The sequence below is a fragment of the Malus sylvestris genome, chromosome 12, assembly GCF_916048215.2.
Source record: "Malus sylvestris chromosome 12, drMalSylv7.2, whole genome shotgun sequence".
NCBI lineage: Eukaryota > Viridiplantae > Streptophyta > Magnoliopsida > Rosales > Rosaceae > Malus > Malus sylvestris.
In genome coordinates this window covers 10,917,579-10,989,667 of record NC_062271.1, presented here as the reverse complement: position 1 = coordinate 10,989,667, position 72,089 = coordinate 10,917,579, and the positions used below count along the sequence as shown (strand labels likewise).

The 72,089-nt window shown below is 38.8% G+C and overlaps 3 protein-coding genes, 2 long non-coding RNA genes and 1 pseudogene across 6 annotated transcripts in view; 2 read left to right on the top strand and 4 right to left on the bottom strand.

The window, feature by feature from the left end:
* LOC126592150 (lycopene beta cyclase, chloroplastic-like) overlaps positions 1 to 1,701 on the bottom strand; it is a 9,042-nt pseudogene extending 7,341 nt beyond the window's left edge.
* Positions 1,702 to 23,857: 22,156 nt separating this feature from the next.
* Positions 23,858 to 25,704, bottom strand: LOC126592723 (uncharacterized). The gene is made up of 2 exons (XM_050258489.1): positions 25,185 to 25,704; positions 23,858 to 24,776 (listed from the first exon to the last, which is right to left on the bottom strand). The coding sequence occupies exon 2, from the start codon at positions 24,763 to 24,765 to the stop codon at positions 24,019 to 24,021; it is 747 nt and encodes a 248-aa protein (XP_050114446.1). The 5' UTR covers positions 24,766 to 24,776; positions 25,185 to 25,704; the 3' UTR covers positions 23,858 to 24,018.
* A 2,871-nt stretch (positions 25,705 to 28,575) lies between these two features.
* LOC126594067 (uncharacterized) lies at positions 28,576 to 31,422 on the top strand. Of its 2 annotated transcripts, none has more exons than XM_050260267.1 (3): positions 28,576 to 28,869; positions 30,249 to 30,507; positions 31,034 to 31,422. In XM_050260267.1, exons 1-3 carry the CDS (start codon positions 28,620 to 28,622, stop codon positions 31,257 to 31,259), a joined length of 735 nt encoding a protein of 244 aa, XP_050116224.1. In that variant the 5' UTR covers positions 28,576 to 28,619; the 3' UTR covers positions 31,260 to 31,422. The 2 variants fall into 2 exon arrangements, with proteins under 2 accessions (XP_050116224.1, XP_050116223.1); XM_050260266.1 differs by having other exon boundaries at positions 28,577 to 28,869; positions 30,243 to 30,507.
* A 932-nt stretch (positions 31,423 to 32,354) lies between these two features.
* Positions 32,355 to 33,872, bottom strand: LOC126594068 (uncharacterized). The gene is made up of 3 exons (XR_007613116.1): positions 33,526 to 33,872; positions 32,864 to 32,923; positions 32,355 to 32,594 (listed from the first exon to the last, which is right to left on the bottom strand). It is a non-coding gene; the product is annotated as an uncharacterized LOC126594068 (long non-coding RNA).
* A 31,343-nt stretch (positions 33,873 to 65,215) lies between these two features.
* On the top strand, positions 65,216 to 71,453 carry LOC126592486 (L-galactono-1,4-lactone dehydrogenase, mitochondrial). The gene is made up of 6 exons (XM_050258168.1): positions 65,216 to 65,921; positions 66,327 to 66,577; positions 67,057 to 67,242; positions 69,099 to 69,501; positions 70,687 to 70,827; positions 71,143 to 71,453. Exons 1-6 carry the CDS (start codon positions 65,262 to 65,264, stop codon positions 71,299 to 71,301), a joined length of 1,800 nt encoding a protein of 599 aa, XP_050114125.1. The 5' UTR covers positions 65,216 to 65,261; the 3' UTR covers positions 71,302 to 71,453.
* A 252-nt stretch (positions 71,454 to 71,705) lies between these two features.
* The window catches only part of LOC126592492 (uncharacterized), a 911-nt gene continuing 527 nt past the window's right edge, over positions 71,706 to 72,089 (bottom strand). The window contains exons 2-3 of the long non-coding RNA XR_007612655.1: positions 72,088 to 72,089; positions 71,706 to 71,897 (exon numbers count right to left, since the gene is read on the bottom strand). The exon at positions 72,088 to 72,089 is cut by the window's right edge and continues 89 nt beyond it. This is a non-coding gene — a long non-coding RNA (uncharacterized LOC126592492). The remainder of the gene's footprint in view (positions 71,898 to 72,087) is intronic.

Sequence of the window (72,089 nt, the reverse complement as noted above, 5' to 3'; positions counted from 1 at the left end):
CTGCCCATGCCGTGCCTTTCTTTCCCATGTGTGTGCTGTCCATGTACTCATCATTTCCACTTCTTCATTCTTTATTTTCTGCTGCCCATGCCATGCCTTTCTTGCTGTTTTCTCTCTTTATTTCCACATGTACCAGCTGTTACTCTTGCACACACATGCTTTTCATCATTTCAGCTACCAATTAACACCTTTTCTGCCCATGCCGTGTTCCTCTTTGCATATGTGTGTGATGTCCATGTTTCTTCCATGTGCCGTGTTCATCTTCATCATTTCAGCTAGCAATCAACACATTTTCTGTCATCACATGGCAGCTATGATGTTTGTAGTTGTAGGTCAACACACTTGCACACACACATGCTGATTTCTAGCCTTCTAATCTTCAAAAATGTCCATCCTCATGTCTCCATGCTTGCACTATCCAATCTTGGCCCAAAAATGCTCCAAATAGAACTTTGTTGCCAACTTTGTTATTTGAACCTACTAACACATGAAAATAGCTTAAAGTACTAAAATAACTAGAATTAAACTAAGTAAATGCCAAGAGACAAGCTAACTAAGTTGCATAAATATGCTCCTATTAGCAACCATATACCCAGTTGAAGGGTGCACCATCCCAGCTGTGCCACAATTCCAACAATCCTCTGAGGGAGCATTGGGAGCTATCCACCCATTGGGATGACACAATGCTCATCCTCTTCAATGCTCTTAACTTTTATGCCTAGATGCTTTAACCTAGCAGCCATCATTTCCTGGATATCTTTCATGGGTAAGCCAGGCTGAGCCACCAGGGAAGTTTCTTCAAGAAATATCATGTTGGATGAAAAAGGTTTTGCATAGAGAAAAGTAGGGATCCTACCATTTCTCTCTTTCAATTCAAAATTATTTTTCAATGCAAATCTCTCGAATCCATAAAAACCATCTTATCACCATTAGATGGATGTTCTTCGAACTCTGCCAATATCCAATAAGCCACTTAGTAACCTAGATTGTAAGGCTTATCACAGTGTACAAGACATTTTGAAAAACCAGTTGCATCGAGAACCATAGAAGCTTGAATTGTGACACCATCATTGCAAGTCAACAGTGATTTTTCGTCCTCATGAATAACCTTAGTAAATTTACCTTGGTGAAACATGAAACTTAGAACTGTTTAATATGCATTTTTGCCGCATTTTTTACTTAAGCTGTTTCTGATTAACCCTTCCATAAGGTCTGTTAAGATCCTTATTCAATTCCTCACCTATGTACACAACCGCACCAGACCAGGTAGTGTCCAGGCAATCAAGCAAATCCATGGCCTCAAATTCATCCACCCAAACACCATAACTATTCGGCCAAATCAACTTGGGAGAATGGTCAATCGAATAAATAGAAAGCCCTGCCTCCGAAACTTGTTGTGCCACGATGAGCCCAGCAGGGCCACCATCCACAACTGTAAGGTCCACGACAAGACCCTTTCATGGGTCATACAATGGAGGCTCAAATTCAAGATCTCTTTCTTTCCGGCACAAGCTCAAGAAGAACATTGCTACTAGCCTTAATAACACCACTTCTACTCGACTCACATGAGACATTCTAAGACCATACCTAACCTTCTCATTTGGAAGCTTCAACAAGCTCGAATTACTCGATTTCTCCGAAAACCCATGAATTGGGTGCAAAAAATTCAAGCTTGTTATGCATCTTAAGTAATGTATCCATGAAATTCCAACACCTTTCCCAGATCTCTCTCTAAAATACAAATTGGGTCGCTACAAATTCATTGAAAATACAATCTGGGTGTGAAGAATTCTCGACTGAGAACTCGATTTCTGATATGGGTTTTCTCTAAGAAACTGAATTTTTACATACATATACATGAACAACAACTAGAACAGTAGTATTAACGCAAGAACAATCCTTACAATTTGAAAATACTTTCTACGAATTTAGAAGAACAAATGTATGAAAATCTACATAGAAGGAAGGTCATAAGTGATAAGCACAATCCTCAGGCCCTTCACTCAAGACCTGTAAGTAGCCAAGTAATGGAGCAATGTATGAAAGATGAAGATAGAGAGAGAGATGCAATTGTTTTTTGTATATATTGTTTTTCATAAAATGACCGTACTCAAGACCTGCAAGTAACCAAGTCCCTTCGGCTTAGGCTGGCGGCACCTTCTCCTCTCCTCCTCCTAGCCTCATCTCCACCCTCCTACACCTTCCTCAACCATCTTTCTTGTTGTCTTCTTCTTTTTTCTTCCTTTCCTCCAACCTCTTTTGGCTCTTACTGGTCTAAATCGGCTATGTCGGTTTGAGGGTCCTTGGCATGCCTTTTCGACGGTCATCACCATTCAGATCTTTGAGCCTTTGTCTCAGATCTCCACCTATTTCTCACCCAGAAGCTGCTCTATGCCTCCCCCTTTTCCCCTTACCGTCGCACCTATTTTTTTCGTCCTTCATCTTCCTCCCACTATTTTTTTCCAATCCATAATCACAATTTAGATCTTGGAGTTTTGAGCTCTATTTTTACACAAGACCAAAACCTCCCAACCCACTGTTGAACCGGCTTGCTAGAAAATTTAGGGGAAGTGTGGAACGATTCTCTTCGGAACAAGGGTGTTGCACACCCCATTTGCCCTCCCCCTCCTCCTATTACATTTTGTGACCTTCCTTCCAGGTGTGGATGTGGGGGCTTTGCTTTTTTGTGGACGGATTCTGCATAATCCTCTCAGATCTAGTTTATGGTTCAGGCTTTCTTTTTCTTTTGGGGCGATAGATTTTATCGCGGTGGAAGCTGCGGCGGTCTTTTGGATGCTGAAGATTAGGTTTTTTGTTGGTTTTCTGCTTTTGCTGCCTACGAGCCTAATGATGTATGGGCCTCCCTTTGTGTTTTGGGTTAGTGCTCTACTTGGCTTGGGTCTGTTTTACCTTTCATGTTCTGCTTTGTTTTATGTAAGGCTTTGTGTTTTGTTTGAACTTAGGCTTATCTTTCACAAATTGTACTTTCCCTTACATTAATGGAATGTTTCTTGTCCCAAAAAAAAAAAAAAACAAGGCCGTACTCTTCCTAAAGCCACAATTGGCCCTTATATTCTTTTTCCCACACTAGCAGCCAGCTGGCTTTTACACATAAGCTAATAACTAATTATAATAAACTCAATACATATTAGAATTACTTAACACCCCTTAATTTTGATCAAGCTAATCACGATCTTATTCGTACCCTTTCCTTGCAAAACAACCTTGTCCTCAAGGTTACATTTCACAACTTGAACTTTGGAAATCGAGCAGCGAAATTGTCATAGTCTTCCCATATGGCTTCTTCCTCTAAACAGAACTTCCATTTGATAGGTAGTTGAACCCTAGCTACACTGCCTTTCTGGTAGATTCTTCATTTGAGTACCGCTTCTGGTTCTTAAGTGAGTAGGCCATTATATGTCAATAGAGGTAGTATAGGAAAAGGTTCGACTCGAGCACCCAAGTGTTTCTTTAAGTAACTCACATGGAATACAGGGTGTATTTTAGATCATGGAGGAAGTTTAATTTTGTAAGCCATAACCCCTTCTTTCTTCAACACTCAAAGGGTCCATAATACTTGGGATGCAGTTTATGATAAGTGTGCATAGCCAAAGACTGCAACTGATAGGGAATTAACTTCAAGTACACGAAATCCCCAACTTCAAATTCCCTTTCACTCCTATGTTTGTTCGCTTGAACCCTTATTCAGTTCTGTGCAACCAAGAGATTTGTTTTCAACATGGACAACATTTGATCTCAAGCTATCAAGCATTGTTCAACTGTTTTAGGTTTGGCAGTACCCCTTTTGTATGTCGCAATGTGGGGAGGACGGTACCCATAAGCTATCTCAAAAGAAGTGAACTGTGAAGAAGAGTGAAAATAGGTGTTATAGTTCCATTCAGCCCATGGGAGCCAATGAAGCCATTTCTTGGGCTAGAAGCTTGTGAAACACCTCAAGTAAGTTTCCAGGCAATAGTTAACCACTTCACTTTGCCCGTCGCTCTGTGGATGATGCTCTGAGCTTATGCACAATCGAGACCTTTGTAGTTTGAAGAACTCATTCCAGAACATACTCAGAAAGACAGAATCTCTGTCACTTACAATGGTGGTGGCATCCTATACTATTAAAAGACATTGTCCACAATGCTTGAGCCACGATGCTAGCTATGCAAAGGTGCCCTAGTGCAATGAAATGGGCATAGTTGGACAGTCGATCAAGCACAACCATGATTACTGATTTACCTTTACAAGCAGGTAGGCCAGTGATAAAGTCCACACTTATGTCACTCCACACCTTTTCAGGAATAAGGGGGTTGTAAAAGTCCCGGAGGCGAGATGGTCTCATATTTATTTTGTTGGCAGATTCAACACTTAGAAACCCAATGCTTTATGTCCTTCTTCATACCAACCCAGTAGAAACTCATTTTCAACCTTTAATAAGTTTTAAGCACCCCTTCATGGCCTGTAATAGGAGTGAAATGGTGCTTCTCAAATAACCTCTTCCTCCAACTCAAATCAGGAGGGATTACCATTCTGGAATTATACTTCAAAAAGCCATTGTCTAGGTGGTATTTAGAGAGAGATTTGTCAATAACACCTGAGGTAGGGCCTTCCATGACTTCCTTGCTTTTCTGTAATATCCACGGATCGTGCTCCAAATGTCTCATGAGATCATCTAACCACCCAAAATAGGGATAAGTTATTGATGTGCATTTAGGTCCTTGCATAGTGTCTTCAAGTAAGAAGTTAGAACCAGGAGCTCTAGACAAGGCATTTGCAACAATATTATTCGTCCCATGCTTTACTGGATTTCATAGTCAAAGCCTAAGACCTTAAAGACCCACGTTTGCTGGAAATGAATGGTTTTTCTATGGTTGAGGAAGTATTTCAAACTTTGGTGGTCCGTTTTAATGATAAAATGATGCCTTTAAAGATACTGCTGCCACTTTTGAGTAGCATGGACGATAGCTATCAGTTCTCTTTCATACGTAGACAAAACTTGGTTTTTAGGCCCCAATGCTTTGCTAGTAAAGGTAATTGGCCTCCCCTTTTGTTGGAGGACAACCCCTATTCGTACACCCGACACATCACATTCTAACATGAAGGGGGCTGAAAAATCAGGCTGTGTGAGCAATTGAGGTGATGTCATGGTTGTTTTAAGCTGCTGGAAGGACAATTCAGCATTTTGTGTCCAATGGAACCCATCATTCTTGGTCAACTGATACAAAGGATGGCAAATCTGTCCATAAGCTGGAATAAATTTTTGGTAATACTCTGTCAAGCCTAAGAAACCCCGAAGTTCCTTGACATTGCGAGGAGATGGCCAATCAATAATGGACTGAATCTTTGCTAGATCTGCGGATACCCCTTCACTAGTGACTATATGGCCTAAGTACTCCACTTGGCACTGACTAAAAGAACATTTTTGCCTCTTAAAAAATAGCCGATGTTGTTGCAAAATTTCCAAAGCTTTGGAAAAGTGTAACAGCTGTTCCTCCCATGTTTTACTATATACGAAGATGTCATCGAAGAAGACAAGGATAAACTGCCTCAAATGGGGTCTAAATATTGCATTCATAAGACTCTGAAAAGTTGTCGGAGCATTGGTTAAGCTGAAAGGCATAACCAAAAACTCATAATGGCCTTCATGGGTTTGGAATGCTGTATTTTCAATATCTGCAGTGCTCATTCGAATTTGGTGGTACCCCGAGCACAAATCAAGTTTAGAAAAATATTGGGCACCATACACCTCATCCAATAAGTTGTCAATCAAGGGAATGAGATATTTATCCTTGATGGTGATGTGGTTTAGTTCCTTGTAGTTAATACATAGCCTCCAAGATCCATCATTCTTCTTGACTAACAACAACGGAAAAGAAAAAGGACTATGGTTAGGCCTGATAAAACCACAATCCAAGAGTTCTCACACCGCTTTCTCTATTTCACTTTTCTAGAGGGGCCTATAATGGTAAGGCCCAATGCTAGGAGGTTTTGAACTCAAGATCAAGGGAATTTTATGGTCATGCGCCCTTGAAGATGGAAATGTGGGGGGGGGGGGGTCATGAAAACTTCTTCAAAAGTACTCAAAACCCCTTACAACTCCTACAACTGTTGTGTGCTCAAATCAGAAGCTTCAAGCTTGCTGCCTTCCAAAGAATACAGTTGGACTCCCAAAGTAGAGTTGTATAACTCTTTGTCAAGATTGCACAAACTGATGTCATGCAATTGGGAATAAGGAAATGGGGTTGAAGACTGCGTGAGTTTGAAAGTGGCCTGACCCACCGAAAACTCCATAGTGAGTTTATGAAAATCCCAGAGCATGGGGCTGATTGACGAGAACCAATGTACCCCTAAGACAACATCGTAACCACCTAATGGTATGGCGAACAAATCTGTGGTACACTTGTACCCACCAATCTTCAGGTGCACATGTGGACAACATCCTTGACTTCGCACTTTCCCCCTGTTTGCGATCATCACCTCAAATGGTTTGGTGGGTTGAAGCTGCCAACCAGATTTTTTTCCAGAGCCTGTAATTAACAAAATTATGGGTGCTGCCAAAGTCCAAAAGGATGGTGACCGGCAAGTTGTTGATGATCCCATCCACTTTCATGGTCTTGACTGAGTGGGTAGCTTTGGTGCCATAGAAAGCACAAGCACTTAGAGACATATTGTGTAACTCAAATTCTAGCGATTCCAATTAGTCCTCCTTGATGACCAAATCATCACACACATCTAGCAGCAAGAGCTATTTATGAAAACATTTATGCCCCGTAACCCATTTGTCCTTGTAGAACCAACATTCCCCCTTAGCTTTCTTCTATTGGACATCCTCGGGAATGAGTTTCTTATAGGGTAGGTTGTGAGGGCGAGGGCGAGCCATGGGTGGTAGAGGTAGGGCTAGAGTAGTTTTGGCTAATGGATAAGGTTTGAGAGGATAGGGTTTCAAATCATTCAGTTTAGCATCTAATTGGGCATCAATGGATATGGCGTTATAAACCGAATTAGGGCAAAGTAACTTCACATCATAACGTAATTCTCGTTTAAGACCCCCCAGAAAGCAATTTTTCAACAATATAGGGCCTAAATAAAAAAATACAATTGGCAAGGCGACGAAATTCAACAATATAATCTTGGGGATTACCTGTTTATCGGAGTTTGAACAAGGATTTGGTGCAGTCCTCAAAATCCGTAGGGCCAAATTCCTACACAGGGTAGTGGTGAATTCTCCCCAAGTCGGAGTGGAATAGATGCAATCTCGCCATCAAAACCATTGTAAAGGTTCATTCTCGAAGTGGAAGGAAGCTGTCATCACCTTCTGGTGATCAGGAATGTGGTAGTAAGCAAAGTACTATTTTTCCTTATAGATCTAAGTAGGGAAAATCTACGCAATGCTGCCACTGAGGGCGCAGAGTGAAACCACCATCTTTAAAAGAGTCTCAATGCTGGAAACGTGAAGTGTCAAGATAACAAAAATCGCCGCCATCAGTCATGATTTGGGGGAGGAATCGGTGGATCTGGCCCAGGATTAGGGTGAGCGGCTGAAGACCCCAAACCGCCATGAGCTCCAGGGTCATGATGAATATGCTCCAGGAGAAGGGCGAACTTAGTCTCCAAGGATGTGAACCTGGCTCTGATACCAAATGATAAGCACAATCTTCAGGCCCTTCACTTAAGACCTGTAAGTAGCCAAGTAATGGAGCAGTGTATGGAAGATGAAGATAAAGAGAGAGCTGCAATTGTTTTTTGTATATATTATTTTTCATAAAATGACCATACTTTTCCTAAAGCCACAATTGGCCCTTATATTCTTTTTCCCACATTAGCAGCCAACTGGCTTTTACACGTAAGCTAATAACTAATTAAAAACAACTCAATACATATTAGAATTACTTAATACCCCTTAATTGTGATCAAGCTAATCACGATCCTATCAATCAGTAAATTTAAAGTGCAGAGTAGTGATTGATTACCGAAGACCGAATAGATATCAAAAACTTTCGAGGAGATTTGTAAAGGTGAAGCTTTTGTGGGTCTGGCCGGTCCTTAAGGACGACAAACTCAAGTGGTCTGTGGAGGACGTCCACTGTCCTCCGTGTCATCAAGTGGCCCACTATTTTTCGACCACGTTGAGTCACGCGTCTCTTGATATTCATTTCTCTCTTCGTTTTGAGAACCAATAGTTTTTATAAGCCCAAAAATTGTCACCAATTTTGTTTGGTTGTTCGTTTAGTTGAAACGGATTATTTATATTATTTTAAAAGAAAAGAGAGAGGTAGAAGTTTTTGAAGGAAATTTTGTGAAAAACATGTTCATTTAAGCAACATCTATAGCATGCAATTAACAATTAAAAGGCGGAATCATGCTTGTATGCACTTAAAAACAAAACATTAACCATGAAATTCAAAGCCTAGTAGATTGGTGAACCAAGACTCAACTCAAATCAAAGTGAGTTGAGAAATTTATACCTTTGTAGATTCCTTTTTGCATAAGCAAAGGCTAATCACCCAAAGAGAGGGCCTTCATTCCTTGCATCTTAGATCTATGGATTTGGATGGATGAAATGGTTCTCCAAGTTCCCAAAATTGAGAACCTCTAAGTCTCTTCACCAAGGTTAGATTGGAGAAGAAATGAGTGACCTTGGAGTAGTAGGATTGCTAGCTAATCCCTCCAAGGGGGCTGGCCTCTTTAGAGAGAAAGGAGAGCTTTGTGTTCTCTCCAATTTCCTAAAAAAAAACCCTAAATGAATTTTGGCTATAAAGTCATATTTATACCTTAATTCATTGGAGTGGCAAACTTGTAAATAAGTCCAAAACCCACTCCTTTAACTAAATGGTCGGCCATAGGGTTTCATTGGGCTTTTAAGGCCTTTGTAAATTATTTGTCATTAAGTTGTCACACAACTTAAGTCAATGGGCTTGACGTTCGAAGCCCATTGGGCCTTGAGGCCCAAAACTAACCCGTGGTCTTTTAACGAACTTATTCATTTGATTAATTAACATATTAATTAATCCTTGCCATAAATAATTAAACCATTTAATTATTCTTACTCATCTCCGTTGTTTCTTCAATCTCTACCTTACACGGTGTACGATCCATTAGGTTCCTTTTAGCGAGGCAGTGGGCGATTAAAACCATTTCAAATCGATTGTGAATTGAAACTTACTTTCAATTCTCCCTTTAGTGATTATACACGTTTAGGGCTTCCATAAACCATGAGTGACACCTAGCAGCATATCATGGTTACCCAAGCTAATCAGAAGAGGTGGAGAACCTATTCAGTTTAGGATTACAAATGCAATACGGTCTTTCTCTAATACAATACTCTTGACCACATTGTTTGGTTTGATAGTTTATTCATGTCTACTATCCAATGTGATTCGTGTGCTTATATGATTACCTTGAATGTGATTTGAAACGACTTCCTAAATCTCATTCATACTCTGGCCAGAGATTCTTAATCATATAATAGAGTATTCTCCTCCAAACGGTTTGAAGGTTAGAGATCCCTTGTTGCACATTCACTTGCCTCCATGGCTAAGTGGCTTAACCTCGACGATGTCGTGGACACCCGCGGATGGGGTGACTTTGACATAATCAAAGATCAAGTACCTAACCACAAGACAACTATGATGCCTCAGGTCAAATGACTACTTTGCATTATCCCAACCATGAGTTCTCATGTGACGTGAATATGAGAACTCTTCGTTGATCGTGTTCAGTGAACTCATTCTCTATTGAGCACCTACGTACTTCTCTTGATGTCACACATACCAATGACTCGAGACTAGTCACTCTCCCTGAGAGAAGACACAGCACGTACTGATCTTAACGGACTGTCAATGCCCAATTGGCAATCCTATGACCAGGAACGTTTAGGATATGTATACGAAAGAATGGTCTCATGAATCTAACTTCTTTAGATTGCATTCTCCCAATCACATATTCCTTGGACTTATCGTTTAAGCATATAACATTTATATGAGACGACTCAAACAATAACCTTTTGCCCTTTATATTCAAACTACATTAGTTTAACTTGTGAAATGTCCGTAAAGTATCATCATATGATTGGTTTTAGGGCACATTTCCAACAATCTCCCACTTGCACTAGAGCCAATCAGCTTGGTCATCAGTGATGATACCTCTTCTGTAGTCATTTCATAAATGGCTGAGTAGTAGGCCTAGACAATGGATATCTATATGTTATCCATAGAAGCAACCTTGAGAATAACGACGTCACCATTATACATGATTCTTAATCATGTGGTTCAGTCTCTCATTTGAGTTCAGATCTTGATGAGACCTTGATTCCCTGGCTTGAGCTATCGCCCCATTAGTGTCATAGTGTCGGTACACTAGAGACACTTTCTGGTTGGAACCGAATAGAGAGTTCATAAATGAACTTTCCCATCCAAACAACAATGTTGTAAGCTTCTATATGGCAATATATTTTGCATTCATAATGGAACATACTAAAGTCATTACTTTTAATGTTTCCATCCAAATATCTCTTTAGTCATAATAAAGAGATATCTGATTTTCTCTTCATTCATAATGAAGAAACATCCAATGATGGATTAGATTCATAATCTAATACATTTACGCATCCTTTACGTTACTCTAATTCTTCCTCATTCTTTGAGGAATCTATCCTTTAGTATTTCTTAAATACTTAAGGATTCACTTGACAATTGTTGTGGTTCTGATCCTGGGCTTGCACTGATATCGTCTTGTACCTATCTAGGTACAACTCATATCAATGTTTTCATACAATATGAAATTCATAAATCACCTTTCTGCATATGCATAAAGGATTCTATTTACGCATTATTTCTTTGAGAGTCAAAGGGCACGTTCCCTTTGAGAAGGGCAACTTGCTAGTCTCACTAGAGTCGTCCTTCTAATTGAAGTTTATCATCATATGAGAAACTTCCTAGCATCTATTGTCTATTATTAGGGATTGATATAATCAAATTATATCTTGAAATCTATCATTATAGATTTACTTCCCATGTTTATAGACTATGTCTCCCATATACATTCTATCATTATAGAATGTTTAAAGTCATAACTTTAACGAAGAAGTATTCTTTTCATTTCCAAAATTAATATATCATATATATATATATATATATATACAAATTTAGGAATATGATTAACTCCCACTAATCTTTTGTAAACCTAGTAAACAAAAGATTCATTTACATCTTAATGAGAAATCAAACGATTTGATCTTTCTCTCATAAGACGCTTATAGCTCCCACTAGCTTGCTAAGATTCATGATGGATGGATCTCTACAACTTACATGTCTTGTGATTCATAGTTTTAGACATATATTATCAAGACTATCTTAATAATGGTTTTGGAAACCCATATTATGTCCAAACATTGAATCACCATTTAGTTGTAGCTAGCAATCTTCGAATTAATTGAAACTAAGACTACGTCAAAGATGGTTTCTTCAAAGTCAACCATTCTCTTTGATTGTAGTCACCTTAAGCTACCAATTAGCTATGAAGGTTTCATTATTTCGGGTCAAATGGTACTTTACCATTTCCTTGAGTATATGTCGCAAATACACTCAATGTAGTCATAAGGATTTTCATTCTTATTTCTTTCGAATTAAGAGGTGTAACTCTATGACATAGTCATAAAGTTCAAACCATTCAACTGAGACAGTTTATAAATTCTTCTCGACTACCTTGGAGCTTGTGGTATAGGAACTAGGTTGTTATATTTGTTGGTTATCATCTTGTCTCTCAAAGAACCCATTCTTTGAGTTCTATCTCTCGTTCATTTGCTCTATCTTAGGCAAATCCTATGGTAGGATTATAATGAACTATCCAACAAACAACATTTGTTAGTTGGTTTATAGAAGTGATATCCAAATGTTAACTTAAGAATACCCACAAGATAATTTTTCAAACAAATATTGCTTATTAGCACCCAACCCCAAATCTTAATACAATTAAGACTTGTCTTTCTTTCCAACTACATCTTATGAAGTCATGAAAATTTTGGAAGATCTTCTAATTAACAATCATATTGTCTTATAAGCATATATCCTATATATGGGTAATTGATAACATCAAATGAACTAAATCTTATTCAAGTTCGTTCTTCTCTTAATGGAGAAATCCATTATCTCTTGATGCTTCTTTCCTTGATATTATTCAAGGAAACTGTTCTAAAGTGTTATCTTTCCTTGGATCAAATCTAAGGAGGCAAATACTTTAGACGTCTTACTCATCAACTTACATTTCTTGAATTCTTTGAAACCTTTTGCAAAGTATTCGGACTTGTGTTTATTCAAAATAAACTATAGTCCAACCGAGAGTGATCTTCAGTGAATGTCATACAACATGAGTAGTATTATGTTTGTGGACAAGTGCCACTAACATCTAAGTGAATTAACCTCAACAACTTTGTGATTCTTTCTTCTTTCCAAAAGAATAAAGATTCGAACATTTCGCCTCTATGCAATTTTAATAAGAAGGTGTTGGATCCGGATCTAACGATCCAAAGCATCCATCTATGACCAACTCGTATTTTATGTTTTTGAGGTATCACAACTCAGTTGGGATTAGTCACTACCTTGCAACCTTTTGGGTTTTAAGCATCGTTATATTCTAAACAGTTAACACTACCATATCATCTCTACTATAGAGATAATCAATTAGATTACAATAATCTAATCATTCATTAATAAAGAACAATGTTTTGTCAAACAAAACATTCATCCATCTCTTATAGTGACGGAATTAAGTTCCTTAAAATTGGAATGTAAAGACAATCTTTAGTTTTTCCAATTTCTTTGGTAGTTCATATGAGGAAGTAAGTACCATCTGCTTTCGCAGAGATCTACATTTGATTCACTTTCCAAATGTGAAGTACTTTCTCTTCTCTCATTAATCTTCTACTTCTTATTAGCCACACTTTTACAACGATTGTAAAACATAGTTACTAATACGGAATCAAGCATTCAAGTAGAAGAACCAACTATTTTGAACTACTCAATAACAATTTACAACACCTTCGAAAGGTGTGTTCTTGACACTTGCAAGACATTTCATGCAAATACCCCTTCCAATGTCCATTCTTTCATAAAGAAAGTTTGTTCCCTTGGAGTTAATTTTATCTTCTTCATTTGACTTCTCCTTTGACTACAATAGTCATGGTCCCTAAACTCCCACTATCTCTCTTGAAACTTATTTCAATTGTGTTATACACATCAAACATTTTGGAGAGCATGTGTTTATTGTTCACTACATAGTTTACAATAAACTTAGTGAACCATTAGGATAGGGACATAAAGGTGAAGTCCTTGCCTAGTTTCCGTTTCTAGAAGTGGTTTAACACTTCAACACTCAATGATTCAAAATCATCATAAGTCCATGTTGATGGACTATTTTTGTCAACCAACCATTATGTTCTAAACATAATTACAAACTTTCAAGAGTTGTTCAAGGCAACTCTCATTTCTTCATACAACAATTTGTAAGTGAAGAATCATGGCACATAAAGTGTCCATGCCCTTGTGCTTTCTTCTCAAGTTCTTTGTTCATTTAACAAAGAAACAAGCACTAGTGTTTGCATTAGCTAAGGGTTGTTCAAAGCAACTCTTATTTCTTCATACAATGATTTGTAAGTGAAGAACTATGACATTAAAAGTGTTGTCCTCTTTATGATAGACTTATCTAACATGTTCTTCCAATGATACATTATCAATAGGAAGATTGTGAGGATTAGACTACTTAGGTACATATACAATCCATTTAAGACAATCTTTGGGATTGTGGTACCAAGTCCGGAAACTAAAGCATTCGGCTTTTCTTAGTCAAGTTTTGGATAGCGTTTGCAAATATATTGGTAAACAAATATATAACGAATATAAATTGATTGATTTTAAGCCATTTGATTTGGGTCTTTAAATCAAATAGCACCACCCACTATTTTTGGCAAATTCCATATCCCTCATTGGAATTCGAGAGTTTTGGATGTAACTCTTAGTAGGGTATGGGAGACTCACTATTACCAAGCCCACCTCACAATGATATGATGTTGGCTAGCATTAATAATAATGAGAGAGTACGCTAACTCATTTGCATCTCTTACAAGTACCCATCTTATTTGGCCTCTAGAGAATGTAGCCTCACAATGATATGATGTTGGCTCCATTGCACTTAGTTAAGTCATTCCCACCATGCAAGTTCGGGTAGGGGTTCAAGAACAACCTCACAATGATATGATGTTGGCTATTCTCGTTGCCTACCTTTCACAACATCAAGTATGCATATAGACTCCTCCTGAGTGTAAGCACACACTTTGTACTCCCCCATGATAGGGTGAAGTCGGTGTACGAGTCACAAACAATCGGAGCCTACCATGGTGGAAGGCCACGAAAGAGTGTTCAAAGCACTCTCACGCTTCTCAACTTAATAATGGTTTGGTTGAGGGTTTTTAGGTCTCATCACATATAAATATTCATTTTAATCTTTATTAAAACAATTTTGGTCCTATTACAACTATTGGTCCATTTAATTGAATTTAGTTGTATATAATACTCCCACTATGCTTATAAAACGGTTTTTAAAGCAAGAGTATATGATACTACTAACATAAACTTTGCATTCATTTGATGGACTATATAGTTGCCTTAGGGCCTTAGGATGACTATGAACCTTTGTTTAGATTCAACACGAGCCTAGTGTTGAATCTCGGTCTAGGGATGGTGATTGATTTTAGTTACGCGTTTAATCATATTAAGGCGTGTTGTCTTATTGGGCGTTGGACCCGCTACTCCAATTTCATGCATATCAAATAAAACAAGAAAATGAGTACTTCAAAGTAAAGAAGAGCTTATGCTCTTTTACAACATTTGAATAATACAAATTACTTTAAAGTAAAGAAGAGCTTATGCTCTTTTACAACATTTGATCAAATCAAATTACAACCAAAATCTAATCTACACATTCCCATGGTTCAAACAAATTTGAAACGGCCTTTCACATAGCTCAATTATCGTAGGCTTAGGTTCATAATCACCCTTTAATTAATTAACACTTTAACTAATTAAATTGAATGCAACATTTTCATTTGGTTTTTGTATCCATAAAATTGATTTAAATGGAGCTAAATGAAATGAAAATCCAATTCTCATTTAAAGAGACAAAACCATTTTGTTCTCAACCTAATTTGGGCCAAAATGCAATAACCTCAACCTTTGGGCTATGTTGCAAAACTTAAACTTTTGAGCTCATTTTGTAAAAACACAAAAGTCCACTACTTCATGTAATTACAACTAGAACCCAAAAATTTCAACAAATTCAAAAACTTCATTAAAGGAACAAAACAATTTGTCCTTTAATGATTTTGGGCCTTTACGTAAATACGTAAATTTTTGGGTCAAAGTGCAAAAACACAAAAGTATCAAAACTTTATGTAATTGCATAAAAGCCCAAAATTACCCTATTTTAATAGGGTGGCCGGTTTTAGGAGAAAGGGAGGGAAAAAATTGAAGCCACAAAATTTGGAAATTTTTTTAACTAAGTCATAAAGCCTTGCAAGTGGTTTGTGACATAAATTCATGCAAGTGGTTCACCTTACACAATTTCAATCACATTAAAACATTTGATAAAGCACAAAACAAAGACTTTATGAAATAAATCAAAACTTTGAATCAAAACACCAAACTTTTTGTTCTTGGCTAAAATGTCAAGAACAATGAAGAACATTCATGAAAAACCCATAAGAGCTCCATGAACATTTTTCATCCAAAGAAATCCCAAAACCACTCAAACTTAAGGGAAATAACATATAACCATACTAGGGTACATAGGGGTTCCAAAAGTCACCTTAAAACACTTTTAACAAGTCAAACAATAACCCAAAAATCCACCCTTTGGATTTGGCCGAATTTCCCCAAAGTCATGGCACCAAATTTTAGCTCCAATATTCATGCTCAAGAGAACTACATCTACAACATTTGAGATGGCAAATTTTCTGGCAAAATTTACATTCAAAGAAGCAAGAATAAAGCTTGTAACAATTACAACATTCAAATCATAAACTATGAAAATACAAAACCCAAAAGGATTCACCAACTACTAGACCTAGGCTCTGATACCACTTGAAGGAAATTTTGTGAAAAACATGTTCATTTAAGCAACATCTATAGCATGCAATTAACAATTAAAAGGCAGAATCATGCTTGTATGCACTTAAAAACAAAACATTAACCATGAAATTCAAAGCCTAGTAGATTGGTGAACCAAGACTCAACTCAAATCAAAGTGAGTTGAGAAATTTATACCTTTGTAGATTCCTCTTTGCATAAGCAAAGGCTAATCACCCAAAGAGATAGCCTTCATTCCTTGCATCTTAGATCTATGGATTTGGATGGATGAAATGGTTCTCCAAGTTCCCAAAATTGAGAACCTCTAAGTCTCTTCACCAAGGTTAGATTGGAGAAGAAATGAGTGACCTTGGAGTAGTAGGATTGCTAGCTAATCCCTCCAAGGGGGCCGGCCTCTTTAGAGAGAAAGGAGAGCTTTGTGTTCTCTCCAATTTCCTAAAAAAAACCCTAAATGAATTTTGGCTATAAAGTCATATTTATACCTTAATTCATTGGAGTGGCAAACTTGTAAATAAGTCCAAAACCCACTCCTTTAACTAAATGGCCGGCCATAGGGTTTCATTGGGCTTTTAAGGCCTTTGTGAATTATTTGTCATTAAGTTGTCATACAACTTAAGTCAATGGGCTTGACGTTCGAAGCCCATTGGGCCTTGAGGCCCAAAACTAACCCGTGGTCTTTTAACGAACTTATTCGTTTGATTAATTAACATATTAATTAATCTTTGACATAAATAATTAAACCATTTAATTATTCTTACTCATCTCCGTTGTTTCTTCAATCTCTACCTTACACGGTGTACGATCCATTAGGTTCCTTTTAGCGAGGCAGTGGGCGATTAAAACCATTTCAAATCGATTGTGAGTTGAAACTTACTTTCAATTCTCCCTTTAGTGATTATACACGTTTAGGGCTTCCACAAACCATGAGTGACACCTAGCAGCATATCATGGTTACCCAAGCTAATCAGAAGAGGTGGAGAACCTATTCAGTTTAGGATTACAAATGCAATACGGTCTTTCTCTAATACAATACTCTTGACCACATTGTTTGGTTTGATAGTTTATTCATGTCTACTATCCAATGTGATTTGTGTGCTTATATGATTACCTTGAATGTGATTTGGAACGACTTCCTAAATCTCATTCATACTCTGGCCAGAGATTCTTAATTATATCATAGAGTACTCTCCCTGAGAGAAGACACAGCACGTACTGATTTTAACGGACTGTCAATGCCCTACAAATATAAGTTCATAACGATTAGGTGAAATTCCCTTATATTCTAGCATCAAATCCTTGCATGCAAACTAAGTGTGCACCCTTAATAAACATACAAGAATAAGTTCTCTATAAAGCATATAAGTAAACTGTATTCATGTTTTATGAAACAATAACTAGATGTAATCAATTTATATAAACATATGATCATGGCTTCGAATTCACCTCTAGCTAAAATGAAACTTAGTTACACATGTTCATCATAACTGAAAAGAAATCTAAAGTAAACATTGAAACTTAAAACAAAGAAAGAAAGAACTTTGAAAATTTCAACAACTTCAATGGATGAATGGTAGGCACGGCACCCCCTAAATCATTGCAGAAATATCATATATATAAGGGAACGGCTGAATCCAAGGAGGAAAGGGTTTTGGCATTTTAAATTATTTTAGAACTCTAATTATCAAGTTGGAATGTGATTAGGATTCCTCCTTGCAACTGGAGAAAAAATAAGATAATGCTGGATAAGATAGGATAAGATAATGTTCCTCTCCAACTAGGATTCCTCTTTCTTGTGTAATTCCTTGTCTTCCAAGCCTCAACTTTAATTTCTCCAAAGTTTAGCACATGTTTAACACTATTTAAACACCAAAAATGTCCAGCCCAGATGCTATCCACACATGCTATCCAATCCTAGTCCAAAACTGCTCCAAATTGCTCCATTTGACTATTTATTGTCATCTTTACCAATTAGACCTACAATAATACGAAAATAACTTGAATTACCAAAATAAATGGAAATTAACTAAGTAAATGCAAAGAAATAAGATAACAAAGTTGCATAAATATGCTCCTATCATATGGGTTCAAGGACAACCCATAAAGATAGACGGAGAATGGGAAAATCTCAACATTCAAAACTCTAGAAATTTCCGATCCAATTTTTTAAGAAATCTAATGAATTCTTATCAAATGACCTGTCGGCAACGGCTGCAGGCTGTTGGAGGTTGTAGCCTTGGCGGCTGGGCATGGCTGCAGGCCATGTTTCGCAAGGGTCAATGATTACGATGCCATTTAGATAGTGGGTTCTGGGTTCAGGCCATTAGCCGTGGCTCCATGGTTGGGTTTCTCAGCTCGAAGGGCATTGGCGACGTGGCCAGAAGCTGTTGCACATTGGGTTTCCAACGAAACCCTAGATTTTAATAATTTTTTCAATTTCCAGATTCCTGGCCAAAAGTGTACCGACGAGGACGTCGAGCCCCTAGGGGGTGGATTGTAACATCCCACATCGCCCAGGGGAGTGGATCCTGTAAGCCTTATATGTATATTCTCATCTCTACCTAGCACGAGGTTTTTTTGGAGCTCACTGGCTTCAGGTTCCGTAGGAACTCCGAAGTTAAGCGAGTTCGCGCGAGAGCAATCTCATGATGGGTGACCCACTGGGAAGTTCTCGTGTGAGTTCCCAGAAAGCCTCGTGCTAGGTAGAGATGGGAATATACATATAAGGCTCACAAGATCCACTCCACTAGGCGATATGGGATCTTACAATCCACCCTATTAAGGGGCCCGACGACCTCATCGGCACACCACGACCAAGGTTAGGCTCTGATATACCAATCTATCACATCCCGACCTGGGGTCCTCCACATCCCAGGTCCACTCCACCACCGTAGCACGATATTGTCCGCTTTGGGCTTTGACTACGTCATCATGGCTTTGTTTCTAGGAACTCACACGAGAACTTCCAGTGGGTCACCCATCATGGGATTGCTCTCGCGCGCTACTTGCTTAACTTCGGAGTTCCGATGGAACTCGAAGCTAGTGAGCTCCCAAAAGGCCTCATGCTAGGTAGGGATGGGAATATACATATAAGGATCACTCCCCTAGGCGATGTGGGATCTTACACCTTAACGCAGCGAAAGAGCGTGCTGATAACGTGTTGTGGCCAATTTATCTGACAATGAGAAAGAAGGGGCGCAACTGAGAAAGAGTGGAGAAATATGTGATATTCTGAGGGTGCGTTATTCCCCCTATAAAGTGCCTTTATTTATAATAATAAGGAGGAGAGGAATCATTGTCCTCCAAGGAAATATACTTGTAATAGGGAGAAAATAACTAATCAAATCTATCTAGGATTTATACAATCACACTCTAATATAATATCTATAACATTTGTAATATAAACTAAAATTTAACTGATTTGTCATATCAACTTTCCGAAATCATTAATTTGGCATCTCATTCTAACAAGCTAACACTAGTAAGTTTTCTAGTTAAAAATAAGTGATATGCCTAGCACATGACTTGTGTTCAGGATTATTTTGGACTTTTGACCTCATTTTCATATGTTCATTACTTCTGTTTAGTACAAATATGTCACATCCCGGCCCGCGCCCCCACCACATCCCGGGCTCGACTCCGCCATTGCACGATATTGTCCACTTTGGGCCCTGACCACGCCTTCACGGTTTTGTTTCTGGGAACTCACACTAGAACTTCCTAGTGGGTCACCCATCATTGGATTGCTTTCGCGCAAACTCACTTAACTTCGGAGTTCTGATGTAACCCGAAGCCAGTAAGCCCCCAAAAGGCCTCATGCTAGGTAAAGATGAGAATATGCATATAAGGCTTACATGATCCATTCCCCTGGGCGATGTGGGATGTTACAATCCACCCACTTAGGGGCCCGACGTCCTCGTCGGCACACATCTGGCCAGGGATTGGCTTTGAAACCAAATTATCACATCCCGGCCCGAGCCCTACCACATCCCAAGCTCAACTTCGCCGTAGCACGATATTGTCCGCTTTGGGCCCCCACCACGCCCTCACGGTTTTGTTTCTGGGAACTCACACGAGAACTTCCCAGTGGGTCACCCACCATGGGATTGCTCTCACGCGAACTCGCTTAACTTCGAAGTTCCGATGAAACCCGAAGCCAGTGAGCTCCCAAAAGGTCTCGTGCTAGGTAGAGATGAGAATATACATATAAGGCTTACAGGATCCACTCCCCTGGGCAATGTGGGATGTTACAAAATATTTAAATATTTTTTAGTTAAAAAACTTTACGTGCTCATTTGAAAAACTTATGGTGAATTACTAAAAAGTACATTAGACTCACTAATATGGAGTTCTAGCTTATTGCAAACTTTGAGAATTTAATAAGGTCAACCATGTCCATTAAAAAAACGTAGTCCATTTCTTTCATTTTATTGCTACCATAAAAAAATATGGAACTTTAATGAAAAACTTATGGTACTGTTCACTTTAACGAAAAATCACATTTTTTACACTAAAAAGTCAATCCTGGTACTATTCACTTTACCCTTTATTTTGTCATTATCGTTAAAACTCAAAGTTTTCAAGTCATTTTCATTAGTTTTCCTAAAAAAAATATTAGTTCATTGCCTAATCATGTTCAAAATCAAGGCACTAGGTAAGGAAAAAGTAGGAAAAAGATCCTCGCTGGATCCTTTTCCTGAGGATCTCGTGATCGCAACCGTTCATCGTACATCATGCGGTTAGAAATCATTTGAAATTTAAAATTAAAAATTAAATGTAAATAGTAACTAACGAAAACTGACTACATGATGTACGATGAATGGCCACGATCATAGGATTTCGGGATCCCCAGGCGCAGGATCCTTTTCCAAAAAAAGTATTATTTCCTCTTCCAAACATTTTTAACTAACTTCCTTCAAATTCTACCGTTTACCAAGAGAACTTAATGACGTTAGGGGATATGACAAATTAATCATAACCTTAACCGAGTAATAAGGTGTTGAAATGCACATTTATCTTCATCAAGGTCTAAAATATCGATCATATCGGAAATATCGGTAGTCCAAAAACATGGAAATTTCGATGGAAATATCGGGATATTATCGATATCGATAAAAATTGAATAAAAACCACGGAAATTGTAAGAAAAACTTGGAAATTTGTATTGAAACTTTGCAGGATGTTTATTTAATCAATTATCTATTAGTTTATCATAAAAAATTGGAAGGAAATGCATTGCATGATGGATTTAACTGATTTAAGTTGATTATATAGAAAGCTGGCAAACATTGTGAGTGTAGAAAATATGTAGTAATTAATGAAAGAAGTTTAAACACACCATAATCATTTATATATAATGAATTAGTACAATATTTTACACTTTATACATTGCATGGTAAGATACATGAGTTACTTAGTACCACATAAAGTTCCTATGAGGTTCAAAATTTTCACTATCTTTATCATCCCTATGTGTAGAGTAAGTGTATTGTGAAGAGTAGTCATCAAATGATAAATCCCCAAAATAGTTTTGCATGTAATTGTTAACATGCCACCCATATGGATCCAAGATTGGTTGACGTTGTCCATAAGCAAAATCATTTGAAGATTGAGTCTCGGATTCTTTCCATGAGTCACTCGATTCCATCCCAACAGGAATGGGATATGAAGGGTAGGGAAATGTTGGTTATGAGTATAACCATGGTTACTACTTCCCACTCCAATATAGCTCAAAGTTATAGATAACGAGTCATCTTCTTGACTTGACAAATTCCCCTTGCCTCTTTCTCTACGAGTATAGTCCTTCCCTATGACACCAATTCCTGGTCCTGCCCTCCTCCTGCCATGGTCCTCATCCTGTGTTGCATGCGTGAAGTTTGCCTCACCAGTGAAGGGGCTCATAAATCCGAGAAGTGGTCCAACATAGTTTCCATATCCACCACTACCTCCAACTCCATTATGTCCTTCATCATTCCCACCTCCGGTGGTAGGTGAGTCTCCTGATCTTGTACTAGAGTTATCATTAGTATCAGCAGGATCTTGTGGTTGTGTAGGATTGGAAGAAAGTGGAATTCCAGTGTTTCTTGGTCTTGGGCGCAAAAGTTTTTCCAAAGAGTCAACGCTGCTAGATCCCACCTCCTCCTCCAATAATTTTTCTACATTTATCCCTTCATTACGTGCTTCTTCAGCAACTCTTAGAGCTGGGTTGCCTTCATCATCATCATCTAAATGAAGAGGTCTAATCCATTGATAAAGTTGGTTACCCTCTGTATCATCATCTTCAGCAACAATATCAAACACATCTAGTGGGTCACCACGGTCGACATGATCTATTTCTGCTTCCTTATCTTGAATTTGAAGCTTCATGTTGTAGTAGCAATAAACTAATTTTTCCAACCTACTATGAGCCAACCTATTTCTTTGCTTTGTGTGTATGAGTGTAAATGTACTCCAATTTCTTTCACAAGCATATGAGGAAGCTGTTTGTGATAATACTTTGATTGCTAACTTTTTCACAGTTGGTGCATCAGTCCCATACATGATCCACCATTAAGCTATAATGAAAAACAATGTTAATAAGCCTAATAACTCCAACAAATTCTATTATAAACTGATAGTGAAATATGTTTACACTCACTAGGAGACATTTTTGTTCGATCAGCAACTGATGTTGGTTCTCCAAAAGTTCTTTTTGCATCTTTAAACCATGTTAGCTGAATTCAATAAATCGTGTTAGTTTAATCCAACAATGTAATTATTATAATTTAAGTAATTGTGTACCTCATTTCCAAATTGGCCAACTGATGGTGATGTAGGGTCTAATTTAAAGTATACATTATGTACAACACGTATAAGGGTACCATCATCTCCAACACCGGGTCTGTATTGGTATTGAGGATTCAAATAATATGATATTCAAAGAAACACATACTCTAATAAGAGAAATAATATTTATGCAACTAAAGAAATGAATTGCAAATTATGACATAATTTATACACGCTGCATGTAAATCATGGTATAATGTTTTATACCATCGGTCATCAATTATCTTTATGACCCACCTTGCACCATGTTTTCTTTCCAAGTCATCCTTCACTACACGCATCAACTCATATATTGCCCCCATAGTAGGATACACTTCTGTGTCAACAATCCGTAAAACTTTGTAAAGAGGTTCAAACACTTGACACACATGTTCTGATTGAGTCCAAAAAGCATGACCAAGCAATATACTTTTCACCATACGACCTGCATTTGAGCAGCTGAAATTGTGGTTGGCCCAATCGTCACTAGTGAATAGTTGCTTCAACCCTGCTTTCTTCTTAAGTAGGTTGTCTAATGCAATATAGTTGGTAGCGAATCGAGTGGTAGCTGGACGAATAATTTTTCCTTTGCAAAATTCACGCATCTTTGCCAACAACCAACCGTGATTGTAAATATAATTTGTGATCGTTCTAGCTCTTTTTACGACAGTAGCAATATTCTCTCTCTCTTCCCCATTGCCTCAAACATGAGATCAATACAATGTGCTGCATATGATGTCCAAAACACATTATGATGCTTCATTAACTTTTTCCAGCTTTGACAAATGCAGAACCGTTGTCGGTCACGACTTGGACAACATTATGCTTTCCCATTTCCATGATTACATCCCTTAATAATTTGTAAATATACTTGTAATTCTTTATATGATCTGAAGCATCAACAGACTTCAAAAAAATTGTCTTTCCCTTGAAGTATACCATGAAGTTTATGATAGACAATTTGGTCGGGCCAGTCCATCCGTCACACATGATTGTGCAACCATTAGTTTCCCACTTGACCTCAACTTGTTAACATACTCGCCAATGTCTTTATACTCCATTTCCAAATATTTGTTTCTTACCTCATAGGAGTGGGAGGTTGTACTCCAACACCGGCCTGTTGACATCCCAATACCATATTTTTGAAATGATGTGATGATGCCTTCTCAGCAGGGACATTTTCATAGATAAAGAACTTGCTAATTAGACGCCCCATTCCCTCCTTCACATTACCTCCAGTGAAATAACTCCAAACACTCTTTTGACGTGCTTTGGATGACTTATATAAACTTAGGGCTATTGGTGGTGTTGGTTGTGATTCTCTAACACATGCTGCCTGTCTCATTTGTGAACCACCACTTGTCCCGGAACCTTGTGCTCTATTAGGAATTTTATGAAGGTGTTCTCTTTCCCATGCTGACTGTTGAGAGGCACATAATGCTTGTTTGAAACTGCATTGTTCTTTAGGTCCCATGTCATCATCACGTTCGTCCTCATCGTCATCATCATCACTGTTAACCGCTTGGCCAATGACTTCTCCTCGTAGCCCAGCTCGAATATTTTCCATTCCATGTGTTTTCTTTTCCTTCTGGTGTTTTTTATTTTTTAATAATGTGCTGATGAATGCCTTCACTTCTGGAGGGACATTATCGCATTGTTGGACATTATTTCCTGGATCTAATCCACTAAGATGGTACTTAAGTCGTGTCACTCCGCCACTCTTCATTACCCGACCACAATATTTGCAAATTGTGCCATGTTTGTTTCCGTCTATTAGGTCTCCATTTTCCAAAGCTGGATCACGTTTAGTAACTCCACTGGACATCTTAAACGTACCTATATTTATTTTTCATGGAAATTAGGCAATTATTTTTTGGCCAAAAAATATAGTAGTGACGGAAACATATTAAATAGGAAGTAAAGAAAATAGGAAATAAAATTATTCTACAGAAGAATTAAATAGGAAGTAAAGAAAATGTTTGTAAGAATTTAAGTAATTATAAAAATAATATGGAATAATAAAACCTAATATTAATGAATAATAATCCAATTTGATAATAAAATAATAAATAACATTAAACATATTAAAATTATTCTAGGGAATAATTATACAACATTACTTAATTACTTCAAAAAATTAACATGCAAGTATTATTTGGTTCTTAGATCACATGCACGGTTCCACACAAATTTTGTTGTTGTTGTATAAATTACAATAATATAAATATAAGTTTGTAAACTTACCTTAAATATGGAACCCTTTGTGTAAAGGCCAAATAGAATCTGCGTGGAGCAACAATAAAATAATAATTACACAAATGTAACAAATATGGAACTTTCGATGTCGTACATTGCAGCAAAGCCTCGACGATCCTCTGCAGCTTGCCGTCTATGAATAAATGAGAGAGAAAGAAGGTATTTAACATTTAATTTGGAGTGGCGCGAGCTGCAAATCCATTTATTCAGTTTGAAGCTCTGAAATGGCTCTGAAATGGCTCTGGAATGGCTCTGAAAGGGCTAAGGGAAGAATAAGAAACGAAAAGGTGTAATAGAGGTTTTTCAATTTTCGAAGGGTAAAAAAATGTGTGATGATCTAATACTCCACCTCTAAGAATGTGAAAAAATATCACGCGTGACACACAGTTTTGAATCTTGATGAAACCACAATTACTTTTTAATTTTTATCTTGTCAAAAGTTGTAAAAGTTGTCAAGAGTCAAAGACACAGTTTTGAATTATTTGGATGTTTTGTTTTTCTCACACGCCATCACTGAAGGATTTATTTTGAAAAACATGTTCATTTGAGCAACATCATATAGCATGCAATTAACAATTAAAAGGCGGAATCATGCTTGCATGCACTCAAAAACAAAACATTACCATGAAATTCAAAGCCTAGTAGATTGGTGAACCAATAATCAACTCAAAACAAAGTGAGTTGAAATTATTACCTTTGTAGATTCCTCTTTGCATAAGCAAAGGCTAATCACCCAAAGAGATAGGGCCTTCATTCCTTGCTTCTTAGATCCATGGATTTGGATGGAAAAATAGGTTTCTCCAAGTTCCCAAAATAGGGAACCTCTAAGTCTCTTCACCAAGGTTTGATTGTAGAAGAAATGAGTGACCTTGGAGTAGTAGGATTGCTAGATGTACCCTCCAAGGTGTTGGCCTCTTTAGAGAGAAAATGGAGAGACAATTCTCACCAATTTTCCCCCAAAATAAACCCTTAATTTTTCCTTAATGAATTTTGGCTATAAAGTCATTTATATAGTCACTTCTTTAAGTAACCTAAACAACCAAAACCCTAATTCATCTAATATGGCCGGCCATTTAGGGATGTTTGGGCTTTTGGGCTTTAATGAATCTTTATTCATTAAATTGTCATACAATTTAAGTTAATGGGCTTGACGTTCGAAGCCCATTGGGCCTTAAGGTCCAAAACTATCCCGAAGTCTTTAACGAACTTATTCGTTTGATTAATTAACATATTAATTAATCCTTGCCATAAATAAATGATTAAACCATTTAATCATTCTTACTCATTTCCGTTTAATCTCCAATCTCTACCTTTTACGGTGTGCGATCCATTAGGTTCCTTTTAGCGAGGTAGTGGGCGATTAAAACCATTTTACATCGATTGTGAATTGAAACTATTTTCAATTCTCCCTTTAGTGATTACACACGTTTAGGGCTTCCACAAACCATGAGTGACACCTAGCAGCATATCATGGTTACCCAAGCTAATCAGAAGAGGATAGAGAACCTATTCAGTTTGGGATTACAAATGCAATACGGTCCTTCTCTAATCTAATACTCTTGACCACATTGTTTGGTATGATAGTTTATTTATTCATGTCTACTATCCAATGTGATTCATGTGCTTATATGATTTCCTTGAATGTGATTTGGAACGCATTCCCTAATCTCATTCATACTCTGGCCAGAGATTCCAAATCATATCATAGAGTATTCTCCCTCAACTGTTTGAAGGTTAGAGATCCCTTGTTGCGCATTCACTTGTCTCCATAGCTAAGTGGCTTAACCCCAATGATGCCGTGGACACCCCGAGGGGGTGACTTTGACATAATCAAAGATCAAGGACTTAACCACAAGACAACTGTGATGCCTCAGGTCAAAGGACTACTTTGCATTATCCCAACCATGAGTTCTCATGTGACATGGAATATAAGAACTCTTCGTTGATCACGTTCAGTGAACTCATTCTCTATTGAGCACCTACGTACTTGTCTTGATGTCACACACACCAATGACTCGAGACTAATCACTCTCCCTGAGAGAAGACATAGTACGTACTGATCTTAACGGACTGTCAACGCCCAATTGACAATCCTATGATCAGGAACGTTTAGGATGTGTCTACGAAAGAATGGTCTCATGAATCTAACTTCATTAGATTACATTCTCCCAATCACATATTCCTTGGACTTTATCGTTTAAGCATATAACATTTATATGAGACGGCTCAAACAATAATGTATGCCCTTTATATGTAAAACTAGATTAGTTTAACATGTGAAATGTCTGTAAAGTATCATCACATGATTGGCTTTAGGGCACATTTCCAACAATCACACACACACACACACACACAGTCAGAGACTCACACGCCACCACACACACACACACAAATCGAGATTCGAGAGCCCACACACGCACACAGAGACCTCAGTCTCTCGATCCTTCTCTCTTCTCCATTCTCCCTTCTCCCACACACACACACACAGATCTCTCGATCCTTCTCTCTTCTCCCTTCTCCTACACACACGCACAGAGACCTCAGTCTCTCGATCCTTCTCCCACATGTCCTTCTGCTCCTCCCTCGCCTTCCTCCTTGTCCGCGTCTTCCGCCTCGTCGGCGCCATCTCCATCTCCCGTGACCTCTACCTCAAGTTTGTCATCCCCATCAGCGCCCTCTACGCCATTTCCCTCTGCTCCTCCCTCGCCTTCCTCCTCGTCCGCATCTTTCGCCTCGTCAGCACCGTCTCTATCTCCCGTGACCTCTATCTCAAGTCGGTCATCTCCACCGGCGCCCTCTACGTCCTTTCCTTCATTCTCCAATTCCGCCTACATCTTCCTCTCCGTCTCCTTCATCCAGATGCTCAAGGCCCTCATGCCTATTGTCGTTTACTCCATCGGCGTCGCCTTCAAGAAGGACGCAATAATATCGATATTATCGCGATATTATGGATATTATCTCGATATATTGACGAAAATCAATTGGATAGGTGTAGAAATATCAGACTCTCACAAAAACGATAATATCGACGATATTTCGCCAATATTATCGATATTTTAGACATTGATCTTCATGACTTATTTTAAATGAAAATTAAAATGATAAATTAATAATTTCGAAAAAATTAATATTGACAAATCGTTGAATTTGACGTGCATAAAGGAAATAAAGTTGGTTGGTCGCTATCCTGTGCGCCCAAATCCACATGATCCCGGTTACAGCTTCAACACCGAATGCCACTCCTTCCAGCCAGTATTCACGATCATCCATCTGCTGTAAAAAAATTCTCGAATCACTTTATCACATCACGCCACGTGTCCAATCTCACCGAGGAGGTTCCACACAGAAGCGCAAACAGAAAGAGAAATAAAATGCGAGAAAAGAGAGAGTGCGGGAAAGAGAGAGGACCAAGAAGAATCAGATATGGGTAGTTCAGCCGACGGAGAGGATTTCTCAGTGGTCGTTCTGGCGTCCGATCTGGGCGTAGACGCGCGGCCGTTCTTGGCGAACCAAGACAGAGAGATTGAAGAGCAAGAGAATTGGTACGACTGCCCTCAGAACCTTATCTCCGACGAGGACTTCTCTGATCTCGAGCTTTTGCAGTTCTTTAGTGTCGAGGGCCAGGACAAGTCTGGAAATCGTATTTTCCGCATCGTCGGAAAATATTTTCCCGGTAAACATACAGATCCTTACACTCCTTAATTGCTATTAATAGTATGTGAATTGTTATTGTTTGGTTAAATTAGTTGATTAAATGAGAACTGATTTCTTAGCTGAAATGCAAAATTTTAGCTCTCCGTATCTGATTAAACTGCTAATTGGCATATCCTAGTTTATTTGGCATCTGGGTTTCGTTTTCGAAAATTTTCTGGGATTGTTTGGGTAAATTGTAATTGGTAATTTTGGTTTGTTCTTTCAAGTTCAACCTTTGGCCTTTAGGATTGGATCGGAATGGATAACCCGCCTTATTAAAGATACGCTGAAGGAATAAATGAAAAATAGTGCCCAACTTGGAGGTTGGGGGTGGATTAATTCTTAAGGGAACTTATCCTTCCAATCCACCCAAAATGGTGGGATTAGAAGGGATAAGCTTCCTTTATGTGCAATCCCCTTCTAATCGCCCTCCAAATAAAAAGTCATTCACCGCTTCCATCCTTCAATATACCATAATATAGTGGGTTTCGATTCCAATCCAATAATAGAGACCAAATGAGACCTTTACTTTTATCTATCTTGTTCAGTCTACTAGTTTAGTTTCATTTTTGTCCTTTTTTTCTCTTTGTATTTCTTCTGTTTGTTTGCAAGGGGCATCCTGTAAGAAATGGTTTAGTATTGAATTGTTTTGTGCATGCCAAGAGGAAGGTAACTATGAACATTAAGCTTGGGTAAAGTATAATGCGGGTTAAAATGACTGTATTTTCTTGAATATGTAAAATCTAAACACGAAATGGTTATCAAATGGGCCCTTCAGCTTACTAAAATTGTGCAGTGTCGAATAGTGAAATTCTTATGTTTCTAATAGCATGTATAGCATAAGCCACCATTCCCCATAATTCAAGCGGAACAAAGTGGGTTTGAGTTTTTACGTTAGTGGGAAATTGAAAAGAGACGACTAGATTGATTTCTAAAGGCCATGTCTCCCATCTTGTACTCTTCCTATAAGTGCTTACTTTTGTGATTTTTGCAAACAGTTAATTCAAGGTGTGGGGTAAGCTAAGCTAAGCTAAGTGGCTGGTATCAGACACATACACTGTTGTTAGTTGAGTAACTCAAGCTTTAGATTCTGAGAGTATTTCAAGATCAGGTTTGGGAGGAGTAAATTGAGTTAAATTATCCTACATCCTGCACATATATTGCAATTGCATCCCTTTGTTGATGTTGTAGCACCTTGTGTTTTCTTCCGATGTGGCTTTTTTCAGATCAATTGCTTTTGAATTTTGTATTGGCAGGAAAATAATTAATTCATGATCCTTTGTTTTATTTGCCTTATTCTAGTTTTGGTGCCGCACATGACAATTGTTTAATTATCCGATTATCTTTCTGTAGCTCCAGTTGTTAGTGCAGACCGGCTGAAGAGGTATATATTCCACAAATTATGCAGTGAGGTCCCAGAAGGGCCATACTCCATTGTTTACATGCATAGTACTGTGCAAAAGGAAGATAACTCCCCTGGCATAACTATCTTGCGGTGGCTTTATGAAGACCTTCCATCATACTTGAAGGACAGGCTTCAAGTTGTGTACTTCGTTCACCCTGGGCTCCGATCAAGACTTGTCTTTGCCACTCTTGGCCGATTTTTCTTGACTGGAGGGTGAGTATTTCATATATTTTGGATATAATTTAACAATAATAATGTCTTACTAATATATGAATAGATTAACCAAATGAATGAAAATGAGAGTTAGTGGATTAGACTGATTAGTATTTTCTGAGGATTGACAGGTCTCCTGACTTTGCTAATTAGTAAATACTGTCTTGAAACCTGGTGACTATTTAGTTCAGTGAACCGAAAATTTAGACATTTCTGCCTTTGATACGAGTAAGAATCATTTTGGCATCTGATGTTAAACTTATTTGAATGACTGCTGTTATTTTGGTTTTCTTAGTGGGAAAAGGCTTTGTTGTTGTGGTGTCGGTTCACAAGACCTTGAGGCTTAAAGCAACACTCTAGTTTGTAGTCATGTAGATTAAGCCCAAGTATTCCTCAAAGGTTTTACTTCCTAAGTTTATAATTTCTCAAGTGAATTTATGTCAATAAGTGAGTTTATCTTTGGAAATTGAGAGGCATGATGCTGAACTTGATACACTGTTCTTCTAAAAAATTTATTTATGTGCAGCCTATATTGGAAAATCAAGTATGTAAGCCGGCTGCAGTACCTATGGGATGATATAAAGAAAGGAGAGGTTGAGATTCCTGAATTTGTCAAAAATCATGACGATGTTCTTGAGCATAGACCACTAACAGATTATGGCATTGAACCGGACCCTCTTCACATGCTTGAGGCTCCATCAACAGCCTACTCATTTGGAAGGTATGAGGAGAGATGGACGTCAAGAGAGTAGACATCGTAATTTGGTACTTTGTAAACTGCCCTTGCCTAGTAATTTGGGTTTAGGCATCAATAAGCTTGGTTTGGGAAGTAGCTATCATATATATGCATATGCTTTGTACAGAAGAATAGTCTGATGTTGTGTTGAGTTAACTTATATTTGCTTGTTGCTTCTAGGCCTTGTTTCGTGTTTTCCTTTCTCTCTCCTAGATAGCTTATCCTTGTTTTGTTTTGTTTTATTATGTGTTCGGTAGGTTCTTTTATATTGTGTTCTTTTTCTTGATATCAAGTACGATATTCATTCATAAGAGATTTGAATGCGTACAGACATGGAGGATAGAGTACACACTAATGGGTTTCGGTAAAAACCTTGCTGAGGATTTCAACCTCGTCGAAGGAAAAAAGAGTGTTCCATACCAAAATTACAAAGATAAACTTTCCAACATAATGAAGTTAGGATAACTTATTTCTTAAAGTGACTTTAAAAAAAAAAAAAGTTATGTAGACTTATAATTTAATTTTATGAACATTTTAACTTAAAAATATTTAGATTTCAAAAATATTGAAAAATCATTAATCGACACCATGAAACTCATGGACCAGTATGAAAGAATATTGACACACTCCGACCTGGAATGTCTACCTGGACTCCGAATCGAAATGTGTTGGCCGACACAAAGAAAGTGACGAAGCCATAAAATGTAGTAATGTTGAAATGTGAGTAATTTTGAACCAAAAAGTGCATAATTGTAAGAGTGCGCTTGTAAGCGGGAATGAAACCATTTCACTCGTGATGTTAGAGTATAGGTAAAGTAAAGTAGAATGAGAATTGTACCATCGAAGAGAATCTCCAATACCAAGATTTGTCAAGAATTCTCGTTGACACAAAAGCTCAACAACTAAAACCTAGAGTGGCGAAAAACAAAGGTGAGTGGGCTTAAAAATAAAGTTTTGTAAAAACCTTTTCAAAAACATAATAACTTCTCGTCGTAAAATGAGTATAGTTTTCAAAATATACATACTATGTATAGTATGAAAATAGTTACTATAACCTGCAATATCTCAATAATTCAATACGTCACAATATTTCTTAGATAAACATCTAATGTTTGGTAATGTTCAACACATGCTAACACACGAGTTCATGTAGAGGTATAGGATTGGGTGTAATAATAATTTACGCTCTAATACTACAATCACATGAAGACTAGTGCTATGTGCGTCACATACAAATCCTAATGGCCTATAGCAATCTAGGACAACACTGGCACCTACAATGGATCCAAAGTGAGCATACGATGCGATGTGAACATATACGTGAAAGACTGGCCCTGGTCCCGGGTGAGACCTAACACCAATGTAGCACACGATGAGCAGATAACGTAAGTATAATCATGTAACGGTAAATCGATAATTCTAATTAATGCAATACTATTCATGGTTGTAAATCTAATTAAAGCATCATGTAGGATTTATAATGATTTCCTAATTCTCATCGTTACGTCATTTCTTATAAACGTTAATTTAATTATGGCATCACATATAAAATTCATTATTAGGTGTATATATGGAAACTAAACAAATATATATACTATATAAAATAAAAGACCCACTCACAAATCATGTCGTCGAGTCGAACCCGCCTTGTGGGCATAAAATCCTTGCGATGCGTTTCACCTAGAAACAAAACCATTTACGTAAATATATAACGTACTAACGTATATACGTGTTTTCGTACAAAGTACAGCTAATAAAGAAACTATTTTAAAACAGTTGAATTTCGAAAAATGGAGGGCGGATTTGGGTTCAACTAGTCGAGAAACCTAAGAAGGGACTTCGGGTTCCTCCACGTGCCACCATAAGGTGGTTGCACAGGCAGCCATGCACCGCATACGCCAACCACCTTCTTGCATTCACGCGCTTATGAGTACGATTGTACTCGACTTCCTCGTGAGTTCCTGTAGTTTTGCAGGTTTTTGGTCTAATTTCCAGAGCTCCGTTCGAGCTCATTTCTCAGTCAAACTCAGTGATTCAAAAGCCAAATCAAAGTTAGAAATGTTGAGAACAAAATCGTACCAAAATGAGATCGAGTTGTGGTTGGTTCAGGTCGGAAAAATGGTTTGAAAATAGCCTAATAGTCACGGTCCAACTTTTCCAGAATTTTGGAAAATGCTTCCTCGAGTACTATCTATCCCAAAAGCCTAGCAAAACATGCCTAAAACCTTAAGGTTCTTCATAGAAAATGAAAAAGTAAAAGAGAAGGAGTTCTAGAGGTTTACCTTGGTTGCGTTGTGGAGTTTTTCCAAGAAAAATGGATGTGGCAAGGATGTGTTTTCTCTACACTTGCAGAGATAGGGAGCGATGAGAGAGGGATGTAAAGAAAGGAGAGAGTTGGGTAGTTAGTGATGGTGTGGACTTCGCCTGAGTGGCGGTGGTGATGATCATACATGGTTGGTGATGTCTCGGTTGGCGTAGAGGAAGAAAGAGTGGGATGTGAGGGAGAAGAGAAGAAAAAAAGAGTGGGATGTGAGGGAGAAGAGAAGAAAAAGAAAAAAAAAAAAAGTGATCCCAGAGATTTCGAAGGTACGTGAGAGGAGGAAAGATTAGGGTGTGGGCCCCACTAGCTCACATTCCAATGCCATAAAAGACACAAAATTAAAAAACAAATCCCCACGACGGGTAATTACCGAAATGCCCTTTACATTCATAGTTTCGTAAGTTTTTAACCGTAACTTTGAATTTGATTCCGCTTGCGTCTACACGTTCGTGATTTCGAGTACTACCAGAATACGCTAAAAGAATGAATCGTACATGTCGTTATACAATGACCAACGAAAGCCAACCCACTCGCCACAAGGGACGGGTTGTTACAATATGAAACACAAAAGAATTTTTTGTTTAATTACTTTAGTCATTTGATTTAAATTTGGACCGTTAGATCTTTTTTTTACCATTGGATTTGATCATATTAAATCTTAGTTGTTGGATCAATGAATTTATAATATAAAGCTTAAAAAATACACATATCAGGTGGGCCAGCCCCACTAACCCAGGGGGAAATTGACATACCCTAACCCGAAATGTTCACCTAAATTCCGAATTGAGTTGTGTTGTCTGACACCCAGAAGGTGACAAAGCCATAAAGTGTGGTGATGTGGAAAATATGAATTATTTAAACCTAAAAGTGACTAAATGCAAGAGTGCGCATGTGAGCAGGATTGAACCCATTGCACATGTGATGTCAGAGCATAAGTAAAGTACAATAAAAGTAGGATAAGAATTATACCATCGAAGGTACTCTTTTATACCAACATTTGCCAAGAATTCTCATCATCACAAAGGCTCTGCTACTAAAAACTGGAGGGGCGAAAATCAAGGGTGAGTAGGCCTGAAAATAAAATTTTGTAAAACCCTTTCGAAAATGTAATAACCCCTTGCCGTAAAACAAGTACAGTTTCCAAAAATAGCATACTACGTATAGTATGAAAATAGTTACCATAAACAGTAATATCTCAAGAGTGCAATACTTCACAATATTCGATAAATAAACACATAATATCTCGTAATCACAGCATAAAAGAGCATATCATATCGAGTGCTCATCGACATATGCTGACACACGAGTTAACACAGAGATATTCTAACATGAACATGACTGGGTGTAATAACGATTTACGCTCTAGTACTAGAATCACGTGAAGAGTGGTGCTATGTGCATCAGAAACGAGTCCTAATTGCCTATAGCAATCTAGGACAGTACTAGCACCTACAATGGATCCAAAGTGAGCGTATGATGCAATGTGAACATACACGTAAAGACTGGTCCTGACCCAAGCAAATACTAACACCAGTGTAGCACACGATGAGCAAATAACGTAAATATGATCATGTAACGGTAAATCGATAATATACGTTGACATAATACTATTCATGACCATAACTATCATTGAGGCATCTCATAGGATTTATAATGATCTCCTAATTCTTATTATTACAACATTTCTTAAAAACGTTAATTTAGTTATGGCATCACATAGAAAATTTATTATTTGAGATATATATATATATATATATATAGATATATATATATATCTATATATATATATATATATATATATATATATAAACTAAACATATATATATATTGTATAAAAAAAAAGACCCACTCACAAATACTTGTGAGGTTGCAACCGTTCGAACTAGGAAAGCCGAAGTTTCCAATAGTAAGGCACCTAGACATAATGTTAGGACCCGTTAGTATAACTCAACTAAAAAGTCACCCGGGCAAATTTTGTAAAAAGTCACCAGGAAAGTCAACGGTCAACCAAAAAGTCAACCGAGCAGCCTAGGCAGTCAACTATGTTAAAACTTTGATATTTCACTAAATGGATGCCAAAACGGACTCAGGGCATCAAAATTAACCTAGGAGGGTTTTCGAGAAAAATTCAAAAAAGTCAACTAACGGTCAACAGTTAAAGTTAACAGAATATTCCATCGTCAAACGAAATATTCTGTTAAAACTAATGGCAAGTTAATCGAATATACTTGGGGGAATATTCCCTACAAATTCTGAAATGAACCCGGGTTGGATTTGGTAAACTCGAGTTGGATCTAGGTTTGAGTCAGTTTGCAGATCCAGGTTTGGATCTGAATTTTGGTTATCAGGTCAGGTCGACCTGGTCCAAGTTGCGGGTCCAATCATTGGTTCTTGGGGATTTTGGCTGGGAAATTTCTCGAGCTCCGATTTGGGTTCAAATCTTAACCATTTTCTACATACTATATATGGATTTGAAGATATGGAAGTGTAAATTAGGAATATAGCAATATGGGGTCGAGTTGTGGCCGGAAACTAGACCTGGCATTCGTGTCGTGTTTTCTGTGTTCGTGTCATTTTCGGGTCATACCCGATATCTTAACGGGTTGTGTCGTGTAACACCTGTTAAAATAAATGGGTAAAATGACCCGACCCGATAATATTAATAGGTAATATGACCCGACCCGTTACCCGTTAAGGAAAATATATTTTAAACCAATAAGTAATCAAATGAAAAACATAATACTAAATAAGTATATACATACCATATTGTCACATCCAAAACATAAACACACATTTTTCTTTTAAGTATATTTTCACTTATCTAAAGTCTTTAATAGTTTTTTAATTAATGTAGAAGTGTAAAAAAATATAGAAAAAAATATATAAACGCTCGTAATGACAAACTTTACAACTTTCATGAAGAGCTTAACTTCGAAATTCGCCACTATAATCATATAAATCATAGATCAAAATTTAACCGTTGATTGTTATTTACATTTACGCTTCATTGTTATCATCAAATTTTGTTTTTTTTTTTCAGATTTTCTTTTTTGAAAACTTGATTTATTAGAGGATGCAGGAAGATGAACTGTTTGGATCGTTGATATTATATTCAGAGTTTTACGGTTAGTGAAAATATTGCTTGATGTTTATAAAGTTTGTACAAACTATATGACATCGACTCATATTTCAGTTAACCGTAAATATCAAAACGTAATATCAAAGATTTGAACCGTTCATCTTCTTACATCCGCCATATGATCATGTTTCGAAAAAGAAATTTTTAAAAATGAAATTTAGTAAAACGAATAAAGCGTAAATGGCAATCGACGGTTAAATATAAATTTAAGGTTTATGAATTATAGTGTTGGATTTCGAAGTTGACCCCTTCATGAAAGTTGTAAAGTTTGTTACTATGAGTGATTGTATATTTTTTTTTTACATTTTTTACACTTCTACAATAATTTTTATTAATTTAATTAATTTTTCCCTCAAATAAAAAACATTATTCATGAAGGTTTGGAGGATTTTAAAAATCTAAACGATAATGTAAGTGTAACCATTATCTACTCATGGAGGAATAATGATGAATCACGAGTGTTTATATATTCTTTCACATTTTTCATACTTGTATGTATGTCTTCTTAGTTCTTGCCTATACAAATACTATATTAGTTTATTTTAATTTTGGACAACAACATGTTAAGTAAAATTTATCCTAGTAATGATAATAAGGAACTCTCATAATTAAAATAAATAATGACTAAAACTTTTTTTTTTAAACTTATATAGAATAATAATACAAAATATATATTTAATATAGAATATATTGTATATATTAATATGGCTATTGTATTTTATAATAAATATTTTAGTAATTAAACTTTAAAATTATCAAAATAAATTTTTTCTTAACGGGTCGAAACGGGTTACCCACGTGTTACCCGCGTGTATATAATGACCCAATAAGTTATCGTGCTGACCCAAAACCCGTTATTTTCGTGTCGTTTTCATGTTGTATCAGAGATTACCGAGTCTACCGGAAACTGCTGAAAAATGGCATGCAACCCTACAAACTTTCGCCGAAATCTGGGAAATAGTTTCCCCAAGTTAATTTCATACTAATCCTTCACCAAAACAAGTATTTATCATCTGAAATCTAGACCACAAGGAATGAAAACTAAGGAAGTCTAGTGGCTTACCTTCACCGGAGTTGTCAGGAATTCACTGTGAGTCGTCGGAAGAAACGTGAACAGTGGCCTCTGCCACTGTTGGGTTCTAAAGTCTTGGCTTGGTTCGACATGGGGAAGAAAATGACGATGATGGTGTTGGCCTTAGTTGGGGTGGTGCAGCTCACCGGAGTTGGCAAGGCAAGGTGGTGGTGTCGGTATTGTTGTAGATAAGAAGGACGCAAGAGAGTTAGAGTGAGAGAAAGAAAGAGTCCTGAGAGATGGGAGTAAAGAGACACGCGACAAAATAAGAGATGAGAGTTTGAGTGTGGGTCCCAAGGGCCACAAAAAATCCCATGAGAAATTATTAAATTAATTAAGGACCAAAACTCTAAAATGCAAAAATACTAAAGTAGCCTCACGTTTGTAATTCCGTAAAATTTTAATTGTAACTTCAATTTTGATTCTGCTTGAGCCCACACATTCATAGCAACGAGTACTACGGAAATACAGTAAAATAGTAACTCATACGCGTCATGAAATGACGGTCAACAAAAGTCAACAATCTTGCCTCTGGAGGCATTTTGTTCAATTCACACTTTTAGAAATAAAATATTGTAGAATCAGGGATAGGTCCTAACATATATCCTAACATATATCCTTGCCTAAGTTTGCCCTAGAAACGAGTTTTGAGTTAAAACTCATATTTACCCCAAGGGTTGGAGCAAGTTGGGGTAAGTTTAGAACCTAAACTTTGAGTTTTACTCTAAGGGTTTAAGTAGATCTTAAGCTTATTGTATTTTGTCAGAACTTGGGGGGGGGGGGGGAGGGAGGGAATCAAGTATGCCACCAACACCTTATTATGGTGGTCATTAGAACTGACACTCAATCATTGTTGCCACCTTAACCATTATTGTCATACCATTATTGCCACAACCACTACCTCCCACCACTATCACCATCACCACGACCACGAATATAATATTATAAAGTAATATAAAAATGAAGACTATGACAATATTTTATGTTAAACAAGATCAAATCTGACTTATCTAAATTATGAACTATCAAATTAAATATCTCAATTCATATTTTATTAATTACATTGAATTGGAATTGAAATAAATGAAAATGAAATAGGCAAGAATTAAAAGTTAGGAAAACTAATGAAAAAAGCTTGAAAACTTTGAGTTTTAACGAAAATGACAAAAAGATGTTGTAAATGAATAGTACCAGGATTGATTTTTTAGAGTAAAAATGTGGTTTTTCGTTAAAGTAAACAATACTGGAAGTATTTCGTTAAAGTTCCCTTAAAAGTTATGGACATGGGTGTATAACTAGAAATTTTGGTCTAATAAAAGATCCAAATCCAAAAGCAAAAACCCAGATCTCATTGGCCTACCGCATTCACTCGTAAGAGGAAATTGTAGCAATAGTCTCTTGATTTTAATTCAATTCGAGTAATGGTCTTGTTGATGCACAAAATCAGTGAGGACTTTGGTACAACAGAAAGTGTTAAGTTTGTAACCTTCGCTAGATTGCTCCGGTTACTAGTGTGGATAAGTATGCAAATGGATAAATACATGGAAGCAGACACAAGATGTACGTGGTTCACCCAGATTGGCTACATCCATGGAGTAGAGGAGTTCTCATTAATTGTGAAGGGCTTACACGAGTACATAGGTTCAAGCTCTCCTTTAGTGAGTACTAGTGAATGATTTAGTACAAGTGACATTAGGAAATATTGTGGGAGAATGATCTCCTTTTATAGAAGAGTTTCTAGCTTTGTTCTGACATTGACATATGTCGTGTTGTAATTGGCTTCTGATGTTGACACGTGTCACGCTGTGATTGGCTTCTGATGACGACACGTGTCGCACTGTGATTGGCCTCCTGGTTGGAGGGAAACTCTTCTGGGTCCTTAACGGTATAACGTTAACTAGTGCTTAGTAGTTTCGGGATTGGTCAAGTATGGTACAAACAGTGCTCCCTTAAGTTCCCGAGTGGGGGAAGCTCTTCGATTGGGGACTTGCAAGATCCAAGCCACTGAGTAATCATGAAACTTCTAAGTACTGAAGTGTGGTATCATTTTCACTTGCCTTATCTGTCTCATAGGTAGATGTGGCATCTTCTCTGAAAGTACTTTTCCTCCATTCAGGGGTGGTATCCTTAACCTGTAGAGATGCACAAGGTAATGTATCAATTTCACTTGAAGCTTACTTGCAGTTTCAGGCTTGGTCAAGCGTGATACAAACCATGTAGTAGGGGTCCCCTAAGTCGCCGAGCTAGGAGACCTGCCGAAAAAGGTGACAGACAAGGTAAGCAATCAGAGCTCCCAGCAATCAGTCCCAGATCAAAAGTTTGATTTCGAGTTCCGGCTGATTGTTCCCATTCTCCCTATCTTACAAGCAGCAGGAAGGATAAAGAGAAGAAAAAGGAGAATAGATGATATGGGTACTTTTGCTTTTGAAGAAGTAACTTTCCACAGGCTTATTCTTAAACTGGGCTGGAAGGTTTTTTTGTTTCCTCCAGAGTATAAGGTCGACTCAAGAATTTGAGGGTCAAAACAAGTCCATTAAATCAAGAGTGCGTTCGACCTTGATGATATGGGATACTTTTGCTGTAGACAAAGTAATAGATGAATCGGCATGTGTTCTATTGCGCTTGTCTCCACATGCTTCCTTGTATCCTTCTCACTTGCCCTATATCTTCCTCAGGCAGATATGGTATCTTTTTTGGAAGCATAAGATGTTGAAGATGAGTACTCGAGAGCAATGCCAGGTAAGTAATCAGGCAAGGAGTTCCAGGTAGTCAGTTCCTGATTGGAAGCTTGATTCCAAGTGCTGACTAATTGCTCTCTTTCTCCTTGTCTTGCAGGTAAGAACAAGGCCAAAGGAAAAGATAGGGAAAAAGCATGACATGAGATACTATTGCTTTTAACGCTGATGATATGAGATATTCTGGCTCTGGTGTGGCTTGTTTGCAAAGGTATTATCGGGGGCAAAATAAGCTGAGTATTTCAAGAGACTTTGCTGAGAGTGCCCTCTCGGATGTGAAGAAAAGTTGAGCATTTTTTTTATTTGCAGGTTTGCCTGGCTGTGGAGAATGAAGGTCGACATATATAGGAATTGTCCCAACAATGAGTAGTAACGTTGTTCCTTTACCCTTCTTGGTCATAGCAATGTAGTAGGAACTGCAAGATTCACATGTTTTAACTTTGTCAGAGCACTTTGAAAAAGTGGTCTGTGGTATCTGGAAAGCTAATGTTGCGTGTGAAGATTGCAGATAAGCTTTATCCAAGGAAATTTGGCTCTTGAAGTTCAGAGAGAGATGCCTCTTCGATTTTCGAACAAGCAATCCTGTCGAGGACCTGGCTCGAGATTCGGAGAACGGTGCCTCTTCGATTTTTGAGAAAGCATTCTTATTGGGAGTCTGGCTTTTGAGATTCGGAGAGCGGCGCCTCTTCAATTTTTGAGAAACCAATCTTGTTTGAGTCTAGCTCTCGAGAGTCGGATAGCGGTGCCTCTTCAATTTTTAACAAAGCAATCCTGGTGGAAGTTTGGCTCTTGAGATTTAGGGAGTGGTGCCTCTTCGATTTTTAAGCAAGTAATCATGTTGGGAGTGTTTTCTCGATGTGAGTAAAGGTTGGGCATTTTGCCAGTCTGCCTTGCCACGGAGCACGTAGGTTGACACACATAGGGACTTTCCAGTTATCAAGCAGTGGTGCTGTTCCTTTACCCTTATGGGTAATGGTAGGGTAGTTGGACCTTCAAAATTTATGTGTCTAAACTTTGTGAGAGATCTTTGGCAAAGTTATTTGTGGTACCCGAGGAGCTAATGTTGCGTGTGAGGATTGTCGACATATTTTACTCAGGAAAATCTACTTCTCGAAATCCGGAGAGTGGTGCCTCTTCGATTTTTGACCCAACAGCCCTGTTGCCCTTTCTTTTATAGGGGCACCAATTGTGTGCAAGAAGTACGTGCAGAGAGTTATTGCTTGTAGGAATTTTCCCTTTATTTTTGTACTTCAGAGATTTATTGCACCTTATTTCTCCTTCATCATTTTTGAGAATGTCTGGTCCATCCGACAGTCGTTTTGACTTGAACTTTGGTGAAGAGGCATCCATGCCTTCTCAAGACAACATATGGCGCTCATCCTTCTTATCCCCTACTGGTCTTCTTACCGTTAGGGACTCTGTGATGAAGAATAATATGACCGCTGCGGTGGTGGCCAGGAACCTTCTCACTCCTAAAGATAACAAACTACTTTCCAAATGGTCTGATGAGTTAGCTGTTAAGGATTCTCTGACTCTCAGTGTTCAGTGTGCAGGTTCTGTGTCTAATATGGCCTAATGCCTATTTGCTCGAACCCGCCAAGTTGAATCATTAGCGGCCGAAGTGATAAGTCTCAAACAGGAGATCAGAGGGCTCAAGTATGAGAATAAACAGTTGCACAGGCTCGCACATGACTATGCTACTGATGCGAAATAGATAAGCACACAAATTAAACCCTCTTTTTGTCAAATTGTAGTAAAGATGTAAGTAGGGATCGTTCTAGATCGGGGATTAGGAGGGATTGCTAAACACTTGAAAACTGACTTAAAAACAGAAAACAAAGTTTAAAACACTAAACTAGACTCAAAGAATGCAAAACTAAAGGTTAAAACACTTAAACAAACCTAAAACTCAAAACAGCAACTAAAAGGCTCAAAACTGCCTAAAAACCACTTTCTGGGCAGTTTTGAGCACCTACACTAATTTGGACGAAATTTGATGAAAACTTGAATCAAAATACTTAGCAACACAAATCAAAACACTTTCTAACTAATCTAAGACTTCAAATTAAAGGGGGATTTGTTTTGGACGAAAATTTAACACAAAACAGAAACTTTAACTAGCACAGATTGTAAAAACGATTTTGGTGAACTAGATGGATAAAAGGCTAGTTAGGAGGTTCTTCTCCACACATGTCACACTTGCAAACAAAACGATTTTCAGTTGTTCTTCCAATAAATTATAAAGACTCAATGCCCCGAATTAACCGTGAATTGCACTAATTAACCCTCAGTTTTTCCAGAATTTATCAAGTTGGATGATTGCATACGACAACCCAAAACATTCCCTACAAGTTCCCTACATGAATTGCATAATAGAGATACAAGCACGAATCATTAAGTTCTATGAAAAACATAAGCATTGACGAAACATTCGTTACTATGAATTGCATGAAACTTATGCTAAGAATTCATTCAACGCGATCGTTTTCAAGCGATCTTCACTACTTGTGATTATAAGATTGTAACTATTAGGTGAAACTCCCTCATAATCTAGCATCATATTCATGCATGAAAACTAAGCGTGCACTCTCAATCAACATACACAAATAAGTTATCAATCAAATAGATGAACGAATTGAATCCACAACTTATGAAATAACAACTGAATGTAATCGAATCAAATTGCAAGCATGTACATGGTTTCGAATTACCCCCCAACCAAGGGGGTTTAGTTCCTCATACTCACAACATAAAGTTTATTGAATTGAAACATCGAAGACATAAGAAAGATTACACCTAAAACGCCCAAGAATTCCACTTTGAATTTCTGCACGTCAAGCTCCTCTTCTCTTCTCCTTGCTGCGGCAGAGATGGTTTTGGGGGTTATTGGATGTGGTTTTGGTTTAAGAATGGAGTTAGGATGATATGGTGGTGCGACAAGGTGTGTGGGTGGTGTAGGGAAGTGTAGAATGGTGTATGGAGGTGGATGGTGGCTGCGGCAAGGTTGGGAAGTGGCTGGAGTGGATGAAGGCTGCGGCAAGGAGGTGTATGGGTGATGGTGGCTGCGGCAAGGTGGGGGAATAGGGTTTAGATGATTTCTGATTTGTGGAGAGGGATGTCATGTGCGGCAAAGGGGGTAAAACACCTATATATAGGCACCTAAAACCCTAATTAAATCAGATTGAAACAATGGGCTAGGGTTTAGGTGCGGCACTTAAGTGGACTAGGGTTAAGGTTTGTGAAATAGGGCTTCTAGGATGGACATGTGCGGCATGGGCTTAGGAGAAATGGATTAGGGTTTAACATGGCAGAAATTGAATGATTAGGCCCTAGGATGCGGCATGGACTTAGGGTTCACAAGGAATTAGGGTTTAAGTCATCTAAAAGCCCAAAGCCGAGAATAGAAACTCACGAAAATGGAAACCTCCAAGAATAGAAACTTCCAACTTTAGAAACTTTGGTTGCCAATTCCGATTTAGGAAAGATCAACCCAAAATGGAAACTTTTAGGCTTAGCTTTCCTACTTCAAGTAGGAAACCTCAAATCTCGAACTCTTCAATTTCATCCCAACCTTGTGTTCCAAGCATGTCCTTTTCATTCCAAGCTCACTTTTTGCTCCAAAAGCTCCAAATTGCATCATTTCATGTAATATGTCCTTTAAACCTGAAAACACATGAAAGTAGCTTAAAAGACTACTTTAACGAAGAAAACATAACAAAGATGCATAAGAACTAGCTAACTAAGGCGCATAAATATGCTCCTATCAAATTCCCCCACACTTAGCTTTTGCTAGTCCTCGAGCAAAACAAACAAAAGAAAGGAAACAAAACGAAACCAACTAACCAAAACAAAACCTAAACCTTCCAACGTTTGCCTCAGGGATTTCCAATGCACATGACATGTTAGAGATTGTTATCCCCACAGATTTGAGTCATCTTTACACAAGCACATACTTAATTAAAGCCACCACTTACTAGTTCACAAGTAATCAATTAAAACAATGCTTTGAATGTAGTAACATGCCTTAGAGAATTCCCTCAATTCCTTACAAGATATACACTCTATTTTCACTCAGATTTTCTAACTACACACCCTATACTAGTCATATGTGAGAAGATTGATGTAGATATGAAAACGAATGCTCACATATATGTATCACAAAGAACGCAATTTCTAGAGTTAAGAAGCATGTTTAGATATGATCTCATGAATGGAATGCTACTACTTAGATGCGAGAACCAGTGACACCATATGCTCATACCAAATTCAAACTCCACAAATTGAAACACATAACACTCAAGATAGAAGTTAAGGGTTGTAACGGGGCTTGGGGTATTGGTTAACAAAGAAAGGATAGGGAAAACAAACGTTCTTCAAGCATTAGTAAGCAAAGTAGTGAAATTGAGGCTTAGAATTCACTTAGATTGCAGAAATTAACTTTAAAACACAAGGGAAAGATTTAGACAACTCTTTAGGGCCGAATTCATTGTTTTGGACCCTTACTTCAACAAACAATACTTTGAAACTCTTTTTCACATCTTTTCAACTCTTTTTTTCATACTTTTCACACTTTTTTCTTCATTTTTTCTTTTTCCACGAAATTTTTTTTTTCTTTTCTTTTCATTCCACACGTGCCTATGGCACACAAAATCACCAAAAGAAATACTTCCCCCACACTTGTTTTCTGCCAACATAAATCAAAAGGAATTCAATTCGAATCATGCATTACTAGGCTTTAAGAACAAGGGTATGGATGGTCCTAAACTAGGCTAGGTGAGGTTAATGTGGGTTAACAAAGAAAAGGCTAAACAAGGCTCAATGGGGTTAAAACCTACAAAACATAATGACATAGGGGATTCATGGCTTTTTGGCTAAGGTGGTGGTCACTACACAACTTCATCTTGAATATGTGTTATGCAAATCAATAACATGCTTTGAATGAAATGGGCATGAGTTCTAGCATTTGGAACTAAATGATGAAACGCCTTCTAAATAGTAACCAAGCAAGGAATAATGAGATCATGCAACGACTTAGAAAACAAAGAATGCACAGATTTTAACTCTCCAAATAAACGTTTAGGCTCAAGTCTCACGAGGTTGTAGCGTTAGTTTGAGTTCCTTCCTTCAAGCATGTTACAAAAACTGATTTTATTTCTTTTATGATTGCATGTGAATTCATAAGTTATAACCACAACCAAGCATAAACAAAGAGTAAATCAAACTTTCATCCATGTTAATCACTCTCTTTAACAGTCATGCAATTAAAAACCAAATCCTCATCATTGTGTTGGAAGGTACCCTAAGACACAACAAACACACAAAAACAACTCTTTTTGGGTTTTTTAAAACAAAATTTTCAAATTTTTATGTGATTTTCGGATTTTTACTTCAAAACACACTAAAACACACCAAAACTGCTCAAAAACACTTAAAAACAGCAAGGAACAAGTCTTCAAGTTTAGGGTGATAAAATCCCACGAATTTGCATCTAAAACACTTAGTTACCCCCCCACACTTAAATCAAACATTGTCCTCAATGTTTCAAGCATGAAATGACACTAAACAAAAAGAAACACACAAACAGCAACTAAAACAACTAAATAGGCAGATTCAAAATAAATAACAAAGGGAAGAGTTTAGGAACGCAAATCTGGAATTGGAGTGATTCCTTGGTCTTCCTCTGTTGAATTGCATGGGTTGCCTCCCAAGTAGCGCTTTCTTTAACGTCGTACAGCCGAACGAAAAGCCCATTCATTCTCCATTTGTGCCCACGGCACCCAAAGAAATATCATCCACGGTTTGTTCAACAAAGTTCTCATAATATGGCTTCAAACGGTGTCCGTTTACTTGGAATTCATGACCTGTTTTGAGACTTTGAATCTGGATGGCACCATAAGAAGATATGTTAGTAATAACAAACGGTCCAATCCACTTAGAACGTAACTTACCGGGAAACAAACGTAAACGGGAATTGAACAATAGCACTTTCTGCCCAAGTGAGAATGATTTCCCACGGATCATGTTGTCATGGAACGCTTTGGTCTTTTGCTTGTAAATGCTTGCATTATCGTACGCCTCGTGCCGTATCTCATCAAGCTCATTCAATTGCAATCTCCTTTGACTTCCTGCTTCCTCGAGGTTCATGTTAAACTTCTTGATGGCCCAAAGTGCTTTGTGCTCCAATTCAACAGGAAGATGGCACGCCTTGCCATAGACAAGTCGGAAGGGGGACATCCCAATGGGTGTTTTGTACGCCGTACGATACGCCCAAAGTGCGTCATCAAGTCGTAGACTCCAATCCTTCCTCGTTGGCCCAACGGTTTTCTCTAGGATTTGCTTGATCTCACGGTTGGAAACCTCGGCTTGCCCATTAGTTTGAGGATGGTAAGGTGTAGAAACCTTATGGGTGACACTGTATTTCCTCAATAGCGCTTCAATGGTCCGATTGCAAAAGTGTGACCCTCCGTCACTAATGATCACTCGTGGCATTCCGAACCTTGCAAAAATGTTAGTTCTAATAAAATCTGCAACCACTTTAGAATCATTAGTTCGGGTGGCCTTTGCTTCCACCCACTTCGACACATAATCAACCGCAAGCAAAATATAAGTAAAACCATACGAAGAAGGAAAAGGACCCATAAAATCAATACCCCAAACATCAAAAATTTCAACATTTAGGATAGAAACCTGCGGCATTTGGTCCCTAGCACTAATACCACCCATTCGTTGGCATTTATCACATGTTAAGCAAAAAGTTTTAGCATCTTTGAAAATACTAGGCCAATAAAATCCACATTGTAACACCTTAAGGGCTGTGCGTTGTGTGCCAAAGTGCCCTCCACATGCATATGTGTGACAAAAACTCAAAATTGAATGACATTCAGAATCGTGCACACAACGACGTACAATCTGATCGGGGCAAAATTTCCATAAGTACGGATCATCCCACACATAAAACCGTGCATCATGCCTAAGTTTATCACGTTGGTGCCTAGTGAACTCACTTGGAATACGTTTTGACACTAAAAAATTAACAATATCGGCATACCAAGGCGCACTAACCTTAATGGACAGCAATTGTTCATCGGGGAATGTCTCCAAAATCGGCAAAGACTCCTCATTATGCACCATTCGGCTTAGGTGGTCAGCCACCACATTTTCACTTCCCTTCTTGTCCCGAATCTCTATGTCGAACTCTTGAAGTAACAATATCCATCGAATAAGCCATGGCTTGGCCTCCTTTTTGGTGAGCAAGTACTTCAGAGCTGCATGATCAGTGAAAACAATTACTTTAGTTCCAATTAGATATGATCGAAATTTATCTAAAGCAAAAACAACGGCAAGGAGTTCTTTTTCCGTAGTAGAGTAGTTCAATTGTGCATCGTTCAACGTCCGTGAGGCGTAGTAAATGACATGCGGCCTCTTGTCCTTTCTTTGTCCTAAAACAGCTCCTAAAGCATAGTCGGACGCATCACACATGAGCTCGAAAGGTAGACTCCAATCCGGTGGAACAATGATGGGTGCCGTGGTCAACAACTCCTTGAGTTGGTTGAATGATTCCGTGCACTCCTTGGTGAATTCAAACGCCACTTCTTTTTGTAGGAGTCGGCAAAGAGGTTGTGCTATCTTCGAGAAATCTTTGATAAACCTACGATAAAATCCTGCATGACCAAGAAACGAACGAACCTCTCTAACCGAAGTCGGAGAGGGTAAGTGACGTACAAGATCTATTTTCGACTTATCAACCTTAATACCCTTTTCAGAGATTATATGACCTAAAACGATACCTTGTTTAACCATAAAATGACACTTTTCCCAATTAAGTACAAGGTTAGTTTCAACACAACGTTTTAGGATCAAACTTAGATTATGCAAGCAACTATCAAACGAATCACCAAATACGCTAAAATCATCCATAAACACTTCAATTATCTTTTCTACGTGATCAGAAAATATGCTCATCATACATCTTTGAAATGTAGCAGGTGCATTACATAAACCAAAAGGCATGCGACGATATGCAAAGGTACCAAACGGGCATGTAAAAGTGGTTTTTTCTTGGTCCTCGGGTGAAATGACAATTTGATTATAACCAGAATAACCATCAAGAAAACAATAAAAAGCATAACCCGCTAACCTCTCAAGCATTTGGTCAATGAACGGCAATGGGAAGTGGTCCTTCCTCGTGGTGGTGTTTAGCTTCCTATAGTCAATGCACACCCTCCAACCGGTTTGAATACGTTGAGGGACAAGCTCATTCTCGGCATTAGCTACCACCGTTACTCCGAATTTCTTTGGCACGCATTGAACGGGCGAAACCCACTTACTATCCGAGATTGGATAGATAACCCCACAATCTAGAAGCTTTATGATCTCCTTTTTCACTACTTCCATCATCGGAGGGTTAAGACGGCGTTGAGCCTCTCTAGTTGGTTTGGCCCCCTCCTCAAGAAATATGTGATGCATACAAGTTGTAGGGCTTATACCTTTAATATCGGCCAATGTCCAACCTAGGGCAGATTTGAACTCCTTCAAAACTCGAAGCAATTTCTCCTCCTCTTGTGCCGTGAGGGAGGAGGAAATAATGGCAGGTAGTGTTTCATTTTCTCCCAAGAAAATGTACTTCAAATGGCTTGGCAAAGGCTTGAGTTCAAGGATAGGTGCCTGAATTATGGATGGAAGCAATTTGTTAGTCGAAATGGGAATGGACTCACGGGTAGTATACTTACCATCAAGCTTAGGTGAGGACTCAAGGGCAGCCACAACTTCAATTATTTCCTCATTAGGGTGCACGGCATGGCCTAGTCCATGTATGCCGTGGGTTACACTAGAATCTGCCCCCTTGGTTGTAATTTCCATGCCTCGTGTAATGACTTTTTCAAGCGCATCGTCATTCAAATCATCGAGATATCCCTGCGCCAAAGAGTCAATTATATCAATAGAGAAACATGAATGGTCCTCACTAGGGTATTTAATGGAATCAGAAAGATTAAAATTAACAACTTCCCCATCGAATTCCATGGACAAAGTTCCACTATACACGTCAATCTTTGTCCGGGCCATCTTCATGAATGGCCTTCCAAGTAGAATGGGCAGCGAAGGAGCATGGTCCGATTCATCCATTTCAAGGACATAGAAATCCGCCGGGAAAACTAAATGATTAACCTGCACAAAAACATCTTCCAAAACTCCCTTCGGATAGGCGTTAGATCTATCGGCCAATTGTATTATTACCCCATCATTTTTTAATGCTCCTAAGTTCATAGATGCATAAATGGAATATGGCATAACATTTATAGAAGCACCTAAATCAAGCATGGCAGATTCAAATCTAGTGTTCCCAATGACACACGGAATGGTAAAGCTACCTGGATCTTTGCATTTGGGAGGTAGTTTGCGTTGCAAGATGGCGGACACATTCTCACCTACCTTTACCACTTCCTTGGTCGACATCCTCTTCCTAGTGGTACACAACTCCTTCAAGAACTTAGCATACCTCGGAACTTGCTTGATTGCATCTAACAAAGGTATGTTAACTTGAACTTTCCTAAAGGTTTCAAGGATATCCTTTTCTGCCTCTTCTTTCTTCGTTTGCATGAACCTACTAGGAAAAGGCACATTTGAAGGGAAAACATTAGTATGAACCGAATTTGACACATTCTTACCTTTGTGGGACAAATTGGGCAGATTTGGGATACTAGGGGCTTGCGGCAAAGGTGGAACCACCTTTGCCGTAGGCAACCTTGATTCCTCCTCTTCCATTTGCAGAATTTCATCCTCGTTATGACCTGTTTTTGATGTAGGATCTGCCCCAACTTCCTTACCACTTCTTAGGGTGATTGCTTTGGCACTTTCGAACCCTCCCTTCGGATTTGGAATAGTGGAACTAGGGAGTTGTCCGGGATCGCGAAACTTACCTACAAACTCGGCAATCTGCCCAATTTGTTTCTCAAGTTGATCCACCCTCTTATCTTGGTTTTGCATAGCCTTAGCTTGATCTTCCTGCCCATTAGACAACTTAGTTAGTATCTTAAGAAGTGCATCATTGTCAAGAGACGTACCTGAGGCACTTGGGCCGGATTGGGCTTGATTTTGGGGTGGGCCGTAGGTTTTGGGAAAGAACCCCGGGGGTTGTTGCCTAAAGCCTCCTTGGTTTTGAGGTTGTTGGGGATCCCTCCACTTGAAATTTGGGTGGTCTCGCCACCCCGGATTATACGTGTTGGAGTATGGATCGTGCCTTGACTGATTTTGGCCTTGAAACCCAATGGCATTCGCACTCTCCCATCCGCCATTCTCGATGAGTTGAGGACATTTTTCGGAGACATGTCCTTGGATAGAACATACGCCACATACCACAGGTCCTTGCATCTTCATTCCCTCGGCCATCTGTGAAACAATAGAAGTAAGATTAGCCAATTGTGAATGAAGATCGGAAGTCGCACTTACCTCATGTACTTGGTGCCGTGAGGGTCCTCTTTGGCCTACACCCTCGTACTGTTGAGCGTTCAACGCTCTATTAGCAATCAAGACCTTGGCAGCCATGGGTGTTTTGTCCACCAATGCTCCCCCCGCCGAAGCATCAAGCATTTGACGTTCTAGAGGTAGAAGGCCCTCGTAGAAATATTGTAAGAGCAATTCCTCCTTCATCTGATGCTGTGGACAAGAAGCAACAAGTGATTTAAATCGTTCATAATATGTAGGAAAAGACTCACCTTCTTCTTGCTGAATTCCGCTTATCTTTTTGCGTAGGAGGATGATGCGAGAAGTTGGAAAGAACTTCTCCAAGAACGCTCTCTTCATACTCTCCCAAGAAGTGACAGTGCCGGGAGCTAACTCATATAACCAATCCTTGGCTTTATCCATCAAAGAGAATGGAAAAGCCTTCATCTTCAAGATATTTCCGTCAACATTGACGGGAGTCATACTAGAGCAAACTACTTCAAATTCTTTCAAGTGTTTGTTAGGATCTTCCATGGACAAGCCATGGTATTTAGGAATATGATGAAGCAAACTTGACTTTAATTCAAACTCATCTGTCTTACCTTGGGCAGCCATGGGGTATTGAATGCACAAGGGTGCGGCATTATCCAAACCCGAGGCGGAAAGCTCCTTGAGTGTACGATTGTCCATGGCCATGCCTTGGACTTCTTCAAATATCCCTGCCGTGGCTTCCTCTTCCTCTTCTTGTACGTTTTCTTCAAGGTCAGATTCGGAACTGGGTGGATGATGCTCTTGCTGGTTTCTAGCTCTTCTCAACTTCCTCTCAAAATCGTCGTCAAAATCCAAGATGTTCGCACGAATCGGTTGAGAGCTTCTAGTCATACATTAGTACCTAATGAACAAGAAACAAAATTAGGTCAGAAACTTAAACAAAGTCAGAAACAAAGTGAAATAAAAGAAACAAAAACAATCCAAGGGATTAGCAATTTTGCTAATCCCCGGCAACGGCGCCAAAAATTTGATGCGAAATAGATAAGCACACAAATTAAACCCTCTTTTTGTCAAATTGTAGTAAAGATGTAAGTAGGGATCGTTCTAGACCGGGGATTAGGAGGGATTGCTAAACACTTGAAAACTGACTTAAAAACAGAAAACAAAGTTTAAAACACTAAACTAGACTCAAAGAATGCAAAACTAAAGGTTAAAACACTTAAACAAACCTAAAACTCAAAACAGCAACTAGAAGGCTCAAAACTGCCTAAAAACCACTTTCTGGGCAGTTTTGAGCACCTACACTAATTTGGACGAAATTTGATGAAAACTTGAATCAAAATACTTAGCAACACAAATCAAAACACTTTCTAACTAATCTAAGACTTCAAATTAAAGGGGGATTTGTTTTGGACGAAAATTTAACACAAAACAGAAACTTTAACTAGCACAAATTGTAAAAACGATTTTGGTGAACTAGATGGATAAAAGGCTAGTTAGGAGGTTCTTCTCCACACATGTCACACTTGCAAACAAAACGATTTTCAGTTGTTCTTCCAATAAATTATAAAGACTCAATGCCCCGAATTAACCGTGAATTGCACTAATTAACCCTCAGTTTTTCCAGAATTTATCAAGTTGGATGATTGCATACGACAACCCAAAACATTCCCTACAAGTTCCCTACATGAATTGCATAATAGAGATACAAGCACGAATCATTAAGTTCTATGAAAAACATAAGCATTGACGAAGCATTCGTTACTATGAATTGCATGAAACTTATGCTAAGAATTCATTCAACGCGATCGTTTTCAAGCGATCTTCACTACTTGTGATTATAAGATTGTAACTATTAGGTGAAACTCCCTCATAATCTAGCATCATATTCATGCATGAAAACTAAGCGTGCACTCTCAATCAACATACACAAATAAGTTATCAATCAAATAGATGAACGAATTGAATCCACAACTTATGAAATAACAACTGAATGTAATCGAATCAAATTGCAAGCATGTACATGGTTTCGAATTACCCCCCAACCAAGGGGGTTTAGTTCCTCATACTCACAACATAAAGTTTATTGAATTGAAACATCGAAGACATAAGAAAGATTACACCTAAAACGCCCAAGAATTCCACTTTGAATTTCTGCACGTCAAGCTCCTCTTCTCTTCTCCTTGCTGCGGCAGAGATGGTTTTGGGGGTTATTGGATGTGGTTTTGGTTTAAGAATGGAGTTAGGATGATATGGTGGTGCGGCAAGGTGTGTGGGTGGTGTAGGGAAGTGTAGAATGGTGTATGGAGGTGGATGGTGGCTGCGGTAAGGTTGGGAAGTGGCTGGAGTGGATGAAGGCTGCGGCAAGGAGGTGTATGGGTGATGGTGGCTGCGGCAAGGTGGGGGAATAGGGTTTAGATGATTTCTGATTTGTGGAGAGGGATGTCATGTGCGGCAAAGGGGTAAAACACCTATATATAGGCACCTAAAACCCTAATTAAATCAGATTGAAACAATGGGCTAGGGTTTAGGTGCGGCACTTAAGTGGACTAGGGTTAAGGTTTGTGAAATAGGGCTTCTAGGATGGACATGTGCGGCATGGGCTTAGGAGAAATGGATTAGGGTTTAACATGGCAGAAATTGAATGATTAGGCCCTAGGATGCGGCATGGACTTAGGGTTCACAAGGAATTAGGGTTTAAGTCATCTAAAAGCCCAAAGCCGAGAATAGAAACTCACGAAAATGGAAACCTCCAAGAATAGAAACTTCCAACTTTAGAAACTTTGGTTGCCAATTCCGATTTAGGAAAGATCAACCCAAAATGGAAACTTTTAGGCTTAGCTTTCCTACTTCAAGTAGGAAACCTCAAATCTCGAACTCTTCAATTTCATCCCAACCTTGTGTTCCAAGCATGTCCTTTTCATTCCAAGCTCACTTTTTGCTCCAAAAGCTCCAAATTGCATCATTTCATGTAATATGTCCTTTAAACCTGAAAACACATGAAAGTAGCTTAAAAGACTACTTTAACGAAGAAAACATAACAAAGATGCATAAGAACTAGCTAACTAAGGCGCATAAATATGCTCCTATCAGCTACAAACATGAAGAGGAAGCTCGACCAGTTACAGGAATCTGATGGTCAGATTTTACTTGATTATCAGAGGTTTGTGGGTTTGTTCTAGAGGCATTTATTGCCTTCGTTTTCTGGGGCTATACCGCGTAATGAAGCTCTAAATGATCAACCTTCTATGTCTCCTCCTTCTGGGGTTCTGCCTAGTACCGAGGCTCTGAATAATCACCCTCCGGTGCCTTCTTTTTCTGGGGCTCTGCCGACTGCTGAGACTTCTCCTGAGCATCCTTTGTGAATGCTCCCTCTTGTTTGTTTATTTTGATTCATGTATATGTGCATATTTGTAACTTATCGGAGATATCAATAAACAAGTTTTGCTTCATTTCAACGTATTGTGTTAAATACACCAATGCCTTCTTCACTAAGTTCTTTGAATTTTTTCTTTTGTTGAAGCTTATATGTTGAAGCTTTGTGAGTGAAGCATTTATGTTGAGGTAGTGCTCCCTTAATTTCCCGAGTGAGGAAAACTTCTCGATTGGAGACTTGAAAAATCCAAGTCACTGAGTGGTCGTGAGACTTCCGAGTATCAAGGTGCAGTAGCATATGGTAGGAGTCCCCCAAGTCTCCGGTCAAGGGAGTTGACGAATAAGGCATTTCCTTTCTAAGTGGTAGCCCAAAACTCCTCCTTCATATATATTTGTTATGAAAGTTGTTATGCCCAAAGAAGATGAGGCCTAGGCAATTTTTTTTTTCTTCGAATTTTCAAATTTTCAAATTTTTGAATTTTCGAATTTCTGAAAAAAAAAATATATATATATATATATATATATATATATATTTAAGCTTTGTAGGTGAAACTTTGATGTTGAAGCTTTGTAGGTGAAGCTTTGAGGTTAAAGCTTTGTTAGGTACCATCAATTGATTATGCTTCACACTATCTTGATCAAGATAGTGTGAAGCTTTTGTAGGTGAAGCTTTTGTGTTGAAGCTTTGCAGGTGAAGCTTTTGTAGGTGAAGTTTTTGTGGTGGGTGAAGCTTTTGTTGGGTGAAGCTTTTTGTTGGTGAAGCTTTTTGTTGGTGAAGCTTTTGTGGGTGAAGCTTTTGTAGAAGCTTTTGTGGTGGGTGAAGCTTTTGTAGGTGAAGCTTGTGTAGGTGAAGCTTTTGTGGTGGGTGAAGCTTTTATGGGTGAAGCTTTTGTTGGTGAAGCTTTTATGGGTGAAACTTTTGTGGGTGAAGCTTTTGTGGTGGGTGAAGCTTTTGTGGTGGGTGAAGCTTTTGTTGGTGAAGCTTTTGTGGTGGGTGAAGCTTTTGTGGGTGAAACTTTTGTTGGTGAAGCTTTTATGGGTAAAGCTTTTGTAGGTGAAGTTATTGTGGGTGAAGCTTTTGTGGGTGAAGCTTTGTAGGTGAAGCTTTGGAGTTGAAGCTTTGTAGGTGAAGCTTTTGTTGTGAAGCTTTTGTAGGTGAAGCTTTGGAGTTGAAGCTTTGTAGGTGAAGCTTTGGAGTTGAAGCTTTTGTTGGGTAACATGAATTGATTTTGCTTCACACTATCTTGATCAACATAGTTTGAAGCTTTTGAGAATTTATAGTTGTCCTCCATTGATGAAGTTTTGTTGAATTTCCCAATTTTTTTTTTTGTTTGGGAAACTAGAAATTTGAAAATGTGGGAGAGACAACATATACAAATTTTGCTTCCACACTATTGAGCAAGAAATTGTGATGCAAGCCCCACCATGTAGTAGTCGAAGATTTGAATGAACCATATAAATTGAATTTGCTTCGAACAGTCTTGATCAAGAGTGTGTGAAGCTTTCTATGAGTTGCAGTTGCCCTTAATTGATAAAGCTTTTGTTGGCACCATAAATTAGTTTTGCTTTACACTGTCTTGATCAAGAGTGTGTGAAGCTTTTAAGAATTGTGGTTGAACTCCTTTGATAAAGCTCTTGTTGGCACCATAAATTGGTTTTGCTTCACACTGTCTTGATCAAGAGTGTGTGAAGCTTTTAAGAATTGTGGTTGCCCTCTATTGATGAAGCTCTTGTTGGCACCATAAATTGGTTTTGCTTCACACTATCTTGATCAAGAGTGTGTGAAGCTTTTGAGAATTGTGGTTGAACTCCTTTGATGAAGCTCTTGTTGGCACCATAAATTGGTTTTGCTTCACACTGTCTTGATTAAGAGTGTGTGAAACTTTTGAGAAGTTGCCCTCCATTGATAAAGCTCTTGTTGGCACCATAAATTGGTTTTGCTTCACGTTGTCTTGATCAAGAGTGTGTGAAGCTTTTGAGAATTGTGGTTGCCCTCCATTAATGAAGCTCTTGTTGGCACCATAAATTGGTTTTGCTTCATACTGTCTTAAGACACTGTCTTGATCAAAAGTGTGTGAAGCTTTTGAGAATTGTGGTTGCCCTCCATTGATGCAGCTCTTGTTAGCACCATAAATTGGTTTTTCTTCACATTATCTTGATCAAGAGTGTGTGAAACTTTTGAGAATTGTGGTTAAACTCATTTGATGAAACTCTTGTTGGCACCATAAATTGGTTTTGCTTCACACTGTCTTGATCAAGAATGTGTGAAGCTTTTGAGAATTGTGGTTGAACTCCTTTGATGAAGCTCTTGTTGGCACCATAAATTGGTTTTGCTTCACATTGTCTTGATCAAGAGTGTGTGAAGCTTTCTACGAGTTGTAGTGTTTGCATTGTTACAGATGAGAAATGTCTGAAGAAGATGTAAGAGGGCTGAATAGTTTGATCTTCGTATGCCATGCACTGAAGTTCTTGTTGGCTCGCAATAAAACTTTGTTGGTGACTATAACTCTTGTTGGGCATAAGTGCTCCCCTAGTTGAGTTGTCAAGCTTGAGGGTTTTTAATTATTTGTGAATGTTAGGAGTTCACATGTATAAGTTGTACCACTCGTCTTCTGGTAGGTGGAATGAATGGTGAGTTGCTTTCATCACTTGGTTGGTGGTATGAAGATGAGTTCCTTCATCACCTTTATCACATTTCATCACCTAGTTAGTGGCACGAAAATGAGTTGCTTCTTCACCTGGTTAGTGGCATGAATGGCAAGTTGCCAAGTGATATTAGAGTATAGGTTATACATTTCATCACCTGGTTAATGGCATGAAGGAGAGTACGGGTTGTACATTTCAACACCCGGTTGGTGGCATGAAGATGAGTTCCTTCTTCACCTGGTTGGTGGCATGAGTGGCAAGTTGCCAAATGGTATTAGAGTACGGGTTGTACATTTCATCACCTGGTTAGTAGCATGAAGGAGAGTACGGGTTGTACATTTCATCACCTAGTTGGTGGCATGAAGATGAGTTCCTTCTTCACATTTCATCACCTAGTTGGTGAAAATAAGGGCAAGGTGTCGAGGCACATTGTAGCAAGTGTTAAATGACACAAAGTATTTTGAACCCTTTCGAAGCACAGTTGGCTTATGTATGAATGTGTTGGAATGTATAATTGAACGAATATACGGTGAAACTGTTCGTTTATTTGTATAGTCTTGTTGACATATACTTAGACTTTGTTTCATGTTGGAAACATTCATGTTGAAGCTTTGAACCCGAGTGTTTCATTGCTAGGAATGTAAGAGGATTATGACTGAGTTGTCTAAATCACCTCTTTATTGAATTCATGCCAAATAGTCTTCATTACATAGGATGCCGAACGGCTGAAGCTTAACACTTATACAATGTGAGTTGACTTGTAATAGTACTTCAAGTGATCAGCGTTCCATGGATGGCCAAAAGTCTTGCCATCGGAGCTTCTAAGCTTGTAGGAGCTAGGGCGACTGATGCCAACAACTTCAAACGGTCTATCCCAGTTTGGACTAAGTGTTCTGTCACTCGGGACTCTGTCACAGAGTAATCTTTTCTTCAATACCCAGTCCCCCACTTTGAAAGAACGAGGTTTGACCCTTGAGTCACAGTAGTTGAAGATGCGCTGCTTATAGGTGACATTCCTCAAGTGAGCCTGGTTTCTGTGTTCCTCGACTAGATCTAAGTTGAGGGTAAGTTGTTTGTCATTTTCGCTTTGCACGTAGTTCTAGACTCGGAACGTTGCTTGTTCAAGCTTATCTGGGACAACTGCCTCTATACCAAAGGCAAGTGAGAATGGGGTTTCTCCTGTTGATGTCCGATATGAAGTGCGGTATGACCAAAGAACTTGGGGTACAAATTCTAGCCAACAACCTTTAGCCTTGTCCAAGCTGGTTTTCAAAGTTCACTTGATTATTTTGTTGATGGCTTCGACTTGTCCATTAGACTAAGGATGAGCTAGGGAGACAAAACATAAGTTGATGTTGAACTTAGAGCAAAACATCCTGAACTTATTGTTGTCGAACTGTCACCCGTTGTCAGTGACTATTGCATTGGGAATACCGAATCTACAAAAGATGTTCTTCCATACGAAGTCTTTTATTTTTGCCTTAGTAATGGTTACCAAGGGTTCTACTTTAACCCACTTTGTGAAGTAGTCAACTGCAACGATTGCATAGTGGACCTTACCCTTCCCTGCAGGCATTGGGCCGATCAAATCAAGTCCCCATTGGACGAAGGGTCATGGGCTGATCATAGGAGTGAGCGGCTCGGAAGTGAAGTGAGGAATAGTTGCGTAGCGTTGACACTTATCACATGAGCGAGATATTCTGATGGCATCTTGGTGGAGTGTTGGCCAGTAATATCCTTGGTGAAAAGCCTTGTGTGCTAGGGATCGAGATCCAGCATGATCTCCGCAGACTCCTTCATGTATTTCCCGAAGGACAATTTCTACCTCTGCGGGTGTAAGGCATGTTAGGTATGGTAGGTTAAAACCCCGCTTGTAGAGTTTGTCATTAATGATCAAGTAACGGGTAGCCTTGTATCGAATCTGCTTAGCTTGGACTTTGTCATTTGGAAGCATGCCATGAGCAAAGAATCTATAAATTGGGGTAATCCAACTATCCCCCTATTGTAAGTTGCACACTTCCGCAGCCATGGTGCTTGGTGCTGCCAACAATTCGACCTGAATTTTTCTTCCAATCTTGTATTCTACTGCTAAGGCGAGGCGAGCCAAAGCATCTGCATGACTGTTTGCCCTCGGGGAATTTGGGTGATCTAGTAGTGGAAGTGCTTGAGCAACAATTGTGTTTGTGCCAGATATGTTGCCATGGAGCTATCCTTAGCATTAAAGTTGTTAGTGACCTAGTTAACCACCAATTGGGAGTCACTGAAGATATCAATTCGTTTAACCCCAATGTGTTTGGCCAAACGTAAGCCTACTAAGAAGGCTTCATATTCGGCCTCATTGTTCGACGCCTTGAATTTGGAACGAAGAGCATACTCCATCGCCAATTTGTCAGGGGTCGTAAGGACTAGTCCTGCTTCACAACCCTATTGGTTGGACGAGCCATCAACATATAGACTCCATGCTAGGGCTGTTGGTTCTATTTTCTGAGCTTCCGAGGGTAATGAAACCACTTCTTTAGGCGTAGAAACAATGTCAACAGGATATGTGATCGACGATGAAGTCTGCCACTGCTTGGCCCTTCTCAGCTAGCTTTGGTTAGTATGAGATGTCAAACTCACCCAATGCTATCACCCATTTTATCATTCACCCTGAAGTGTCAGGACTTTAGAGTATCTATCGATGATGATGATTGGTAAGCACGATTATAAAGTGTGCTTGGAAGTAAGGGCGAAGTTTTCGAGCAGACATAACCAATGCTAGAGCCAATTTCTCAACGTTGGAGTATCGTGTCTCTGCATTTTGTAAGGCCTTGCTAGCGTAGTAGACAGGCCAATCGACATTACCATCCTTTCGAATGAGAACCGAACTTACTGCTGAAGCCAATACCGACAGATAGATAATGAAAGTGTCACCAACCTCAGGTTTGGAGAGCAGAAGGGCTTTACTTATGTAGTCTTTGAGGTTCTTGAATGCCTCGACACATTCATCAGTCTATGTAATGTACTTCTTACTTCCCTTAAGTGCTTTAAATAAATGAGCACATCTGTCTGTGGCCTTAAAGATGAACCTAGTTAAGGCTGCCACCTTGCTAGTAAGGCTCTGGATGTCTTTTGAAGTTACCAGTTCCTTCATGTCGATGATTGCTTTGATCTTCTCGGGATTAGCCTCAATGCCTCGTTGGCTTATTTATCATAAAGCCTAAGAATTTGCCAGAGCCTACGCCGAAAGCACATTTGTTGGGGTTCAACCTCATTCGATACCTCTTCAGAATGGTGAAAGTTTCAGATAGGTTAGCAATGTGTTGGTCAGCATGTTTGCTCTTGACTAGCATATCATCAACTTAAACTTCCATGCTCTTCCCAATCTGTTTGGTGAACATTGAATGGACTAGTCTCTGATAAGTCACTCCTGCATTCTTTAGGCTGAAGGGCATGACTTGATAGCAATATAGTCTCATGTCAGTAGTGAAGGTCATGTGTTCTTGGTACAGAGGGTTCATGAGGATTTGGTAGTATCTTGAGTAAGCATCTATAAAGCTCAGAAGTTCACACCCTGCCGTAGAGTCTATAAGTTTGTCAATAAGAGGAAGAGGAAAGCTATCCTTCAGGCATCCTTTGTTTAGGTCGGTGTAGTCGACACATATTCTCCACAAGACCTTTTAGAGCAAAAGACTTTCTTTGGTCGAATTTTTCTTAAGAATGATCACATTTGCTACCCATGTTGGGTAATTGACTTCGTGGACGAAGCCTATGCCTTTAATTTTTTCAACTTCTGCCTTCATTGCTTTGTATCTTTCAGCATCATAAGATCTTCACTTCTGTCTCATCGGCTTAGTCTTAGGGTCAATACTCAAGCGATGACATATGATATCAGGAGAGATGTCTGACATGTCCTCGTATAACCAGGCGAAGACCTCAGTGTTCTCTTGCAAAAAAGAGATCAATGCTAACCTAATGGGTGGTGACAAGGTGGTGCCAATTTTCACCATGCGATCTGGATAATCTTTTGATATAGAAACCTTCTCTAGCTCTTCAGCGGGTTGTGCTTGCTAGGTGAAAGAGTCATCTTGAGGATTGTTGGGTTGATTGTTGCCACCGTGAAGATCCAAGTTAGCTTCGTCCGGGCTGGTCTTTATGACTTGGTCATGTATAAAAAATGTTTCCTTGGGCACAAGTAGGTGTTATTGCTTAACCGAAGTGTTGTAATATGACCGTGCACTAAGTTGATCTCCTCTGATGTAACCATTGCCATAGGGGTTGGAAATTTCATCAACAACATATGTGTGGATACCATGACCTTGAGATCATTGATGCATGTGCGTCCAAAGATGACATTGTATGTCGTTGGGCAATCAACTTCCAGGAAGTTAATGGTAATGGTAACTGTGTAAGCGCCTATACCAATGGTAAAAGGTAAATGTATGCTCCCTATAGGTTGCACGATATCACCGGAGAAGCTTATCAAAGGAGAAATCGAGCGATCGAGCAAGTGTTCAGCAAACATGATATTAACCGAAGTCCCCGTGTCTACTAGGATTCGTCTTACTTCAAAGTTGGCTATGTGAGCCTCCACGATCAGTGGGTCGTTGTGAGGGTAGATGATGCCTCTTTCTTTCTCAGGGTAGAAACATATTGGATCCTAGTTAGGCTTTTATTACTTGCCTCCTTTAATGTCTTCCACGTGAAACACTTGGTGGCCAGGCCTTAAAGCTCGTTCGCTATTTTTCATAGCCCTATTGGAAGATTCAGATATGGGTGTGCCGCCGCTTATGGAATATATCACATTCACTTGGCGTTGGTTACGGTTATCCCTTGAAGGGTGAAGGAGGAATCGATCAATTTTTCCTTTACGCGCCAAAGTTTCAATATGATCACGAAGGGTGATACACTTCTCACCGTCATGGCCATTATGTTCGTGGTAGCATCAAAACGTGCCCGTGTTCTTCGTGGGCTTGTAACCCGACTGCCTCGACATTGGCTTCAGTATCAGGTGTGCTATGCTGAGGTAAATGGCCACGCATGTGGCATTCAAAGGCGTGTATGTCTCATACCTCGGGGTAAGGCCTGTCCTGACATGTGCTTGGCCCACTGTGTTGACTGCCTGGGGGCGGGCATTATCGTGGTGATACCCTTGGTTATCGCGATAGTGTCCCTTACTCATTTTACTAAAATGGGACTAGTGAGGATGGAAATCTTTCCTTTTGCCCTGAGATTGATATGTCTGTTGACTTGGTGAAGTATTAAGTAAGGCAGGAGAAGGCACCGCTGCCGTTTAGAAAGTCGAGGTCTTCTCATTTGGTTGGATCTAGCTTGCACTCCCTACTTGCTGATAAGGGGTGGCTGTGGGGGGTTTCCCTTGATATGTCCTTACCTCAGCGGAGGCATGGTTGTAAGCATGTGCCATCACCTCAGAGTAAGTCTCCAAGTGTTGGCATTGATCATGTACTTGAAGAAACAATCACATAGGCCTGCCGTGAAGGCTTTGAGGGCAATCTTGTCGTCTGCCTAGACACAACAAGAATACTCATGGCTAAAGTGACCAGTATACATACGTAATGACTTGTCTGGCTTCTGGTGAATAATGTAAAAGTCATTCGCAGAGTGCAAGCGATCGGTCTGGAAAATGTGTTGAGAAACAAACATTTTCCTCAATTCCTCAAATGAATCTACTGTCTCAGGTGGAAGACGACAATACCAGTTTAGAGCTCCGTCAAAGAGGGTGGAGGGGAAGAGAAGACATCGCTCTTCGTTGGTGTGCATCCGGTATGCCATGGTGGACTCAAAGAGGTTAAGGTGTTCAATCTGGTCCTTTTTTCCAGTATAGAGTTGCAAGCCAAGCTTCTGCTTTGTCTTTGCTGGGAGGGGGTGTCGAGGATCTTCCTTGTAAGAGGGCCAGGCCTAGGTTGGTTCCAATCAGGTATCTCAGCTTGTCGTTCGGCCTTCAACTTGTTTACTTCCTAAATGAGCTGTAGGACAAGAGGGTCCTGAGTGGAGTCATGTACCACTAGAGCTTTCTTTCGTAAATCTTCATCTCCTCTTGGAAGTAGGAAAGTTTGATCAAGAACATGTGATTTTTTCCTGGACTCGCCGTACTGACTTCCAAGGTATGTCTGTCGGAACATCTCTGAGTCCCCTATACCTTCATGTTTCTCTAGGACTTGTTGCCCATTCCTCAAATTGGTAGCCGGTCTGGGACATGGGAGGGGACTAAGTCTTTTAGAGACCCTTGGGTCATTGATCTTCGAGCTTACATGGATGAAATTATCTCGACGTTGCTTTAGGAAGTCTCGACAGTCGCGAAAGACAACTTTCGATCCTTCCACTCCTTTTGTAAGGAGGTGCCTTCCTCCACTCCTTCTGCTTCGGGTCGAAGCAGTTGGGTTGAGAAAAATCTTATGTTGGTCGCCATTTCGATGAGTAGCTCGCTCCTCAACAGGTATACCCATGTCGAGGGCAAATGACCCTTCGTGTTAGGGGGCACCCAGTTAATGGTTGACTTCCACAAGGGTGATGAGCTCGTGTGTTTTAATATATCTAACCTCGTGGAGCATCTCGAAGACCTTCTCATACTACTCTTGAATGATCTCATTCTTCATCACTATCTTGTTGTTCTGAGCCTCCAGCTCATCGACTTTAGCCTAAAGAGCAAACTTATTGCTTTGCACGAGGTGCAAGAGGGGTGTCATTCTGTGTGTTGTGGCTTCCTTCGCTCCCCATGTTGGAAAGGGATGTCTGGTAAAAAAAAAGTGTACGAATGGTGGAAACCAGCTTAACAAAGCTGAAAAGAGTGGGAATAAGTGTCGTTCCCACAAACGGCGCAAATGTTGATGTACAAAATCAGTAAGGACTTTGGTACAACAGAAAGTGTTAAGTTTATGACATTCGCTAGATTGCTCCAATCACTAGTGTGGATAAGTATGCATATGGATAAAGACATGCAAGCAGACACAAGATGTATGTGGTTCACCAGATTGGCTACGTCCACAGAGTAGAGGAGTTTTCATTAATTGTGAAGAGCTTATACAAGTACATAAGTTCAAGCTCTCTTTTAGTGAGTACTAGTGAATGATTTAGTACAAATGACATTAGGAAATATTGTGGAAGAATGATCTCTATTTATAGAAGAGAGTTTCTAGTTTCATTCCGACATTGACACGTATCGTGTTGTGATTGGTTTCTGATGTTGACACGTGTCGCGTTGTGATTGGCTTCTGACACATGTCACGTTGTGATTGGCCTCCTGGTTGGAGGGAAATTCTTCTGGTCCTTAACGGTATAATGTTGACTAGTGCTCAGTAGTTTCGGGATTGGTCAAGTATGGTACAAACAGGTTTCTTTACTAAAAATTCATGAGCATTGGTTCCTTAACTCATAAAACGTGCATATATAGTCATTTTCCTCAACTCTGTTAGAACTTTCGTCAAAATGAGTTACGTGCCGCGCACATAAGGCTTACACAAGTACATAGGTTCAAGCTCTCCTTTAGTGAGTACTAGTGAATGATTTAGTACAAATGACATCAGGAAATATTGTGGGAGAATGATCTCCTTTTATAGAAGAGTTTCTAGCTTTGTTCTGATATTGACACGTGTTGTGTTGTAATTGGCTTCTGATGTTGACATGTGGCGCGCTGTGATTGGCTTCTGATGTCAACACGTGTCGCACTATGATTGGCCTCCTGGTTAGAGGGAAACTCTTCTGGGTCCTTGACGGTATAACGTTGACCAGTGCTTAGTAGTTTCGAGATTGGTCAAGTATGGTATAAACAGGTTTTTTTACTAAAAATTCATGAGTATTGGTTCCTTAACTCATAAAACGTGCATATATAGTCATTTTCCTCAACTCTATTAGAACTTTCTTCAAAATGAGTTACGTGCCGCGCACGTAAGGCTAAATCAAGGGGCAAGTATGGAAAACCAAATGAAAAAAAATTGTAACAATTGTCCCTTAGCTTTAACCTAATTGATGAAATGATCCCTCAATGTCAATCCATTTAGAGCAATGTTCCTCAACTTTAACTTAATTATAACAATGATCATTCAATTTTAATACAATTGCAGCAATGGTCATTTCAACATGATTCATTTTGATAGAATTCTAACGGAATTGACAAAAATGACCATAGCTACAAATTTTGATCAGTTAAGGAATCAAAAATCATGAATTTTTAATTAAAAAATTATTGCTCTAATTAAATTAAAATTAACAAACTATTGCTACAATGACGTACCCCAAAAATTGTTTGAAAAAACGAAAATAAAGAAAGAAACACAGAAGAAGCAAAAAACGAAACGAAAAAAATGCTGAGAGCTCTCACTCTCAGACGCTCCGTCGAGTCCCTCCACCACCACAACCACCTGAGAGCCATAACTCCCACCACCGTCCCGCAAAACCCACTGACCCAAGTAAGCTCCACACGCGCATTATCCACTCTCTCATCGCCGTCATCGCCGGCACCATCTTCCTCATCGTCCGAGCTCCGCAAGTACTTGGGCTACACCGCCCTCGTCCTGTTCAGCGCCGCCGCCACCTACTACTCCTTCCCTTTTCCCGAAAACGCCAAACACAAAAAAGCCCAGATTTTCCGGTATGCTCCGCTGCCGGAGGATCTCCACACCGTCTCCAACTGGAGCGGGACCCACGAGGTCCAGACCCGGGTTTTCCACCAGCCCGAAACGCTTGAGGAGCTGGAAAAGGTTGTGAAGGATGCCCACGAGAAGAAATCCCGGATTCGGCCGGTTGGGTCGGGATTGTCGCCGAATGGGATTGGATTGTCCAGGGCTGGTATGGTCAATCTGGCGCTGATGGATAAGGTTTTGGAGGTGGATAAGGAGAAGAAGAGGGTGAGAGTGCAGGCTGGGATAAGAGTGCAGCAGTTGGTGGATGGGATTAAGGAACATGGGATTACTCTGCAGAACTTTGCCTCCATTAGGGAGCAGCAGATTGGTGGCATTTTGCAGGTGGGTTTTGCTTTCATATTGGGATTTATCTGTACTTTTTTTTTTTGGAGATGAAACGATAGCAGTTTTATCTGTAGTTTGCTCAGTAAAGTTAGATGGATATGAACTTAGGTCTGTTTCAACTTTGTATTTTGATGATTTATATCCAATGATTGATATACACATATATGTGAATGTAGTTCAGTTCATTTTTAAGGTACTGCTCTATTGGGGTTTCTAATTTTTATAATCTGAAAACTGTAAAAGGATACTGACGTGTTGATACTTTTCGGATGTTTTTGTATTTATCAAAGTGAAGGGAAAAAAAAAGAGAGGATCAGTTATCTAGTTAAGATACAGAGAGGTATTAGGGGATTTTGAATCTTTCTGAACAGTTATGAGTCAATGTTGCTCATATGTTTGTAGGTTGGTGCACATGGCACTGGTGCAAGATTGCCTCCGATGGATGAGCAGGTGATCAGCATGAAACTGGTCACACCTGCTAAGGGAACAATAGAAGTTTCTAAAGAGAAAGATCCGGAGCTGTTTTATTTAGCCCGCTGTGGCCTTGGTGGCCTTGGAGTGGTTGCTGAAGTCACCATCCAATGTGTTGATAGACAGGAGCTTGTGGAGCACACTACTGTTTCAACCATGGCAGAGATCAAGAAAAATCATAAGTAACTCTTTATTGCTTTCATTGGTAGAATTATCAATTTGTATTCCACTCAGAAAAATAACTACATAAATATCTCCTGAGTAACACTTATAAATTGCAACTAGTTGATGGGAAGCTGAAAAGTATTGAGTGAGCCAACAATCTAATAAAATTTGATAGTAGGGTTTTACACATTTTTTATGGATGGCGAAAACACTTGGGATTAAGTGCTGGAAGATAATTGAATTATTTTCTCAAAGTTGTTTGATTGTAGTGGCTGGTAATGTGATACCTTGACTGGATTTCATCTTTTAAACTCGAGCAATACGATGTGGTGAAAACTAGAAACTGTTGATCACTGCACACACCAAAATTGCTTGTGGCTCTTAAATCTCAGAAGTCATTGATAAGTGAGGCTTAGCTGCAATACTCTCTCTCTCTCTCTCTCTTGATTGGTACAGGATCTGTTTGTTTACGGAATCTTTTTCTTTCCATCCTCAGGAAATTGCTATCCGAGAATAGACATGTGAAGTACCTTTACATTCCATATACCGACACTGTTGTGGTTGTGAAATGTAACCCTGTATCAAAATGGAAAGGTCCCCCGAAGTTCACACCCAAATATAGCAGTGATGAAGCCATACAGCACGTTCGAGATCTCTACAGGGAATGCCTCCAGAAATACAGGTAAATTGTTCTCTGTTCTTGATCGATCATCTAATCTAGAAAGATATTCTCTTGTGGAGCTGAAGGACAATAAAGTGACGATACTAGTTCTGTTCAACCCTTTATAAGCATACCTGCCAAATGTCTATCCTTCCTTTTATCAATTTTGTCTTTCCTTAGTCCTCGTATTCTATTTGGCTTGGAATATATTGCAAGTGCGATCAAATAAAGACATCAAAGTACTACTAGAGCTACATGGCATAATAGGGAACAAATTTTTTTTCATCATGTTCTTAAATGACTGCTCACTTTTGCTTTCTTTCTCTGTTTCAATTTCATTGACTTTGCAATTCTGTTTTCTTATTACTGGGTTTTGAGAGTCTGCTTATAAACTAGTAAGAACATTCTCATAGTAACTAATATAGACACATAAACGTGTACCCCAGTAAGCATGGTTAAACTTGGTTGGGATTTGTTTAACCAAGATCAACCGAGGTCATGAAATCCCATCTAATGGAACATTGTATGCTGGTTGGTGGGAACTTTTAACTTAAGGTTCATTAGTAAAATGAAGAACTATGAATATTAGAGCTCAAGTATTTGATTCAATGAGAGCGTCTGTTTACAGGATGCGCACATATTATAGTAGGCAACTGTATCATTCTAAACCACAACTGACCCTCCAGTTGGCTAATGAAAAACTTCTAACAATCCTTGTGTACTAGTTCAACACTAGCATTCAACTTGTCATTCTAATTGGTAACTGACCCTCAATTGGCTAATACATAATTAATGAAACCCCCTCCACCATACATAGACATATAAATGAACCCTCCCTCCTATATTTAGAGAAAAGAACTCAACTATACTTTTTCCAAAACCTACACCAATTTACTTGGGGATCATTTTTGTGACGAAACCTTAGAAGTGATAGTTTTTAGGTCTCAGAGATTGAGAGGATGATAGGAGATTGGATGGTTGGAAGAATGGATTTTGTTTTATTTTACTTTTCATAAGAAAGGAGGAGGCTAATTTAGTAGAATCATTTCTGGAAAGAATTTCCATTTATTATTCGTCTTTGTTTTGAATCCCAAGGAAAGTGGTGGATTAGTTATGAGAGATTTTATTGGGAAGAGTAGTAGGCTCACTTGGTTAGTTGGAACTCTGTTTCTCAACCTCAATCAAAACGGGTTTGACCTTTGAGAATATTTGATGTGAGGAATATTTCTTTCTGGTCGGTTGGTTTTTGGGATTTCTTTCATAGCAGAACTCTTTGTGGCAAAATCGGACAAAAAGGTTATATGAATTGCATGAAAACGGTTAGGCTTATTCAGGGCCTGATGTGGTGACTTCTAAGTGTCCTTGGGAGGCTATTTCCTGAGAACATCATGACTGCATCTTTCATTAAAATTTGATTTTGGGGAAACGGTAGCAGAATTTGCTCCTTCATGCTTCTGTTTCCTATACTGTACCCTTTATCGATGCTAATGGTTGTAATCTGTGATTTTCTAGTGTCTTCTTCCGCCAATGCTATTGATTGTTTTACTTTCTCCCATATTTTCTGAAACCATCGTAATAGATGGTGGATTCCCTTTGATTCAATCCTTAATCTTGTTTTCTTACCTTGGAAAAAATAAAAGATCTTGGTTCCTGAATTCTTTGGGTTTTCTGGTAAAAGCACTTCTTTGAGAATTTGATTGATGGCTCATTTTGTTTCCTATCAGGGAAACAATATAGAATTTTATTGACGGGTTCATTATTTCATTATCAGATTTTAGGGTTTATGGTTCATTGTTTCACATAAAAAAAAAGCCCCTCTGTGCTGTTATGTTGATTCATTTGTGCATTGCAGTTAACTATTTACACGTTACTTGCAGGGTAGTTCCAGATAAGAGTGAAGTAGACATGAATGAGCTCTCATTTACTGAGTTAAGAGATAAACTACTCGCCCTAGATCCTCTCGACAAAGATCACGTTGCAAAGGTTAACCAAGCTGAGGCTGAGTTCTGGAAGAAGTCGGAGGGGTACAGAGTGGGATGGAGTGATGAAATTTTGGGCTTCGATTGTGGTGGTCAACAGTGGGTCTCAGAGACTTGTTTTCCAGCAGGAACCCTAGCCAAACCAAGCATGAAAGACCTTGAATACATAGAAGGTGTAAAGCAGCTCATCGAGAAGAATGAGATACCTGCACCTGCTCCAATAGAGCAGCGCTGGACCGCCTGCACTAAGAGCCCCATGAGTCCAGCTTCAAGCACAAGAGAGGATGATATATTTTCATGGGTAATTTCATGAACCAATTTTTCCCATATATCTCTTGAGTTAATTCTTCCACTTAGTGGAAAAAGGCTTTGCTGTTGTTGTTGTTGTTGTTGTATCTCTTGAGTTAAATCTTATCCATCTTTGAATCGGAAAGCTGTAAGATAGTATTAAAAGATGAATCAGTTATCGAGCCTGCATACAAGAATTTTTTAAGTGATACCTGAGGCTTTGGATTTTTTTTTTTTATATTTTTTTACATGATTAAGCAAAGCTTGATATATTAATTGGTGGGAAAAATCTTGCGGGGTTTAGCATTAGGATATCCCCTTTAGGTTTAACTGAGAGTTAGTGACGATGTTCTTGCTGATTACTGGTGTTTGTGTCATGGTCCTAAGAGGAACTTGACATGTTTATTGAATAGGTAACACAACACGACTTGTGTATCCTGTTAATAAAGGGATTATAACCAGAACTCATTTACCCGTATAATAAGCCGATATCATCATCTCATTGATGACATGACGTGATGCAACCCACCATATAGGTCACCATAACATGTTTACATGAATTCAACCTACTTGACTTGTATATCGTGTTTGTATAAGAAACCAAAGTTTATCAGTAAATATAAAACTAAAAGAAAATACAAGTAAGGTGAACAAGATGCTTAACTAATTTGATAACCTCAAAGAGAAACGCAGAATACACTCAATACAACACTCCTCCACCCCTCCCCAATCAAGAAAATTGTTGTTAAATATTAAACATCAAACAAGAACATGACTCAATATGTGTACCAAGCCCTGTTACACTGAGGTTCTGACACTTTTGCCTCAGATATTTAGTACTGCTTAATGATTTTTTGTTGTTGTCAAGTACTGGTATAAATTATAATTATTTGACGTTCATATTTTAGATCTCAATCTGGTTTGGGCAACAAATAATTTGTAAAACTTTTGAGGACCATGATTCAGTATTGAGGTTGCTTGACCAAAATTGAAACCCGCATCAAGTTTCAATCACATTCAGTTGCCTATGGGTTCCTTCTTTCAGCACTTTCTAATCTGCTTTAGATGCAGCCATTGGATAGAGTTTTGTTGTGGGCTTAATGGTATACATGTTCGGAGAATTATTTACCTTGCTTATCAAAATGCTTTTACCAACTGCAATGCTCATATGTCAAAGCTGTTTTTAATTTTGCAACAGGTTGGTATAATCATGTACCTTCCTACAACAGATCCCCGTCAAAGAAAGGAAATTACAGAAGAGTTTTTTCACTACAGGCGACTGACCCAAACACAATTGTGGGATAAGTATTCCGCGTATGAACACTGGGCTAAGATTGAGGTACTAAATTCATTACGTTATTATCTTCTTAATCTCTTTATAAAAAGATTTTGCCACCGTGATACTACCTAGTCCCAAAGACTTTTTTTATTTTCTGCTTTTCTTTACCCACAAAGTCAATACATTTGAAAAGGGTCATTCAAATGCACCCTGAACAATCAATCTTTCTATGGGAACAACTAGAGTAGCATATGTGTGTTAAAATTGTTTGCTGACTATCAACCTCCTCTAAGGAATTCCACCCATTTATCTCTGTAAACTGGCTCAATACAAGATGTTATATTTATCGAGCATTTACACGTTTGTCATGTGCAGGTTCCGAAGGACAAGGATGAACTTGCTGCTCTCCAGGACAGACTAAGAAAGCGATTTCCAGTTGATGCATACAACAAAGCTCGAAGGGAGTTGGACCCTAACAGGATCCTTTCAAATAGCAAGCTGGAAAAGCTTTTCCCATTATCAGATACCATCTGACAGCCATCCTTCATTGGTTGGTTATTCATTAGTACTTTCTTCTACTAAAATTTGAATGCATTTTATCTCCACACTTTTTGCCAAATCTGCCTTGAGCATCTATAGACTCAAGAATATGACTATAATTTAAATGTAACAGGGATCTTGAGATATGGTGTGGTGTGTTATTAAGATTATAGATTATGGTACAAAGATCTGGAGATATGGTGTGGTGTGTTATTAAGATTATAGATGTGAAGAATAAGTTTAATCATTCAAAAAGGGCCTATCTCAAATGTTGTAGCTTTGCTTATATGTGGTGCATGTTTGAGAACCTCTCCTAACTAATAAGGAGAATAGATGAACGGATAGTCCTTTTCGCACTATCTAATCGCAAACAACTGAGAAAAAGTTGATGAACCTAATTTCTTAGGGAACAAAAATATGATGGCATATTATTAGAGTAATGTGAATATGCAGGTACAAATAGCAAAGAGTTGGGTAAACCACCCGAAGATAGAAAGAGATGCTAAACGAGTAAGCTATTATGGTAAGCATGTCCATAAGGACTTCAGAAGCATTCCTCACATAGCCAGCAGCAGCATAAGGCGAAGAGGCTGCACCAAAAGAAAACATAAAAGAAACAAAGTGTTAGCTTGAAATTGCCGTAAGTTTTTGTACTAGTTCACCGTATGATATAGTTTGAGTGTTGGCTTTTGAGGTAGGTGACAGAAGAGGCCCTAAGATCATGAAACTTTCTACAAAGGTGATTGAAAGTAGAAATCGATGGACAAGATGTAAACTTACCA

What these genes read in the sequence shown, in the direction of transcription:
- LOC126592723 (XM_050258489.1), bottom strand. Translation starts at nt 24,765, where the DNA reads ATGTCCAGTGGAGTTACTAAACGTGATCCAGCTTTGGAAAATGGAGAC.
- LOC126594067 (XM_050260266.1), top strand. Translation starts at nt 28,620, where the DNA reads ATGGGTAGTTCAGCCGACGGAGAGGATTTCTCAGTGGTCGTTCTGGCG. An exon ending in CGTCGGAAAATATTTTCCCG is followed by an intron (nt 28,870 to 30,242) that starts GTAAACATACAG and finishes ATCTTTCTGTAG; the next exon opens with CTCCAGTTGTTAGTGCAGAC. An exon ending in CGATTTTTCTTGACTGGAGG is followed by an intron (nt 30,508 to 31,033) that starts GTGAGTATTTCA and finishes ATTTATGTGCAG; the next exon opens with CCTATATTGGAAAATCAAGT.
- LOC126592486 (XM_050258168.1), top strand. Translation starts at nt 65,262, where the DNA reads ATGCTGAGAGCTCTCACTCTCAGACGCTCCGTCGAGTCCCTCCACCAC. An exon ending in AGATTGGTGGCATTTTGCAG is followed by an intron (nt 65,922 to 66,326) that starts GTGGGTTTTGCT and finishes ATATGTTTGTAG; the next exon opens with GTTGGTGCACATGGCACTGG. An exon ending in GAATGCCTCCAGAAATACAG is followed by an intron (nt 67,243 to 69,098) that starts GTAAATTGTTCT and finishes CGTTACTTGCAG; the next exon opens with GGTAGTTCCAGATAAGAGTG.